The 65,663-nt window shown below is 44.9% G+C and overlaps 4 protein-coding genes across 4 annotated transcripts; 2 read left to right on the top strand and 2 right to left on the bottom strand.

The window, feature by feature from the left end:
* Positions 1-48,532: 48,532 nt before the first annotated feature.
* On the bottom strand, positions 48,533-51,776 carry rps24 (ribosomal protein S24). Its single transcript, XM_067236830.1, has 5 exons — positions 51,715-51,776; positions 50,809-50,874; positions 50,505-50,714; positions 50,094-50,207; positions 48,533-48,622 (listed from the first exon to the last, which is right to left on the bottom strand). The coding sequence occupies exons 1-5, from the start codon at positions 51,715-51,717 to the stop codon at positions 48,620-48,622; spliced, it is 396 nt and encodes a 131-aa protein (XP_067092931.1). The 5' UTR covers positions 51,718-51,776; the 3' UTR covers positions 48,533-48,619.
* Positions 51,777-52,831: 1,055 nt separating this feature from the next.
* eif4ebp2 (eukaryotic translation initiation factor 4E binding protein 2) lies at positions 52,832-56,820 on the bottom strand. Its single transcript, XM_067236722.1, has 3 exons — positions 56,526-56,820; positions 55,436-55,615; positions 52,832-55,263 (listed from the first exon to the last, which is right to left on the bottom strand). Exons 1-3 carry the CDS (start codon positions 56,656-56,658, stop codon positions 55,232-55,234), a joined length of 345 nt encoding a protein of 114 aa, XP_067092823.1. The 5' UTR covers positions 56,659-56,820; the 3' UTR covers positions 52,832-55,231.
* Positions 56,821-57,073: 253 nt separating this feature from the next.
* Positions 57,074-61,149, top strand: ppa1b (inorganic pyrophosphatase 1b). Its single transcript, XM_067236173.1, has 11 exons — positions 57,074-57,234; positions 57,835-57,899; positions 58,331-58,384; positions 58,613-58,732; positions 58,867-58,953; positions 59,273-59,399; positions 59,738-59,865; positions 60,144-60,229; positions 60,398-60,473; positions 60,577-60,616; positions 60,870-61,149. Exons 1-11 carry the CDS (start codon positions 57,174-57,176, stop codon positions 60,896-60,898), a joined length of 873 nt encoding a protein of 290 aa, XP_067092274.1. The 5' UTR covers positions 57,074-57,173; the 3' UTR covers positions 60,899-61,149.
* Positions 61,150-61,273: 124 nt separating this feature from the next.
* sar1ab (secretion associated, Ras related GTPase 1Ab) lies at positions 61,274-65,238 on the top strand. The gene is made up of 7 exons (XM_067236174.1): positions 61,274-61,650; positions 62,576-62,648; positions 62,832-62,951; positions 63,121-63,186; positions 63,330-63,433; positions 63,523-63,654; positions 63,740-65,238. The coding sequence occupies exons 2-7, from the start codon at positions 62,591-62,593 to the stop codon at positions 63,854-63,856; spliced, it is 597 nt and encodes a 198-aa protein (XP_067092275.1). The 5' UTR covers positions 61,274-61,650; positions 62,576-62,590; the 3' UTR covers positions 63,857-65,238.
* The last annotated feature ends 425 nt before the right edge of the window (positions 65,239-65,663 follow it).

Genomic DNA, 65,663 nt, shown 5'->3' with positions numbered 1-65,663 from the left:
GCCGTTTTGGCGCAAACAGGCACATTCTAAAAACAACCCGGCGATGAGTCATATCAATAACAAATGTCATCCGTGACGTCCGTCCTCCCCGACTGTGGCCAGCTCTTCATGACTCATCAAGACAACTCTCCAGTGGCTCACCAAGAAACAGACCCCAGTAGTTCAAATCACTCTGGCCTGACCAGTAGACACAAAAGCTTACAGCTGGGAGAGGAAGAAAACAAGCTAGCAGTTGAGATGGAGGGGTGGGAGACTACAGTAGAATACAATACGATTCTACAGCCAACTTGGACTTTTTCGAGACAAAATCCAGGAACGGATTCCTCTGATCAGGAGCCTCTTCCTGGGGGAACGTCCATGACATCATCGCCGTGAGTCCCCTCGTCTCCCGGAGACCGAGCTAGCCATCAGGATCGAGAACCGTCTGTCCAGCAAATACACCACGATGCCAAGCGGATACCCAGTCAACAGCCAGTCGTAAACAGACGATGTTCAACACACCACCCTGGAGCCAATAGATGATCATGAAGGAGGGGCTGGGGCGGGGGGGACAGGACACTGGGCCCCTCCTCTCTGCAACCCTCGGCGTCTCTGTATGGGCTTGAAAAATGAATGCAGCAAACGAGCACCAAAGCTTTAAGGCCACTCTCCTCTACCCTCACTCGACCACACGATCAATTACTGGGAGGGTGCGTGTGTGTGTCTGTGTGTGTGTGTGTGTGAGAGAGAGTGTGTGTGAGCATGCATTCATTCGTGTGTGTGTGTGATGAGCCCAGATGAGGAGGAGGTAATAGTCAGCTTGCCTCTGTCTAATGACGACAGTGGAGTGGATTACCTAGCCATCTAGCCCATCAATTCCGCTCCTCCCACTGACAGATTAGAAATAACCAGTTAGGGATTATTCATTCAATGCAGATACCGCACAGACAAAGAAAGGGGAGAGCGAAACGAAACCAACGTGTCCCAAGTGTGTGTGTGTGTTCGTGTCTGTTTGTGTAAGCCTGCATTCACTTCCTAATGTGTCCAAACCGAGTCTGCGTGGCTCAATCTGTGTGCAGGTTCAGATTTGGAAGCCAGCAATTTTCACAGCATCAGCCAAGTTATTCAAATGCCGAGCATCTGACAGGAAAGGATAACATAAGAAAGGCATCAGCGGAAATATACAGTGGCAGTAATCCTCCAGTCTGGACACCGATGTGCCATGCAGCAATTGTCAGTATGAACAGGCAGGCAGGCAAGCAGATAGGCAGGCAGGCAGGCAGGCAGAAGGCAAGCAGAGACGCAAACAAACAGGCAGGTAAATAAAGACAGGCACACCCACAAGCAAACAGGCAGGCAGAGACACAAACAAACAGGCAGATAGATCGACAGGCAGGTACACACACACACACACACAAGCAGGCATGCAGACAACCAGCAGACAGGCAGGCAGGCAGATCTTGTCAGTGTCAGCCCCAGCACAGCTTTAATAATGCTGATGGTAGCAAGGCAATGTGGGTAGAATCAGAAGGAAGGTTTCATGTCACCATTCTAAAAGAGATCCACACCGTGGAAATGTGTTTGTGTGTGCATGTGTGCGTCAGTGCAGAATGGGTGGTTATTGGTATCTGTCGTTTGTGTTTGTATAGAGAGGTTGCTATATACACGTGTGTATGTGTGTGTGTGTGTGTGTGTGTGTGTGTGTGTGTGTGTGTGTGTGTGTGTGTGTGTGTGTGTGGTAGACATTGAGGAATCAACAGGCACGGGCGAACAATGCAAAACATAGCGAAGCAACAACACCTTCCAGGCAACTTCCATCTAGAACTGAGATGGCGTTGACCTTTGACCTCCCCCCCCCCCCATGACAGCCTCATCTGGCAGAACATCCCTGGGACCCGCTCCTCGCTCCTTGGCAGGCGCGGCTGGTTCCGACTCCGGCGTCGTTATCGCCTTTACAAAGGTCAAGCACTCTGCCTCCCGCCCGCTCCTGTGCCGTCACCGCCGTTCACAATAATCTCCATCTGTAAATCTAATCACATGGCCGCCCCTTCCGCCCGCACTGCCTGCCTGCCTTCGTACGCCATAGAAGCGCGCGCGGGGGGGGGGCTTATGTAAATACGGCCTGTCGACACAAGACGGGCTGGCACATCCTGTTTCACCGTGACGACGGGCACACTCGATCGTCGAGCGGAGATTACCGATGAAATGTATGGCGCGGTTTTGCTTTGACTGTCGTGTCTTTAGTCGCCCTCTGCCTCAATGGATCGTTTTCTGGAATTCTGTAAATCGACGGGAGTCCGTACGGAATCGCCACTATTGACGCGGTTCAATCGGGGTGTCGCAATGTCGGCGTCCAAACGGTAGTGCGGATCTTACTCCGGCCCCTCTATTCATTTCAAAAGCAACCGTCTTCTAGAATGTTCTGCCGCCACACAGGATGTCAGGAGATGTCTTGGGAGTGTGTGCGTGTTTGCCTCTAGCCCTCAGCCGCCTCAGAGCACTTCAGAGGAATCAGGCACAGTGGTGTGTGTGCGTAGGAAAGGGGGGAGTTGGAGGGGCACACGCAGCCACTATGTCGGTGGAGAGAGCTTCCGCAGGTCCGCAGTGTGGAATTCTGAGAGAGTTCTCCCTCTCCACGGGGAGTGGTGCGGAACCGTGACACGGGGAACCCTGCGGGGCTGTCAGTGCCGCACGCAGAGGGCGACGATTTCGCTCGTGCCGCACAAGGATCCGCTTCGCTCCCCCTTCCCCACTGACACGCACACGAGTCCTGACATGAAGCGTCACCATCGCAGCGATGTTCTCCCAGTCACTCCCTCCCAGGCCGGGCCCAACAGGGGGGGGGGGGGGGGCGTTGCGCCGTGTGCGACGTGGACGGTTAGCACAGCCATGCTGCAGAACGGAAACGGGCGAGGGAGATGTTGAAGCATTCTCGTCGTCTCCTATATTGAATTAGTCATCCGTATCGGATGCTTGGAGGTTGATCATGCTGTACTGATGTGATACACAGAACGGAACGATCTCGACAGAGCAATACGCCATGCCAGCTCGTGTTTCCCGCGCCACATCAGGCTGCCTTTGAGCCTGATGTGAAGGAGGACACTGGCAGGACATGATGCCGTCCAGAAACGGTCGGCCAGGGTGGTGTCGAGCATTGTTACCCAGAGTCCTCAGCTCTGCATGTTTCTAGGAATCCAGAGCACTTTATTGAAGCCAAAATTCCAGTATTACAGACATATTACAGACATTCACATGGCACCAGCTGGTTTATCCTCAGTGCTTTGTCAACAAAATCTGAAAGACCGTCACTTGTGTTCATCTGTATTTTGTGTGTGAATTAGGGGTGGACGGTATACCGGTATTTTGCCTACAATACGGATTTTTACTATACCGTGCTCACCGCGGTAGAGCCTTCCAGAAATAAGTTGTCACATCCCCATTCGTTAACGCAAATATTGTATCTTCATAATCACTATTGCACAGATGGAATAGAGGATGGTTTTTGGACATTATCGTTTGGTTTTATATGACACAACTTCTGACGTTTACAGAGACTTAAACATCAAAAATGCAGCAAGGAAAAGTGCAGCCATGCAAGCAATGATGCCAGGTTGGGTAAAATTGTGAAATGTTTATTGTCGGCCAACAGAATCGAGTATTCAGCCATGTAATAATTTGTCATAGCTAGTTTACTACAAATGTGGAACTAAGTTTTCTTCGTTTTCTTGTGATCCCATAAACGTAGCCTACTTTTTGAAAGCTAGGCTACATATTAGCTCTTATTCCATGGAAAAGCACAGCAAAAGTTGAAACTCATGCGACACACCTGCCATACCCCATTTAAAAAAATTATGTTGAAGAAAATATATTTCTTAAAATATATTGTGATACCATTACCGTCTGTGCTTCAAAATTATACAGTGATATACATTTTAGTCCTTACCACCCAGCCCTAGTGTTACAGAATTTTTTTTTTAAGGACGTTTTCTTGTTTTCCCTACTAACACTTTTCTCTAATAATGACAGAAGATAGCAGAATCAAACATTTGCAAGACACTGGGAAAAAAAAATCACGACAAAGTTCTTGGCCATCCTTTGACAGATATTATCAACTTGAAATTTCAAAATGGTGACTGCTACATCGTGAGCCACCAAAACATAGAAAGAACTTTGAATTATTGATGTCCTTGGAGTAAGGAGATTTTAAGCCACTCTTCTCTTTTTATCAATCATTCATGGGGTTTCCGTCGAAAACACTTCAACCTCTCAAGTATCAAATGTCTCTTGAAGGTGGAGGACGCACACAAACACCGCCACTCGATGGAAGGCCTGGAGAAAAGGTCTCTCGGAAATTTAGATAATCACATCTAAATGATGGGAGGGATGAGCAGAAGCTTAAAGCCATTCATTAAAGATTGGGTCTTTGGAGGCAAGTAAATACCTACTTTTGGCCAGTGGTACGGTCTTTCTAATCAACATTTCAACATTTCTAATGAGGCTCTCTGCTCTCCAGAGTCTAAGCTATGCAGCGTGGCCCTGCTCTGTCAAAGTCACACAGGACAAGACACCAATCATCAACATTCACAAAGAGCCATAACACTGCTGACAACCTTTAAAACACCCACAAGGTTGCACACTACCCCACACACATACATGAGTCAGCTTGTTTCGAGTGGGCATCACTGGCAGCTATGGAACCACTTCCAAGGGATCAGCTGGGGGATCCATCCATCCCCAAATACACCCAGCTGGGGCCACAGCATGTGCTTATTTACAGTTACAGTGCCCCTCACCCCCCCCCCCCCCCCTTGCCAGCCTCTCCGGTCAAAGACATCGCTAGCAGGTCTGAACGGCGCCTGCTAAGTGATACGAGAAATGATGGAGTATTCCTAATTACCCATCAAGATGGTTTTGACAGCCTTCCTCGTGCCACTGATCTGTGTCTTGGCTCGGAGCCAGTAGCGACTCTGCTCTATTTGATTTCAGTCGCAGCCAAGTGGCGTGGACAGGGAAGAGAGCTGCAGTGGTCGAGAGAGAAAGAGAACAAAGTCCCTTCTCTCCCTCTCTCTGGTTTGTCTCTGTCTCCTGCAGTCTGTCCCGTTCCAACCACACGACCTTGCCTGTCAACTGTATAAAACATGTTTTCCAGGCTACTGGCTCGGTAGCACATGGGCACAGGAAGGGGTATTGAGAGGATTCTCTCAGGCTGATGGCTCTGAAAACTACAGGCTCCTTCTGGAAAGCCATGGGATTTTGAAGAGAGAGTACAAACAAACAAACGAAAATAAATAACTGTTATTTAAGTAAATGTCAAGCTTATAAAGACAAGTGTGTAAATATCGTTTTTGGACAAAAAGTGCGGTGAAAGTAATTTGAGGCGAAGACAATGGAAGTCGGACAGCCATTAGCCAACAAACGGTTCATGAAAATCATTTAGTGTAGCACAAAGTACACATTTGCACAAACAAAAAGCTGTGGAAATGACATAGCGAGCCGTCAGCTCGCTATGCCATGACGCTATGTCACGCTATGTCACATCTTCTAAAACTTTTGTTTTAGAAGACGTTATCTGATAAAACAAGGAACAGCTTGCGAGTCAAGTGTGTGACGATCATCTGAGGTGAGCTGCGCTAATCTGAAATCGACAATGCCCTGCATTCACATCATACCAGGGACTATTATAGGACTGAACCACATGAACAATTACTTACATTAACAAGAATTTTGGCCCCCGTTTTGGAACAAACATTCAATATTGATCTTCCTCTTGGTCTTACATTAAATGGCATCTGCCGTGGGACCACACAGACGTCACAGGTTTGGGCTCTTGCCCAATCATGTCACAGCTCTATTAGCTCCCACAGGATAACAAACAGACCACGCGGCAATACATCTAATCGGAGCATCATTTCCATGACGGTGAGTTACATTACCTAAACAAATATTAGGAAATTCATTCTGAGAGGGAACAGGTGGGTATACTGAGCAGATAGTGTATCTGCACTTTACATGCTCAATAACCTTTTGCAGTGCAACTGCATTCACTCATATCAGACTTGTTGAATCACTCCCTTCAGAAAGAAGAAGGGACTGTATCCAAATATCCCCAGTTCTGAATCTATGTTATCGTTATGAGGGCACACCTACTTTGTACACCTACTCACAAGACATGCATCGTTTATTACTCAGTTTGAAATGAATGAATTGCTAAATGTTTCCAGTTGTAATGTGTTGACTAAATAAACTGTTCCATAACTCATTAGTTTGAGTGGTAGCAGCCAATGAAATCGATTCAAGCAATTCAAGCTAGTTAGTTTGTATCACAATATTATTGCTATTAAACATGCTTCCTCTCTCACTCAAAATGTTTACACTTTGCATTTTGGCGGTTATTCAAGGACATTAGGCTTGCGGCAACATGAGAGGCCGTTGTTGTAACCAAGCTTTATTCTCTGTCCTAAATCAAATAAGGATTGTCACAGTTGGGTAACAGCCAAACCGCCATTTCGCTTAGCCCAACACACCTGTGGGTTTGACAGCATCCTCAGGAAGCAACTGTAGGAAACAGTGTTGACATGCCTCCGTGTGCCTTTACTTACCCTTAACAGGCACTTAGCTTCCAGAAAACACGGCTTAACTCACTGGTTTGTGCTCGGTAAGTGTTCATTTGTCTTGTGAATTCCAAAAGAGAGAGACCGAGAGAGGGACTGAGAAGGTTGTTGTTTTTGTTTTTTCCTATGCTGCTGCTGCTACTCTTCTTGACCCTGATGCTTCTAGCCACAGATCAGATTAGGGACACGGTGCGACAGATGTCTGCCCTCGCGCTCCGTTCCAGGCATGAACATGGTCGGCCCGGACTCCAGAGAGAGGAGGTGAGGGAGGGAGGGACAGGACAGGAGTCAGAGAGACGACTGAAACAAGAAAACAAACGAGCGAGGGATGAGAGAGGGGGGAGAGAGAGACAGAGAGAGAGGGAGAGGTTTGTCTGGGAGCACAGCAGGGGGGAATAGGCACTATGGTGATGTCGATCAAACCACGCAGCGAGGCGGGCGAGCGAGCGAGCTTCACCACGAGCAGGACGGGATGTGCTTGGCGTGTTCCAGCCAGAATAAAACCGGTTCGGCCAGAAACTGAGGAGACATTCCTTCGAGCTGTGGCTCTCACCCTGGATGACCGAGATGAGGACTTCACACCAACGCTCCCCACACGCGAGAGGCATTGTTACGCGCTGAACACCAACAGAAAGCAGCCTTAGTTCTGCGGTCGTACGCCTTCCTTCTGTCCCGAGTTAAAACAACTCAATTAAGCTTTGATCCATGGCGAGAGCAAAGAATCAAGACGCAAAGACATGAAACCTTGGAAGCCCACACACACACACACCGACCCACACTCACACACGCTGATCTCTCCCATTCGTGCTTCTCCTTTTAAAAACAACACAGAGACCCGAGACAAACAGTGGAGACGGGAGCTAATAATAACCTTCACAGCAGGACGGCCAGAAACAGACTTCATCATCACCACCACAGCACAAAGGCAACCGGCAGTCTCCATGTACCGGGCAATCCAATAGAAAGGCTTTTAGCCTTCATAATGATTTACAGAGTGACGAGTCAAACAGATTTGCTGTGACAGCCTGAAAGGAGCCCAACGCAAATACAATTACCACTCACGTGATCCTGACACCCTCCTCCCCCCCCCCCCCCTTCTTTACGAGTCTTCTTCCAACTCCTCTTTCCTCCTCCACCTCCTCTTTCCTTGTCCTGCTCCAGCCACTCTCCTGTCTGTTCCATGGCCCGGCGAGGAAGAATGGGACTGGTGAAATAGGGAGGCAGGCAACAAGCCTATTCAATGCCCCCTCCTCTCAACACTAGCCCCCTTCAAACGTGAGGGAAAAGCTCTCACCATTGTGGATGGTAGCTGCTTAAAGTGACAGCCTCCTGGTACAAAAAAAGTGCTCCGGGAAAAGTTAGTGGAGTATATAACCCAAAAAAGAGGGGATAATTGCGCGATTTGGTTTGAAGTTGCAACCATTACTATTATCTTTAATGAAAGTGGTTCAAAAGGAGAATTTGATAAAGATGAGATCTGTGGAATACGTTTGTTACTTTGAATTGACAAAGAAGAGTCCACACAATACTGTTTGAGAACACTAACTCAGATCATCATAGAACCATTTCTGAGGTATGACATAGTTTAACTTTGACCTAGGTGTCTGTTTCTTTAAACCCGCCGGCTGAACAGGACATTGTTGCTTGGCTCCACCCCTTCCTCTTTCACTGTAGTACCATCGACAATAGTGTGAAAAAATGTATTGTGTGAGAGAACACATTTGTACATGTGTTCTGTGCTACAATGTACATGTGTACGTGTAACATTTTCATTTTTCGTTTGTTAGGAGTTCAAAACTAAAATGAGTTACTAACTTAAAAAAAAAAAAAAAAAAGTGTTGGTAGACGCAAGATATAGGCTACGTGTGGAGAATTCTCAAGTAGGAAAGACCCTCAGGCAACACCGATTCAGTTTCTCTCATTCCAGGCTTCCAAAAACAAAGGAATTCCAGAGAAAACCAGGCCAGGAACTGGAGACCCCCTCCAACTCCACCCCCCTCTCTCTTTCACTCACTCACTCACTCACAAAAACACACAAACTCGCGCACACACACACGCCATCACCAAGGTGATTTCATGAGTCCTCATCTGAACATGGTTTCCTCTGATGTACAATACAATTATAATGATTAGACATCCAGGACGACATGGATGGCAAGGAGACCTGACAACCAGGGAAGGCTGGGATAGGGGATTGGAGATGGGGGTACAGTCCAGACAGTCTGGCCTTAATTCATATTTTAGAGCAGAGTCTGTCTACTGTTGACTGTCAAGACACAGAAAAGACACATTTCGCTACGAACAGAATTTAGAGTAAGCTTTGCCTACTGCAACCCCAACCACCCCTCACCTCCCCAAAATCCTAAACTGTGCGTAATATCATGTCCACACAGTAGTTTGCGCCAACTGCTTAAGTGGCTGCATAGACACACACACGTCAGTGTTTCCCCTACCATTATATTATTGCTCTTTTATTAAACAAACTAAATGGCCTTATGTTATTTATATTATTTACACGACGGCGTGTCATTTACATTTACATTTAGCATCTGCTAAATGTAAATGATCCAGAGCGACTTACAGTAGGTACAGGGACATTCCCCCCGAGGCAAGTAGGGTGAAGTGCCTTGCCCAAGGACGCAACGTCATTTCGCACAGCCGGGAATCGAACCGGCAACCTTCTGATTACTGGCCTGATTCCCTAACCATTCAGCCATCTGACCCCCGTTTTGATTGGAAACAATGTCCACACATTGAGGACTGAACAATAACGAAGATGGTTTATTTTCACAGGGGCCAAAAGATTTACTGTCTTGCGCAAAGATTCTCCCACGTTCATCCCACTTTATCTATTATGGCATTGCAGCATATTTTATGTCACGAGGCTACAGCGAAACCGCCGTTGTTTGTCAACAGATAATTAAAAAATGCTGGGAGACAAGGACAAATATTTTTGGGAGGTTGGTCCCTGGCAAGCTTCGCGCAGTGCATCATTGCCGTCTCCGGAATACCCGTGATAAGACTGCTCCTCTAATGATATGATAAACGATGGTTTGCAGCACAGGGGCTGTTGTCTGGGACTAGCCTGTAGGAACAGTAGATTGGACAACATCTAATCTGTGGAAATCAGGAAAGTTGTTGTATCTGGTGTGATTATAACATGCAGGGCTCAAATCACTGTCAACAATATGTACATTCATTGACTCCAGCACTGTGGAGATGGTGAGAGGAGTCCAACCGTTATCACAAACATCTGCAAAAGGAAGGCGTACAAATATGCCTCCCCCCACCCACCCCCCATCCTCTCCCCTATATTTCCCTCCCCTTCCAGACCCTGCTCTTCCCTCCTCTCTTTTTACAGTGTTTCCACACTGAGGCTTAAAATATGCCCCTTTATCTGAGCCGACCAGGCAGGGGAATGAAAGGACCGTCGGGCCTTAGAACCCTGGGAAACCGCCTGGCTGAACTGCCAGTGTCAGGACGAGGGGAGGGCATGGAGTAGTGGGCGAACACACACACACACGCGAGCACACACACACACTCCAAAAGGAGGCAGAGTGAGACTGAGCTGACACATTACAATATCTTGTGATCAACAATAAACTTAATTCATTTAACCTTTTGCTGTGCAGAAGTTGGTGACGTCTGAGGAATGCTTTGGCACTCTCCGTCTAACAACCACGTCGGGAGGAAAATAATAAATATGGAGCCCGTCGGTTAGTAAATCCTAGTTAATTTACCTTGTCAGAGAACAAGGAAGTATGTGTCCCTGGAGGCCATGTTGGATAGGAGTATACCGCCTTCACGGAATCTCTGCCATCAGTCTCCATCTCTCCCACAACACTGTCAGACCCACAGACTAGACTTAGAGACTCTCCACCTCAGAAGAAAAACAACATTTTGAAATAATGACTGTTGCAGAATTATTCATGGGTGTAAGTGTTTTTTTTGGGGGGGGGGGGCTATAATAACCTAAAATGTAAATCTGTGCTTCTCACTCGCCTTCGCACTGAATTAACCAATAATCAACAAACAAACTACCACAATGGGCGGCTAACTGATATCTGGCAGCAGCTCAAGCACGGGGGAGAGACCCACAGTCCGCACACAGGCCAGCAAACTGGCCACGTGCCCTGCTCCCGCTCCTGAGACGTCCAGGTACAGGCCTCTTGGCACCGGCCGGCACGTTTAAGGGAGGCCGAAGTCGGCAGGAGAGAGGCACCTGGAGCACACGTGGGGCAACAGGGCTGACACCATTAAGCCCACCGGCCAAGCGAGAGGAGAGAGAAGGGACTCATTAGTGACTGTACTTGAAGGGAAGGGGAGCGGAAAGAAACAACCATGTTGCAGGACGGACGACAACGAGTTTGTTTAGCTTAAACAGGATCCGCGAGCAAAAGCACAGACACACAGACGCAGGCACTCATCACCCAGACAAACACACACACACACACACTCATGCAGCCCCAGTGAGGATTTCATCAGCAGTAAAAATGTGAAGGTAATTGCTTGTGATGGTGAGAAAGCTTGAGTGCAGCAGCAGCGGTGGCAAGACGGACGGAAGGACGGAGGGAACATTTTGTTCTCCCTGTGCGGGCTCTGAACTCTCATATTGTTCCTGGTGAAGCTGGGTGTCATTTATGATTCAAGGGCCCTGCCTCTCCACGAGGGAACAGGACAGTGCCATCGTGACATCCTCTGCACTCGTTTCTCAAAGAACGTCAAATCAAACATGCATGAGCCAGTGACAGGCTTGGCAAGTCGGTTCCCCTCCTCTTGCTCTGCTCTGTTTTTCTCTGCACTCTCCTTCTAAAGCTCCTTCTCCCCCTCCTTTTCTTCCTGGTTGAAAAAGCACTTTTCGAACACTGAGGCTTCCAGATTCTTCACCAGTTTCTAAATGAGGACAATGCTCATACAAGTATCTAGTCTAGCCTATATCCCCCATCCCCTCCCCAAAGTACACCATAACAGGACACATTATCAAACCATACTGAGCATTACATTACACTTCCTCTAAAAGGCTGGAAGTGAACACTGGAACCCAGGGAACCTTCTTTGAGCAGGTGCACGTTCAGCTGCCAAATGACTGCTTAAAGAATGCAGTACTGCGTATAACAGTGAACAGCAGACACAAGTGTTTAAGAAACGACAATACTAGATATGCTGAACATGAGTGAGAAACACAGAAAGAGAAACAAAGGCTGTCTTAACAGTAGAACAGTAGTGGGTGGGTTCGCCCGACGGCGAGACAGCAGACTGCAAGAACCCACGCCGTGTGAACGGCTGCCAAGTGTTTCACAACACTTCACAATAGAACCCTAACAGTTACGGAAATGTCAAACTGTCAAAACATTGATTTGTGTTCAACAGGTTTTAAATGCTTTACATGCTGTGGCTACGGCAACAGGACATATGAACCGGGGGAGAAGAGGAGGGGAACTGTGAAAGTTTCAAGATGATGAGCAACAGGAGCATGTTCAAGCCTAATGTCTCTGTGTTCCTAGCTATACAAGACCTAACCTCTGGGCACCACTCCAGGGTAAATGTCTCTAACCAGGTGTGGGGGAAAAGTCATTATTCCTTTATACTCTTTCCACAACATGGTAATAAATTGTGTCTTAAATATTGTCATGCAGAGAACTAAAAAGACATTCATAACGGTGAAATGTACTAAATGAAGTGCATAATATGATCAGATATGATGCATGTAGCAATGTCCATTTTTGAAATGCTGTATTTTAGCTGTACTTCACGTCAGTCTGAAGACAGAGGGGCAGCACCATTAGCAGCCGGGTAGACTGTGTGTTGGCTGCTTGAAGGACCTAGGTATGTCTTTTATACACAGTAATACAAGTTACTACACACAAGTAGCAACCCGTTCTCACACAGATCAATTTCAGCTGCCAACAATCAGATTATCCACTTCTTCCCCTTATCTGACTTCAGTGCCAGGCCACAGTTTACAAATAACGAGCTGTAGCCTATTCTCACTCTTTTTCTCCAGTTGAGTTTTTCCGCTCTTAAGTAGCCTACCCTGCCTTTTCCACCGGACCGAGTCAAGAGAGAGAATTGCAGAACTATTAACCTACAACACTAGAACCCCTTCTACCCCGATTGGCCTCATACATACACAGGAATGCAACGGTAGTCCGCCACACCGGCAAAATGTAACGACATTTAATATCGGCTAAAGGGTTTGCGTTAAATGAGCTGCTCTGAGGCCAATAGCACCTATCAGTGGTTAGAACATCACAAACGCCGTTGGATAACATTTACAGCATGCGAGCGGGAGATACAACAGTTATTCAGGATGTAACAAAAACAACAATCGTGTGGCTTTGTAATTGCATTACAACAGGTAGGCTATTTTGGAAAACAGGTAACTCGGCTGTAAGTATGGCACGACTGTTAGCTAACTGACATATTCGCGGCTTACCATTTCTCTCTATTAGGGATCAACGATTAGAGGTAGGATAAAATCATGTACCACTCAATACCCGGGTAAATGCAGTTGTTCCAGGCTACAATAATAAACTCTACAATTTGAAGACTTTAGTGCACCTCTCTCCCGATTGTTTATTTGAGGTCGGGGGCATAGACTACAGCTCAAGCAATTTCTCAGTGTGGGCTAAGGACAACCCACATGCACGCATTTAGCCTACTACACGTAACCTACAAATCAAAACTGACTTCAAGGTTTAATCACAACTAACTACAAGCTGTAAGTCAAACATGTAAAATAGCGTTGGCTAATGGCATTACGTTCTGATTCGAGGTTCGGGGTTACCCCATTGTTAGCGGAGGGTAGCCCTATGTCCAGCAAGTGGCGAACACATCTATCTAAAGCCATTCGTACACAAAACCCACAGCAAGGCGTGATTAGACGGACACGTAACTTACTTTCAGGTACGACTTCAATAAGGAGATGATATCCTCTTTGTTTTTAAGCCTCTTGTTTCCAGCGTACCTTTTAAATATACGATTACAGGATCAAATGCCTGAGAATAGCGCCCTACGTTGGTGTGTGAGTGACTGAATCAACTACCGTGGAGCACCGCAAGTTGAAGTGTCAAATTACACTGGCTATTCAGTTACCAGAGAGCCATGCTTGGTGGTTGCTGACAAAATATGTCCCAGACTCCAGAGGGAGAGACGTTGGAATACCTCGGTTGGGTGTGAGTTTCTATAGCCTATGGTGTGTAGCGTGATTTTCTTACATTGATGTTTTTTTTATTAGCCTACTGTGTGAGTGTGTTTTCCATACCACTTCAAAATCTATTTATGATAGCCTGTGTGATGTTGGAAAATAGTGTATTTGTTACATCAAAAAGATAACGTTATTAACCTAATAACAATGGTCATTATAAACAATAATAATTAATAGGCTAATATACGCCATGTTGGCCAGCTAAGAATAAAAAATGTATACAATGTAGACCCTACAGGCCCGTTAAAATGCAAACATAATTATTTGTAATTATTTTGTATTAGGCTAACTATCATAATTTAGCATCAACACAAAAAAAAACTTTGATCGGCATCTGATTGTGATTGATCATTGATGTAGGCTAGAACCTTTATGTATTTTTATAATATGCATGTCATAATTGCTGTATTATCTGCTGTCCTTGTATTATGGCTAAGACGCTAGGCATGGGCTATCAGCTTCCGTATTTTGCAGATCACCGATCTCCGATGGAAGCCTCGGAATAACAAAGACATGTTTGAGAGCAGCGGCGGTGGCTACAGCGGCAGGCTGGGCTGAGCGGTGACGTCAAGGAACAATGTCTCTCCCGACTAACACGCACGCATGCAAGCACACAATCACACACACCAGGCTCTCCTCGACTAGTGAAGCGAGGCTGAACTGGCCAGAGGGAGGGCCAAGCAGTTCCTAAGCTCGAGCAGTCCATCAGATAGAATGTCGCTCCTCCTGCGGTACTTTTTTCTTCTTTCCCTCTACCTCATGTAAGTTCAGTCCGTGCAACCCTTAAAGTTGTATATTATTATTATTACGTTTCAAGACTGTTATTAGCCATGTAATTCGACCCTACAGTGTGCCAAGTGCCCTATCTTTGTATATGGTGGTGGATAGCTACACCAAGACTGAAATTTCAAACTTCAGTCCGTCCAAAAAACTTATAAGTCCCTTATCCACTACTTTCCCCGAGCCTGGAACAGCTCCTTAAAGGGGGGTAAAGCCCGTCCATGACCCCCAGTGCTAACTGCAATCTTCCCCTTTCCTTCCTCCGGGGCTTCTGACAGTAATGTGGTTGGGGGTGTGTGTGGAAGGGGTGGTGGCGGGCAGCCTGGCCGTTTCTGTCACAGAGCAGTGTCTCAAGGACGCCCTGGCCTCCTGGTGGGGACTGTTATCCTCCCTGACGGGGATAAATGTGGCCGGTGACATCACTAACTCCGGCAGTCAGTCATTTTTATTTCGGGGGGCCGTTTCTTAGAAGGAGATTGTGTTCGTTCAGAGGCACAGGGTGACTGAAGGGGGAGGGGGAGCAGACAGCGGTCAATGTCACTGTGGTCCGGCAGTGAACTTGCAGCTTGATTTGTTTCTGGCTCGTCTGAATGATGATTTCTATCTGTAACATTCATCTGCGTGAATGATCTTGATATCTCTCATCTTGTAGCCTCCTTTGTGTTGATCTCAGAGATCACAGCGTTGACAATATATGTCTATATTACATATAGTATGTAATCAATTGCCAGATTTTTTTTAACCTAATGTACCTAGTTACACCTGTTTTTTTAAGGAAAGGTCAGAATACTTTGTGTTAAGGAGTGTCTTACATGAATAGTGGCAGTGTTGTGGTGACCACCGCAACGAAGCATGTGCACACTTTTGTAGCTCACTGCCGTATACTTTTCACTGGGATCCGAATACTATGTGTTCTGGCTCATCCATCAATTTTTTTGTGATGTCATCTGAAGGGGACAGGGTTCACTAGTATCCAGGAGACCTGCAACCAGTCCTTCAGCTGCACTCTCTTCTTCAAAGCCAGCTTGTAGTCAGAGCTAACCCAAGCATTCATAGCAAGAAGCAAAGCTCAGGTTCTCCATAACAATATGGCCAGATGGCTGCCAGGAAGATGGATGGGTTGTAGGTGGGGTGACTTGGGCTTGACTTGGCTGTGTGTATAATGCCAAACACAGATTCAGAGCGGTCTGAGTGGGTGTATCAGTACAGAGAACAAAGAATCTGTTCAGAGTGAAGTGTGTTCCAACAAGGCAAAACACTATCAAAGTAGCCAATGAAAAGTATCCAACTAGCTGTGCTGACATTTGTTCTGATTGACAGATGTACAGTATTTCAATCACAAGATAATTAAACATTTCTTCTCCCTGCACTTCTCAGTCTGCGCTTTTTCATGAAGAGGACTGGCTCTCCTCTGAGTGTGAGTCTGTGTGTGTGTGTGTGTGTGTGTGTGTGTGTGTGTGTGTGTGTGTGTGTGTGTGTGTGTGTGTGTGTGTGTGTGTGTGACAGGAGTGATGGATGCTGCTGGGGCTTCATATAGCTACATGATGGAGGGAGACTTTCAGTTGTGCTGACATCAGCCTCTCCCATTCAAACAGAGGTTTGATGGCTGTTTATAACTGCTACCTGCTAACCTACCGCCAGGCTCTGCTCTACACACCACCGAGAAAATACTTCCTGGCACCTGTGTTCAAGTTGCAGGTGGGTAAAATGCTACGATGGTGTATTAATAAAACAGGAGACAGTGAGCGTGTTCGTGAGAAGATGTCTGCAGGGTTAAAGGAGACTGAATGGATCAGCTCCCACTGAGAAAGGCAGAGAAACACTATGTGAAAACAAGACGAGAGAAATCCGGTCGAGTACCCTATTGATTCTTCCCTGAGCTGAGAAAAGGAGAGGAAGAGGGGAAGAGGGACAGAAAACAGATGCGACCGACTGCCAGCTTTAGTGAGTTCGTACGGCCTTTTAGAAATGGACTGCGTCTCTCTCTCTCCCTCTTTTCCTGTCACTCCTACTCTCTATTTTTTCTCTCCCTTTCTTTCCTCACTGCCCTCTCTCTCTCTTTCTCTTGCCCTCCCTCTCTCCATCCATCCTCCCTCCCTCTCTCCTGCTCTGTGTGTAGACTGTGAGTGGTGACCGATAAAGCAGACAGCCCGGGCCCCATGCTGACCAGCTTGGCTGGCTGTGAGAAGCAGAGAGGCAATCAATGAGTGCTCACAATAGAGCGCCAGCATCCAGATAGCTAACAGCTCCCTCAGGCAACAAGAAGGAGGTGGGGATGAAAGAGTGGGAGATGGAGAAGGAAGGTGGAGAGGGGGGAGAGGAAGGGTTTGTAGCTTACAGGTTTAAAATGTTGACGGGTGGTAAAAAAAAACGTTTTTGCTGTGGCATGAGTGTAACCATGAGAAAACAAACACCACATCATGCTCCTTCCCTGATTCTCGTCTCGCATGACTTGAGCAGAAGCAGTCACTTTATATTGAGAGATATTTCTCCGATTATAATATTGGGGTTGAAAGGAATGGCGGTCGTTCAGCCAGTGCTTGGGGTGATGGTTGCAGTGATGATGCTATTTATAGGCTCCTTCCCCTCATGGTGGCTCTGTTGTATGTTCGGCCCATGTGTGCATGCATGCGTATGTGCAAGCCTTGTTCAGAGCCCTTTTCCCCCTTCCTTATGCAATGCGGTTTCTGACCTTGGAGGCAACACAAACCAGAGGGAGCGTGTGAGTTGAGTAAGTGTTCTCTTCAACCTTTTTGTCATCCTTGACTGCACCGTCGACCACCTTACTCCCAGAGCTCCCTTCTGGAAGACAGAGCTATAGGAAACCCTGGTCAGGTCTTGTTTGTTCATTGTTTCAGATGTAGCATTACCGTACAACCACCAATACAACCAAAAGGGAAAGGTAGGGATTACATGTGTTACTCTAGACAAGAATCAACCTCTGTACGATAAATGTTTTGATATTTAAGCGGAAGGAGGAACGATATTGCCATGAGGGGCCTGACCAAGAAAAGAAAGTAATTTTCTCAGAAGCTAACCCTTTCTGAAACAGGAGCTTAAGAGAGACACCTAGCAGACAAGCCACCCAGGGTAGAGCCAATTCCTCACGATGACATTCATATAATAGCTCTGGTGCACAAAACAACTTTGTATTGATCGGCATAACCTTTTAAGCCAGTCGATCGCTGCACTCCAACTCAGTAGGATGCCTCAGTGTTGGCATGTTTTGAAGCAGAGTTTAGTTGCAGAATTATGCATTAAAATAATGTTTGTGTGTGTGTGTGTTTTGCACTTCTTTCAGTGTACCACAGCTGCAGACAAGATAGATGTACAAGCAGTGTGTTTGCATGATTCCATCACGCTTAAAACCAACTAGCTGCTGTGACTCATGCTCAAAGCACATTTTTGAGACCATTACAGAAAGACTGTCTCTTCATCTTGAGTTGGAGCCTGAATTAGAGACAGCAACATGAGCCAAGTGTAGTTGGAACAAAAATCGTTGGGATGCAAACCAGGCAGCCTATGCTGTTTGAGAGCACTGGAGAGACTTGACAAAATAAGATGATGCCACTCAACAAACAAATCGCAATGAACAGACAACTAAATGCACCACTCAACCACCCCACTTACAAAAAAGGAAAGTATCACGCACTAAAAAGCCTTCTATCCGTGTCTCTCAGGGTTGAGTATGTTCTGTGTTTGAGTGCAGGATGTGTCTTGGAGCTTTGCAGTCACAGAGCAGCAGGAGCAGGTATTGAATCTCCTCCAGAGAAAATAAATAACGCCCTTGTCTGCGAGTGACCAGCGTTTTCTCCCAGACTTTCAAGGCAGATCGAGTTACTGAGGGCCTTGACAGGAGCAGACAGGTTGTGTCTGAAAGAAATACCTTCCCATGCATGACATCACTCTGCCTGTAGGAGAGCTCCAGGGGACAAACCAAGGCACGGTTCACTCCCAGAAGGCAATGCTCCGTCCAAGCTTCCTGTTATGACCTCTTCTCCTGACTATTCTCTAATATTGTTAAAACTTTGAGAACATTTAGTTCTTTTTCTCAAAATCTCACCCAGATCTAATTTTCTGATTGTATTGAGAGCTCCTATTCAAATCAAAACATGGAGGAAGTCCTTCAGAATGGGATAAGGAAAGGCAAGACTAGGACTGTAATGCACAAAAGCCAGAGTTCGCACATGCACACACACGCGCACACACACACACACAAACACACACACATGTAAACACACACAGAGACACACACAGTCACACATAAGAGGCCGCTTGGAGAGAAACTAGGGTGCAGTAGTATTACCTCAGAGTCGATTGCTGAAATTAACTCCCACTCTATTTCCAACGAGGGTGGTCTCCCTTGGGCACTCCGGGTGACATTAAAGGGATTTGCCCGTGAAGATCTGACTCTATTACAGGAGATAATTCTTCCCAGACAGCCCAGACAGGCAGAGTTCATGCCTGAGAAAAGCTGGTCGCTCACCAGTTGCTACAGGCAGCATCTCAATTATCTACGGAGGCTTTCTTCTCTCTGTCTCTCCTCCTTGATTTGGACAGTGATGTCAGAGAAGACATCTCTGAGACAAGTGTACAAGATGCCCACATAACCTGGGATCTTCCTGTTCCGTTTTTGTTTGACTTTTCACAACCTTAATGACTGACAGGTACTGGAGAGGAGAGGCTACTTGGAACTTAGCACCGACTAACGTTTCGTCCTAATGTATTAAAATTCCCTCTGAAACCACAGAGGACACTGCCACCTACTGTTCGGGTTGGGGAAGTGGTTTTGGGGGGGGGGGGGGGGGGTCAGATGCCACAGGGGTAGATGTACAGAGCGTTAAATAACACTTGGTTACTGAGGCCAGTTACATTCATAACACTGATATGTGACCTGTGGGATAGCATTAGCATCACACACAGTGAGAGCTCTTAACCTATGCTCTAAAATGGGCTTTTGCACAGTGAGTAAACTTGAACTTTGACTAGGGAGTACATTGTTTTCTGAGCATTAGCAATTAATTTCCTCGTCCATGTCTTCGTATCCCCGGGGCTGTGACTGTAAATTCCCGGCAGTAAAAGCAAGAGCAGAATAAACAAAGAGCTAAGAGTGGACTCTGAACTCTCCACCTTTTTCAGGGAACTGTAAACTTTCTTTGTAGCCCCCTCCCTACTGCCTATCTACTGTAAACAGTGAGTCATCTTTTGAGACGACAGTCCTCCTGAACCATGAAACGATCTTCCATGGGCCCTCAGCAACTCCTACCACCTCCCATGCGGGCGCTAGCAGGGACCAGAGCCTGGTACCATGTGACCAGTTCAACTCCCTGTAACCCAGTAGTGCTCCTCAGAAGCAGGCCCCTGTTTGGAACATGTTGCCTGGCAACGTTCTCTGTAAACGCTGCACCTGGCAACTCCTACAGGAAACAGTAATTCGTCTCTGGAGAAACAAGGGTGGAGGGTTGGTGGTGGTGATGGTGATGTATGTGTGTGTGTACTGGGGGTGGGTGATTGTGCTAACCTACACTTTCTGTCCATTTCCATTTTTGGAATCTTACGCAGTCCTGTCAACCCCCCACAAAGAGCAGTCTCAAACCAATCAACCGCCCCTCTGATATACAACAGAAGGGTGGGGAGGGGGGGGCAGTACATGCCATTACCGACCACCCCACACTGCCTCTCTGTCTCATCAATTTTCTGTTATTGTTGGCAGTTGAGCTGAAGCCCCAGTATTGATCCGTCACTCCGGGAGAAGATAAGGTGGGGAATCGAGATGGATTCCATATCTATTATCTAATGGAATTCCTCCTCCTGGAAAGGGCTATAGATTTTCTGCCATTGAACCTGTGAAACTCAGAGGGTGTGCAAGAGAGAGAGAGAAAGAGAGAGAGAGAGAGAGAGAGAAAGGAGGAGAGAGAGAAAGAGAGAGAAGGGGGGGTAGAGTCTGTGTATGTGTTGTGTGTTGGGGGAGACCTAAGTGACACTGTTGTTGGACAGATAACTGCAGCTGGCACAACACAGAGGAAAGTGTCAGAGAGACTTTGGCTTCATGCTATGGGTGTGAGCAGGGAAATACGCCCCACTCAGAATGGATATTTACCTGGAGCACTCACCATGACTCCTTCTATCTGAGGACGCACACCAGCTCTCTCGTTCACTACCTCTCTCGCGCGCACCAAAAGACACGCAGAGAAAGATAGAGGAACAGAGAAAGAGGGAGAAGAACAGGGGTAGTTCATCCAGCTGGCCAGAGGCTGGTCTGATCTGCCTGCCTGCCTGCCTCTGTACATCTGTCTGTCCAGCTACTGGAGCAGTCTGTCTGCTTTCACGTTGCTTTATCACGGCATCAAGGAAGCTGTTTAGATCCTCTTTTTTAAATCAAAAACAGATAAGCATTGGCTGACCTCATGCTCCTAAAAGCCTAGTATTTCATATTTAATGCCCAACAGACCGCCGTATTTCATCCTTAACTATAAACCCCTTCCAGAGTGTTGGAGGCGAATCACTGGCACCATCGTGTACTGGTGTCCTGTCGGGATCTAAGCGTTGTGTGTAATAGCAATAGAAGTCCCCCATGGGGATTCACAGAACCCCCAAGACGAAATGGAGTAAATTAAAAACATTGAATATAATCCAACCTAGTCCGAGAGCCCGTCGTCCCCCTCTTTCGGAAGTCGTAGTCGGAAGGAGCCGCTCCGCCTCAGAGTCGTTTTGACAGAAACGGCGTTCCCTGGAAATAAGAAATCAATTTGTTTTTCTTAGCTGAGGGGAAGAATTGTGCTCCGCTTGAGCTATCTGGGTTGATAAGGGCCAGTCTAATCTGGGCCTGGTGCAGATGCATACATTGTGTTCTGAGTGATTGCTGATAAGGAGGAGCAGGCTTGGCTACTGTCTAGGTCGTATCTTGCATCTGGCAGTATAGTGGGTGGGGACTGCACGACATGCTGTTTAATGGTGTATGGTTTGGTATATGCCCGTTATTTTGGTGAACGGGTGGGGATGCATACACACACACACACACATACCCACAAGCATGTGCAAACATACAAGCACACACAGATCCATGTACTTCGGTGCAGGCAGGCAGGCACACACACCCACACCCCCAGTTTGTACCTAGGCGATAGCGGAGGTACAAGTACAGAAACAGGGCCTTCTCTAATGATTGAGGTGACAACTTTAGTGGGTAAATGAATGTTAGCTGCAATTAGAGGCCTAAGTAGTAACGTCGAACAGAGAGCCCAGAGCCCAGACAGGTCAGGAGTTTACCATGTATCACCAGGATTACATTCTCACACCCGCACACACACACACACTCCGGCACGCAAGGACGTCTCGAGGGCAGGGAGGGACAGATGAGATACCGTCTCCACAGTCAGAATCCAAGATGAGAGGTCTCAAGAAAGGAACATCAGCAAGGAAAAACTGGTACACCACAGTGTACCGGCTAGCATGGCAGTGTTTGTTGAAAGACTGGTTAAGAGCCAGTATTCAAGACACAACAATGAAGTAGATATGGCACTTTCTTTTTCATCCAGTTGCAATGGAACACTCTTAAGAGACCCCTGCTGGTGTCGGACGCAGTGTAAACGCAACACAGGAACTGGATGGGACCGGAGAGTTCAACTGCAAACAGACAAACAGACCTGTGTTATCACGGCAGACTCTAGGGAGAAAACACACACATTCAGGCTGGATGTGTCTCTCTGCCATTGGCAAGTAGCTACCCTGAGCAGTATCAGTGGATACAGAAAAGGATTGTGAGCCCCTGTGTGTGGGTGTGTGTGTGTGTGTGTGTGTGTGTTTGTGTGTGTGTGTGTGTGTTTTAGTGTCCTGTGGCGTCCAAAATCAACTGCCTGTGAAAAATGAGGAGGAGGTAGAAGTGTGCAGGGAGGTAGAGAAGTAATGGAGAGGGAGGAAGGCAAAGAAAGGCAAGGAAACATAGAAAGAGAAGGAGGGAAGGGAAGTCTGTGTGTTTGCGTGTGTGAGTTGGGGGTCGGTCTCCGACAGGTATTGATTCAAGAGGTCTCCCATGGGGAATAGACACAGCTCTAATCCAACACTGACACACAATTCACTGAGAGTCCGAGAAAGCGCGAGAGAAAGAGTGATAGAAAGAAGGAAAACGAGAGAACGAGAGAGAAAGAGAGTGTGGAGAGGCTGACGAAAAGAGGAGGGAGAGGCGAGCGGAGCGATAGTGAGAGAGGAGGACTCAAGTGAGGGATGAAAGAGGGATGTAGACAGGGGTTGGAGAGGAGAGACGGATGGAGGGACGAGGGGAAAAGCAGAAGGTGGGGAGGGAGTGCGGGCCGTTGATTGAGTGGAGTGACAGAGAGGAGGTGGGGAAGAAAAAAGAAAAAGAAAAACAAGGGAGGATGGAAACGAAGGTGTGGAGGAGTTAGTGCCTCCTCACATTCTGTTCAGCCCTCTCAAGGCAAGACTCCAACAGGAAAATATTTACTTTTTAAATGATTTGTTCGAAACCAGTTCTTTAGATTATTTGTCTTCTCAGTGTCGTCTTTGTTTTGTATTAACGAGCTGAGGTTTGTGTGTGTCTGTCTGTGCTGGAGTGTGGAAGAGGCATTAGTTGAACGTGACAGTGAACTTAATTGGACATAATCAACCTTCTCCGTCTTGACCAACCACAAATCTGACCTGCATTCCCTCCATGTGAATCAGACAGCACCCTCTTTTGGCAGGGCAGCGCAACCACACGCGTGGGGGCCACTGTTTCTAGAAATTTTGTGCGCAAACTTTTTCGGACTAATGTGTCAACGTTTGGTATGCTGGAATATTCGGCGTCCTCCTATTATAAACTGGGGTTTCCATGGCAACCATAGGTCTTTTGGCATGAGAGTTTTGATCAAACCTCCTCCACACACACACACAAACACGCACACACACAGGAAAGAGCACAGCTTAGTTAACGGATCCCTCGACAATAGTGCACAGCTTGCACCGAGCGAATGAAACGAACACCAGAAACACCTTCCCCGAGCAAACTGTTACATCAGCCAGATCTGGCCGAGTCTCCACATCACATCTGCTTCTGTTATTAGACTTTGAGAGAGTCCTGCTGTTAGGGGGCTGAAAACCATCTCCGACCTCGCTTCTTATCTTCCCCTCCTCCATTACTCACTCTCCTTCCCTCTTTGTGCTCCAGCAGTCTCTCCTTCTCTCCCTCATTTCTCGGTCTTTTTCTATATCTTTCTCTCAAGCTCATCCAGAGGGATGATGATAGCTATGCTATACAAAACCGTACAATTGACCCACAGACATTTTGTGGCTTTAGAGCAACACAAACACTGATCAATTATTTTCTGATAGTACAAACAAACAAAAAAGTAAACTAATGAAATGTACCATCCCCATCAACGGAGAGTTCATGAGTGTGCATGAGCCATTGTGTATTGGTATGCGGATTGTATACTTTCTCACAACATTTGGCTATTGAAATTCTCCTTGAAGTTATTAGCCTTTACTTTAATTTACTTTTGTTCAACCTTTATCTGCAGCAATGACTACCTGTCAGTGTGTGGTACAGGGTCTTGCAGTGAGCAAGCAGCTGAGAAGATTGATACTGTCTTGGCTGACAGGGGTGAGAGTCTAATGGAATACAGAACATTATATTATAATGCCCCTCGTGTCTGTTTGCCAATACAACCTTGCTTGTCAAAAGCTCCTAAGTGGCATAATTACTTGTACAACCTTCTGGAGGTCATACCCGCTTGTCCACCATTAGAGTCAGTGGAAGCAGTTCTGAACGGCACATGTGTGGGAGGTCTGTCCCACTCTGTCTCTATCCCTCCCTCCATGTCTGGACTTTCTCCCTCCCTCTCTCTGCCTCTCCCTCTCTCTCCGCTTCTCTCTCTCTGCCTCTCTCATGAGAGCTGTCACACTCCCTTTGGTGTCCTGCTGTTGGTAAAGTATTTGCCAGCCTCTGCCTGAGGGCATATGATGTAAGAGCTTTCATTTTTTAACAATTATATCCCTAACACAAGCCAGACCAAAGAGGTTTCTTTTCTGCTGACTAGGACAATAGTCCAAGGCATGAAACGCAACAGCATTAGCTCCATATGGCGGAGATCCGATATTTGAAATAACACACAGGCCAGAATTCTTGTTGATGCCACAAACTGAAATGAGATTGGCAGTCTTGTCAAAAGCTGGCAATTTGTGTACCATTAAAGTTATAGTAATCATTAACATACTCAAAGTTTTATATAACTGGCAGAGCAGAAAAGAACATGTGTGAGTCATACCCGTGAATCAGTGACAGTTACAGTTAGGAGAGACGGCAAGCAGGCCAGACTGTTTGGACCATCAACACCATACACCACAGCGTTTTGCGTTGCCAAACACCAGTGTAGGGCCAACATAAACCGTGGTTGGCCGGACCAGTATCAAACTGGCTAGCTTCCAGGCTAACTAAGCATGCTAGCCTAGTGAGCTGTCCTTCTCAACAGCCCTCCATCTGTCATTGGGAAGCTGCAGTGTCCACCCCCACCCCCCAACCCTCCAGGTAGCGACTCTAGTGTCTGACCAGCCGGACAGCTAGGTCATTATTACAGGAAGAGAAGGGCCTCAGAGAGAGGCTGTGTGTGTGTGTGTGTGTGTGTGTGTGGGGGGGTCTCCTCTCTCCCTCTTTAGTCCCAGTTTGGCGCTAAACTCTGGCAGATAGCTAGCTTGCCGCTTGTCAGCCCTCGCAGAGACCTAATGCATTTCCGCTAATTAAACAGTACCCGAAGGGCAGGTTAAGATCCAGCACTGTTAAAAGCGGAGAGGCCTTGCTACATGTTTTGATGCAGAGCTGTGAAAGTATCTTATGGCTGCACAGAGAGAGAGGTGAGCAGGTGACAAGGAACAGCAGGATTTACTAAGTGAGGTAAGTCCAAATTCTCCTTGGAAAGGATTGCTTTTTCGGTAAAGATTGGAGCAGGACGTAGGGACAAAAAAAGAAGAAAGCAAATCCTTGTTACTGTATTCATCTGCAGTATGTTTACAGCATTTACAACAACTCATACTTGCCACTACAGTAATCTGTTAACTAAATGTCCATTAATACATTTTGTTCCTCATATTGTAAAGCCAATAATCTACAGGGTGTCACTGAATAATGTTCTGTTTCTACAACCGTCTTTGAGAACACTCCCCTGTATCCTGGCCATGGTCACGCCACATATCGCTGCTGACCCACAAGCCCCTTTTTGCCAATTTGCATAAATCACACTCTAAATCTGACAGTTACTAGGCAGCACGAGCGAGGACACGGCCAGCCCCCGTGCAGAAACCAGGCCACCAACCCAGAGAGCAGGGAGGCCTGTGCCTGCCTGCCACAGTGACAAATGTGTCCAGAGCTGACTCTAACCGCCTCCTCCTGTGTGTGTGTGTGTGTGTGTGTGTGTGTATGTGTGTCTGTCTGTTTGTGTATGTATTTATGTGTGTGTTTATGTCGTGTTTTCCTGTGTGACAAGACAAAAAAGGATAAGGTGCTTTGGGCTGAAAATAAAGCCTTGACATCGATCTACGCATGCCCCTGATTTAATGTGAACAACAGAATCCAGCACAACAGAACTCCAGAAAATTGTGGGATGTCTGTATGTGAAGAAGAGCAGGAGCAGTGATCGGTCACATCAAGGTGACTGGTGGCCGAGTCCAAGTGCTCCCCCTCATGCCTGGCCAGGGACAGGGGCAGTTGGAGATGTATTAGAGCATTGTAACAGGCTGTGAGCCTTGGCTGAGAGGTGCAGTGTGGGACATTAACAGCCTCACTCTGCCTCGCACAACCTCACAATACTTGCAACCATTTCACGCAGCCTCTAACAACCTCACAATGCCTCCAACAACCTCTCGTTGCCTCCAACTGCATCACTGCATCCACCTGCCTCCAACTGCATCACTCTGAATCCACCTGCCTCCAACAGCATCACTCTGCATCCACCTGCCTCCAACAGCATCACTCTGCATCCACCTGCCTCCAACAGCATCACTCTGCATCCACCTGCCTCCAACAGCATCACTCTGCATCCACCTGCCTCCAACAGCATCACTCTGCATCCACCTGCCTCCAACAGCATCGCACTGCCTTTCCACCAGCCAGGTTGAGGATGCAAAAGAGGAGTAGCCTCTTTGACTCACTAGTTTGAAGTTAGTTACCTTAAGTACAGTACTGAAATGTAAATACAAGCAACGGAAAAAGGACAGAAAGCATTCCAAAAATCATTATCCATCCAATTGCAAAGTAAAAGACACCATAGAGAATAAAAGCCCATGTGACTGAGAACATTTATCATCATAATGAGAATGATAAAACCACCACATCTAATTGCGTCATGTGCCTTTGAAAACGTTCATCTTAAAACTCGTCGAAGCGAGTCCTTCAACAAAGCCAAAGCACTCGATACTGAGGATGAGATGAGTTCCTGAGCACTTGGAGGAGTCCAATTTGGAAACTCCATTTGGCTCAAGAGTGTCTCCCCTTCCAATTAGACGAGAGCTGAGGCTTACTGTTGAGCGAGGCAAATCTGAAGTGACACTCTGAAAACAACATGGAGAGCATGGATGAGTCAAGCAGAGCGTGACAGCCCTGTCATTATCTTACAGTAGATGGACCACTTGGCCCCCCACTCCCCTAGGAGGAGACGCAGGAAATAAAACCCCTACATAGACTGTGGCAATGCCGACGATAGACATGAACGCTCGCCATTATTGGGTGTGCTCAAGCCTTCGGCGAGAGCACAACCTTTGTTCTCTCACATATATATTATTGGGTGTGCTCAAGCCTTCGGCGAGAGCACAACCTTTGTTCTCTCACATATATATTATTTTTTTTATTTCTTTTTGCCCCCCTAAAACTCAGTCAATATTTGGCCTACATAGACAACGTAGGTGTCAAAAGTTTCGTCTTGGTAGCGATTGAGTTGCTTCTATTGGAATTTACGTTCCGTTGCATGGTTTAAGCTTCAGTTAAGTTTTTGTGGCGAAAAGTGAAGCTAACGGTGGCTAATTTGCTAGCCACAGTCACTGACGTTACTAACGTCACGAAAACACGCGTGACTACCTTTGCCAGAACATTCGTTTAGCATCTGTTAACTTGGGGGATAGCTAGGCTAACTATAGCTTTACTGCAAGGCAGCTGCAGAAACGCCACAAGAAAAGAGGCCAGGGTGATAACTATTTACTCATTTTACTTTGTGATATGACACACAATTGTGATGTGTAATGTACAATATAAGCTGATATTATTAAGGAAGTACATCTACTTTCGGAAACAGTAGTCTACCATTTCACTGAAGTATTAGCATCATGACATTAGCCTGTGTTTCCCGGGCAACACATACTACAGTGGTCTATGATGTAGCGTTATCTGTTTTCAATCGTTTTTTCAATTCCTCACATATACATTTTCGTTGTAGGATTTATTCTGACATTAGAAAACGATTTGTTGGTGAAATTACCATTACCTGTGGTTTCAAACCAGTGTAGCTCACTGCAACGCTGTAGCTTACGCGAGACACACTACAAAAACATCTAGCTACAGTACACAGCTGTTTAGGAAGTCAAACGGCGACAGAACATGTTCGGCACTCCCCTTACTTAAATCAAAAGTCTATCTAACTACTAACCTGAACTTCATTGCCACAGCATAAACGTTGTCAATCTGTTCATGAAAATAATTAATTTCAGCCTAAACCGTACAACGGAACGTTAAATCGAATTCAACCAACGCAATCGCTACCAGGACGAACACAGCAGTAGTCTAGTACTGTACCGTAGTAGTACAATTTACCGGGGCAGCTTCTCCACACAGGGCTATATCGCATTTTGCGTTGTTACTGACAATGATCGCTACCAGTGAGCTTTTTATGAATGAGCAATTTTCCACTAAATAAATGTCAAGCTTATTTACGTTTTGGGGGGCATATTTTCAGTTAGCAGATGGTACCGTTTGAATCGCGATTCCATCTTCTACTGCCGGGGAACGTCGTAGAATAATCTTCAAAGGGGTTGTTTATTCATGAATGAATGCAATATGAGTAGGCTAAATGCCTGAAAATATCATGAGAAGGGAAAAACTTAAAATGACGTTTAAATCATAGAGATTAGGTCAATTTTTACACCGGTCTGCACTAATGTCACGAAAACACGCGTGACTACCTTTGGCAGAACATTCGTTTCGCATCTGTTAACTTGGGGGATAGCTAGGCTAACTAGAGCTTTACTGCAAGGCAGCTGCAGAAACGCCACAAGAAAAGAGGCCAGGGTGATAACTATTTACTCATTTTACTTTGTGATATGACATACAATTGTGATGTGTAATGTACAATATAAGCTGATATTATTAAGGAAGTACATCTACTTTCGGAAACAGTAGTCTACTATTTCACTGAAGTATTAGCATCATGACATTAGCCTGTGTTGCCCGGGCAACACATACTACAGTGGTCTATGATGTATCTGTTTTCAATCGTTAAAATAAACATTCCTCACATATACATTTTCGTTATATGATTTATTCTGACATTAGTAAACGATTTGTTGGTGAAATTACCATTACCTGTGGTTTCAAACCAGTGTAGCTCACTGCAACGCTGTAGCCTACCCGAGACACTAGTGTGAGTAGCTAACAAAAACTCCTCAGCTGTTCAAGTCAAACGGTGACAGAACATGTTCGGCACTCCCCTTACTCAAAAGTCTTTCAATAGTTGAAACAATCTGACTACTAACCTGAACTTCATTGCCACAGCCTAAACTTTGTCAATCTGTTCATGAAAATAATTAATTTCAGCCTAAACCGTACAACGGAACGTTAAATCGAATTCAACCAACGCAATCGCTACCAAGACGAACACAGCAGTAGTCTACTGTACTGTAGTAGTACAATATACCGGGGCAGCTTCTCCACACAGGGATAGCGCACTTTGCGTTGTTACTGTTGTTACTTAATGATCGCTACCAGTGAGCTTTTCATGAAAGCGATTTTCCACTAAATAAATGTCAAGCTTATTTACGTTTTTGGGGTCATATTTTCAGTTAGAAGATGGTACTGTTTGAATCGCGATTCAATCTTCTACTGCCGGTAACGCCGTAGAATAATCTTCAAAGGGGGTTCTTTATTCATGAATGAATGCAATGAGTAGGCTAAATGCATGAAAATATCACGAGAAGGGAAAAACTTAAAAGGACGTTTACGTCATAGAGATTAGGTCAATTTTTACACCGGTCTGCCAAATTTATTCGTTTTGATTCAACGATGAGGATGCCTTTTGCAGGGGAAATGAGAAGATCTATTTCATTCTACACTTCACTCGTATTTTCAGTTGTTTATGAGCAGCAAAAAAAAATGCTTTTAAATCTATGTAATTTTTATAAATAATAAGTATGCATGTTTATATAAAATATACAGAAATATCAGTTTTAAAAATGTCATTCAAAAACGGACCCCTGTGCAACCGACGCAAGCAAGCACACCCTACAATTTCCCCAGAAATTGTACCCTCTCTAGTTAATATTTATCTCTGTGTTTGACACCGCTGTTGAGCAGACTGAACCGCCAGATTGTCCTAATGGGGACACACACACACACACACACACACCTAGGTGACTGTCGGTGTGACTCAAATCCAAACAAACGATCATTTTGAATGTTGTCCGTTTTTGCACACACATCGCTGTGTCTAATTAAATAAAGTAGAGAGGAGTTCAAGGCCCGTGGGAGGAGAAGTGAGGAGTCCTTGGTTGTGGGTAGTGCGAGGATGATGTCACGGGGTCTGCCGCCCCTGGCGTTACGCCCTGTTCTGACACTGCAACTGTTTACACAGCCCTCTCCAGAGAGACACTCACATTGCAACACCCAGGCAGGACCCTGCACACTTATGTAACACCATCTGTGTGTGTGTGTGTGTGTGTGTGTGTGTGTGTGTGTGAGTGTATATGTGTGTATGTGTGATACATAGGGAGAGGGGAGAGGGAAGGAGATAAAGGGGGTGAGAGAGAGAATGAGAGTGACAATAGGAGTTAGAGATGAAAACCAGAGAAAGAATGAAAGATAGAAGGAGAGAGAGTGGGCGAGAGAGAGAGAGAGTGTACAGTACTTCAGCTGTGTTTCAGGTCTGTCTGTTAACTGAATGGTGATACAATAAGACATAACCTCTCCTTTGATGCTGTTATGGTGGCGGATTAACATTGCAGACATGAAATGCGCTTCTACAAACAAGTTTTCACAGCTGTTAGTCACAACAGCCAAAGCCTTAATGCTCTGCCCTTACTCCCTCGCAACACAACCCCGATCTTACATGGGAATTAAAACAACACTGAAGTGTCACTTTCCTATTTCAAATAGTGATTCATTTTTTAACCTTTCCTGATTCAGCTCCAAATATGAAGAACGAAGATGAAGAATAGTGATTGCGTCACTTCAACAAAAGAGGAGACTGGCTGGTTAACCCAATCAGGATTCAGGTGGAAACGTTTAGTTGTGCTCTGACAATCCCACGCTTCAAAAGCACTTTTGATGTTTCCCCTATGTTTTTCCAGGCCACTCACGCATCAGTGGTTAGGTGAAAAACATGGACTCTAAGACAATATTAGAAACGATGCCTGCAGGGGTTTCTTTGAAGCTGAACGCCAGCCACAGCCAGCCAGCCAATTGATAGCGTGCTACTCTCACCATTTACACTGACAATGCTGGCCTTCAGCTGGAAATACAAAACAACTTTTTCCCTCCAAACCCCTGTCAACTCTGGCTAATCAGAACGTGGGTGTCTGGATGATCCTGTGGGACTATTCACTTTCAGTTGGCACCTTTTTTCTTCATGTTTGGTTGTATTGGCCCCCTCCATTAAAGTGTATTCAATTCTAAAGTGAGTCTGGCCTTGTAGTTACGTTCTTTAAAATAATGTATGGCATCCAATGATTCTGAACACAGCCAAGTAAACATTCAGCTGGACAGATAGGCTAGAGGTTTCATGTCGACTCATCTCCACATGCATCCGCATCAGTATCTCATCCCTTCAACCAGGGTTGTAATGTAACGGGGGTGAAATAGACACATGGAATGTATCGGGACTGTGCTCGGGACGACCATGATTAACGAGGGGGGGAATTGTAACGGGGGCAAATGTCATAAAATGAACATGTGTTTGGGGGTGGGACAGCTTGTCTCTTTCTGTGGATTGTGTGTGTGCTCGTTAGACGTCCCTCTGCAGGTGTTCCCGATTGTGTTGACTGATTGGCAACCTACGGGATTGGTTGCGGCGGCACATAAAAACCGAGATCTCCATCCATCGTGACACGCTACGGACGATGAAGATTTACACACACTACGACAAGAGTCTGAACTAGCTACTCGCCGTTCGGAGCCCTGAGCGATCGGCCAAGACGACTACCCAGAGTTCTAGCAACGCACGCATCTTCCTCGGCCTAAGGAAAGTAATCACGGCAAAACGTGATCACGGAACAATTGGGCCGGGGGTCAGAATTGTTGTTTAGTGCTCATTATTGCTTCTTTGCCCCAGCCTGAACGGAGTGGCGAGAGCACGGGAGAACTACACCAGGGCCATATAGGCGTTGCCGGACGGAGCGCCTCGTTCAGCCAACCTCCTGCTGGACTCTTATAGGCTAGGCCGGGGGTTGGGTCGTGAGAACCCTGGACTGTGGTTGGCCTGTGAGCCGTCCCTCCTTTTGAGCCGTAGATAGTGTAGTAAGTTACGATTACACGTTCCACTGGCTGCCTGGCGCCGGCAGTGCCTTTATTTGTATGTTGCAAATCCCCGTTTCTAGAGCACTAGATGTCCACGTGGTAACATTATGTGGTGGTGTTTACCCGTTGTACGGTGTTCATTTTAGGACATCCTCAGATCTCAGACTCAAGTGTCAGACTCAAACGAAAAGGCGTCAAGTCTTGGACCAAAAGTCGTCAAACTCAGGCAAAACGGCTTCAGTCTCAGACAAAACGCTCTCAAACTAAACTTTGTCAGAATTTTTTGTCAAAGCTAGATAGATGAGGGAGCTGTTGACTAGCTTTCTGAATTAGCTTAAGTAGCAGCTTTTAAAGTGAATACCATGGTGTTGTTTCTGTTAACTGGTACAGCAAGAGAACTTACTTTTGATATAATACGAAATAGTTGTTTTCTGCAAGCTAGTTCACTCGTGTAAAGTAAACCCATAGTCCTCTGGTTGCCATGGATACTACAAACAAACTTGGCTAAAGAATCATAAACGTCATCAACACGCAGCGCTACGATCTGAACAACTGTTCCCATAGACATATATGTACAATCAATATCAATTAAACAGGCACTGGTATAAATTCTTTGATTGTACTGGCAAAGTTTGTTTGTAGTATCCATGGCAAACAGAGGACTGGTATATATCAAAAGAAACAAAACCATGGTATTCACTTTAAAAACTGCTACTTTAGCTAATTCAGAAAGATAGTCAACAGCTCCCTCATCTAGTGAACTTTAACAAAAAAAATCCTGACAAAGTTTAGTTTGAGGGCGTTTTGTCTGAGATTGAAGCCGTTTCGCCTGAGTCTCACGACTTTTGGTCTGAGACTTGACGCCTTTTCGTTTTGAGTCTGAGATCTGAGGATGTCCTAAAATGAACACCGTACCGTTGACTGAATTGATTGCACCGTTTGCACAGACGATTGTAGTGCCGAGTTTATCACACCTTTTTACACATACGATTGCAGTGTGACTTGCTAGTATTGGTTTTGCACACGTGACACTTACTACGGAGGTTGCACACGGTCATTTAGATTGCTCTAGCCACTTCTGCAGCTTTGACACATACTGTCCACTGCCGGCGCCCAGTCTAGCCGTCTTATCTATGAACTACTTCTTCTGCTGGTATTTTATAGTGCAATAGTTTTACTGTTTTAAATCTTGTCAGTAAAAATCGAACCTTTTTTTACGAATACGTTTCTGCATTGTTGTGTATCCGAGTGTCAAACATTTAGAACCTGCTACGGTTACAAATTTGGCGTAGTCGACAGGATCCTTGACGTACACAGCAATATGGATAATGGCGGGCAGCCAATAGCGGGGGCACAACCCCAAGTAGTAGCCGCAATGATGCCATGGTTCATGAGTGGGCCATGGGTGCCAAAATATAGTGGGGAAGGGGAACCATCCAGATTTCTAGATTGGCGAACCCAAACTGAGGCTTTTATTCGGGCCCAGGGGCTAAATGACAAACAGCGGGTAGACTTTTTGTTGAGCATATTGGAGGGGAAAGCAAAAAGAGAGGTGGTGCTGTTGGCTGAGGCTGATCGACATAAGGATGTAAAGATTCTAGACGCCCTGGCAAGGATGTATGGGGGCCGGCAACCAGTATCCCTGCTGCGAGTACAGTTCTTTAAATGTAAACAAGAACCTGGAGAGGATGTGGGCACGTTCACTTCGGCAGCGGGAGCTGCACCACAGGTGGAGAGCGAGAGCCCCAGGGCACGGGCTCGGAGGATGAACTGCTGCGCACCCAGTTCGCCATGGGCCTGAGGCACGGATTGGTCAAACAAGAACTGCAACAACAACTCAGAAGGATTACAACGCTTACGTTTGTCCAGGCCTGTGAAGAGGTGAAAGCATTAGAGCGTGAACTGGGCCACACAGAAGAAGCCCAAGTTTGCCCAACCGTTGCCACAACATTCAAGAGGGCCTCAACAGTTACCCCCGATTGGCAGCAAATGAAAGAAGCCCTTCGAGCCGAATTGCGTCAAAGAGTTGACAGAGCAGATGAGCCTCCTAAGTAAATCCATCGTCGAAAAGCTGCAAGGGCGCTTGAAAATACACACACACACACACACACACGCCAATCCAAAACACACACACAAATGCAAATGTAAAAAGGACCCTATCAATCAGTTTGAGGCAACCAATGTTCTAACATGTCATCAGCCGTCTCGGTTGTCCAATGGACCGGATCTCGGGGTAGCGTGCGGAAGAGGCATCTGTCGAGTCCAGTCAGGAACTGGTATCTCTATGAGATGGCCTGGTTCAGTATCTAAAGGCGAGATTGTTGCTCCTCACCCAATCTGCCTGAATAGTTTATGACGGTGACAAGGATCTCTGCGTGTGGGAACGTTTCGCGGCTAACCTTTAGCAGCTGAGCCAACTGAATACAGGTGGTAGTGGGTGCCTGTTTGAGAAGGCAGTTGTTGAGGCCTGCGGCCAGGATACGTTTTCCGACACCTGGATGAGGCTCCAATTTGGCCAGTACCCCTTTAAGATGGTAAAAGGTTGCCCCTGGAAAACTATCCACCTGAACATAGGCATCTCTGAACGGGGAAATGCGTGAAAGGTTGGAGTCTCCTTTAACAAGTATGGGTTTCAACACCTCCAAATCCCAGTCGTCCACCTTTCTCCTACTGTTTGGGTTTCTGAAAGGCTCCAAGCGCGTGGACAGGCCGGGCCCAGGCTGCAGGTAATCCCATCGCCACTTGCCGTTCACCCGAGCCAAGCACTGTCACTCTGAGCACTTGTTCCGCCACCGCCCTGGGCCCCTGCCGGATATAATCTGTACGGTAACTCCCTGTCAGACTCCCAAAGCCGTTCTGAATAGGAACAGACATGGTGGTGGTCAACTGGAACCGTCTCAAAGGTTGGTCAACTCCCTGTTCCAGCGGCAGTCAGGGTGTGGCAACTGATCCAGACAAGATGGCCATTGTCCGCGATTGGGTTGTGCCCACGACCGTCAAGCAAGTGAGGTCGTTTTTAGGCTTCGCTGGGTACTACAGGCAATTCATTCCTGCTTTCTCCAAAGTCGCCGCTCCACTTCACCAGCTCCTACAGGGCCAGGCTAACAAACCTTCCGCCCCAATCCAGTGGGCAGCCTTGAAACATGCTCTTCTTAGTGCCACCATACTAGCTTATGCGGACTTCCAATTGCCCTTCAAGCTGTACACAGACGCCAGCCTGGATGGTTTAGGAGCGGTCCTGGCCCAAGTTCAGGATGGAAAAGAGCGTGTCATAGCATACGCCAGCCGTAGCCTCTGTCCGACTGAGCGCAACAACAAAAATTACAGATCCTTCAAGTTGGGAGCTCTTGGCCCTGAAGTGGGCGATCACAGACAAATTCAAAAACTCTGTGGGGGGCCCAAGTTACGGTGTTCACGGACAACAACCCGCTTGTCCACCTGGAGACCGCACGAGTGGGGGCAACAGAACAACGATGGGTGGCCCAACTGGACAACTACTCGTACGAAATGCGCTACCGACCAGGGACGGCCAACCAACACGCAGATGTCCTGTCGCGACTTCCAGGGGAGGCCACCAGCACCACAACACAGGTCACGGCGTGCACGGCTACAGTAGAATCCGGCTCTGGCTCAAACCTATGGGTGACGCGGCCCAGAGCCCATACCTACAACTCCTCTAGCCCTGGAGGCAGAGCCGCCAGTCACCGGTAACCGTTCGGCCTTGTCCCCACAACTCCGTTGCCTGCTCCGAGAGTGGGACCATCTGGAGCTTCAAGATGGAGTGTTGGTGAGGCACGTCACTGAACCTGACACTGGGGCCCCAGTAAAACAACTTGTCATCCCAGAGGGCCAAGCCCGATCGATATGGGAGGAGTAACACAGAGCTGCAGGTCATGCTCACGGCGACAAGATGATGTCCTTGCTTAGGAGAAGGTTCTTTTGGGTAGGAATGAGCGCAAGTGCCTGGGCATGGACCACCGAATGTACCACATGTTTGGTAGGAAAGCTGGGGCAACAACCAAAAGCCCCTTTACGCCCCATTCCTTCCAGCTTTCCATTTGAAACTGTGGCCCTGGACTTTCTATCACTCGGTAGGCCTGCGGACCCCTATCAATACATTCTGGTCATCACAGATCTGTTCTCACGCTACGCACTGGCCGTGCCCACTAAGGATCAGACGGCCGCTACAACTGTGAAGGCACTGTGGACTGCTCTCATCCTCCCATTTGGCCGCCCAGAACGGATCCTCACTGACCGAGGGGGAGCATTCGAGTCGGCCCTAATGCAACAACTATGCGCCATGTATAGTTGCAGGAAGGTACATACTACCCCGTACTACCCACAGGGCAACGGGGCCTGCGAGAAGGTTTAACCGTACACTTCTGTCCCTGTTGAGCACGATCAAGGTTAAGCACCAGGCCCAGTGGCCAGCTCAGCTCCCTGCCATCCTGCAAGCATACAACAATTCCTCCCACGCTAGCACCGGGATGACGCCACACTACGTTGTGTTTGGCCGCCACGCCAGGCTTCCAGTGGACATGCTACATGAAGTTGCACCGCCTCAACAAAAAGCTGATCTGGACGGGTGGGTTCGAACACACTATCACTCACTTCTACAAGCTTATGACACAGTACGGGGGAATGCGGAGCGACGTGCAAACTGGAACCAAATACGGTATGAACGCAATGCCCGTACTTTGCCGTTGCTACCTGCGGAGAGGGTGCTAATTAAGAACTTTCGCCGTCGGGCTCAAGGTAAATTGGCTCCCATCACCTTTTGTAGTTGTCTCCCAGCCTTACCAGGACCAGCCAGTATTCACTGTACGGCCAGAGGGTAAAGATGGTCCTATTCGAACGATCCACCGTAACACATTTACATTTTTACATTTATTCATTTAGCAGACGCTTTTATCCAAAGCGACTTCCAAGAGAGAGCTTTACAAAGTGCATAGGTCACTGATCATAACAACAAGATAGCCACAAAACATTGCGAGTAGCCAAAACATGAAGCACACATTGTGACCAACCAAAATAAGTGCCAAAGGGAAGAACCATAAGAGCATGTAGTTAAACAAGTTACAATTAAACAACATGAACCGCTATAAGTGCAAGTGTACCTGTGAAAAAAATAAAATAAAAAATAAAACAAGCAACAATAATAAAAACAATATATCACAGCGAGTACAAACATTTTAAATCAGTTACCACTAACCACAAGAGCAACAAGTCTCTAAGCAAGAGTCATTGTGATTCTTGAGGAAACTAACATCGGGTCAAGCGAACCATTCCTAAGTACCGTTGTACTCCCGGAACAAGTGCGTCTTGAGCCTTTTCTTGAAGGTGGAGAGACAGTCAGTGTCTCTGATGGAGGTGGGGAGTTGATTCCACCACTGGGGGGCCAGACAGGAGAAGAGCTTGTGTTGGGACCGGGCGGTCTTGAGCGGTGGGACCACCAGGCGGTTGTCTGAAGAAGACCGTAGGTGACGGGTGGGGGTGTAAGGCTGCAGGAGAGACTTGATGTAGACGGGTGCAGTCCCGTTCACTGCTCGGAAGGTCAATACCAGGGTCTTGAATCTGATACGGGCCATGATAGGTAGCCAGTGGAGAGAGATGAGGAGCGGGGTAACATGGGAGCGTCTGGGTAGATTGTAGACCAGGCGGGCCGCCGCGTTCTGAATCCTCTGAAGAGGGCGGGTTGCACATGCTGGGAGACCAGCGAGCAGCGAGTTGCAATAGTCCAACTTGGAGAGGACGAGTGCTTGGACTAGCAGCTGGGTGGAGTGCTCAGACAGGTATCTCCTGATCTTCCGGATGTTGTAGAGGGTGAATCTACACGACCGGGAGACCGCAGCAATGTGGGCCGTGAGGGAGAGCTCGTCGTCCATGGTAACCCCAAGGTTCCTGGCAGAGGATGAAGGGGTCACCGTCGCAGATCCCAGGGTGATTGAGAGATCGTGGGAGATGGAGGGTTTAGCCGGGATGATGAGAAGTTCTGTTTTGGCGAGGTTCAGCTGGAGGTGGTGCTCGGTCATCCAGGCGGAGATGTCTGTGAGGCAGGCCTCAATCCTAGCTGAGATCCCCGGATCGGTCGGGGGGAACGACAGGTACAGCTGCGTGTCGTCAGCGTAGCAGTGGTAGGAGAAGCCATGGGAGGTGATGATTGGTCCAAGTGAGGTGGTGTACAGAGAGAAGAGGAGGGGTCCAAGGACGGAGCCCTGTGGGACACCAGTGGAGAGCTGGCGAGGTCCCGACAGTTTGCCTCCCCAGGAAACCTGGTAGGATCTTCCCGACAGGTAGGATGAGATCCACTGGAGTGCAGTGCCAGTGATGCCCATCTCAGAAAGTCTGGCAAGCAGGATCTGGTGGTTAACCGTATCAAACGCTGCAGAAAGGTCCAGCAGAATGATAACGGATGACCTGTAAGCCGCTCTGGCAGACTGGAGGGCAGTGGTGACTGAAAGGAGGGCAGTCTCTGTGGAGTGGCCAGTCTTGAAGCCCGATTGGTTGGGGTCAAGCAGGTTGTTCTGAGAGAGAAAGTTAGACAGTTGGTTAGATACAGCACGTTCAATTGTTTTTGAAAGGAAGGGTAACAGTGATACCGGTCTGTAGTTCTGGAGAACGGCAGGGTTAAGGGAGGGTTTTTTGAGTAGAGGGGTAACTCTAGCCTGTTTGAAGGCAGAGGGGAAGGTGCCAGAGGTGAGAGAGGAGTTTAGGACATGGAGAAGAAAAGTTATGATGGAGGGGGAGATGGTTTGAAAGAGAGGGGAGGGTATAGGACCAAGGGGACAGGAGGTGGGGCGATGAGAGAGAATGAGGTCAGAGATCTCTGCCTCAGACAGGGGAGAAAAAGAGTTTAGACATTTAGTTGGGTCAGTCATAACAACTTGAGACCATGTCCTGGTGATCCACCACCAACCAACCGCACCCTGGCAAACCCACATGGAAATGACACCTGGCAACCAGTACCGTTTGGCCTTGCATCCCACTCGCACGCCAAGAACTGATGCCACAACAGCAGCAGGAACCCACAGCCGCACTGTTGAGACTGGTCGCAGCACCAACAGCCCCCACAGCAACGCTACCCCCTGCCATTGCTCCAGTCGCCCCCGTCTTCCGAAGCCCCTGGCTCGACACAGCCTCCGGATAGGGACTGTGCACGATCTAGTAGCTCCTCTTAATCTACCTGTAGATCATGGCCCAACCCCAACACACCGTCAAGAGACTAACGGGTACCTCTCCAAGGTACCCAGCTCGCCACAATCAGGGCCAACCTCCAGAGCAGTACCACCCTGAACATTGAACCAGACAATAGTGCTCGGGACGACCACTGTAAACAGGGGGGGAATAATTGTAACGGGGGTGAATGGACACATGGAATGTATCAGGACTGTGCTCGGGACGACCACGATTAACGAGGGGGGGAATTGTAACTGCGGCAAATGTCATAAATGAACATGTGTTTGGGGGTGGGACAGCCTGTCTTTCTGTGGATTGTGTGTGTGCTTGTTAGACGTCCCTCTGCAGGTGTTCCCGATTGTGTTGACTGATTGGCAACCTACGGGATTGGTTGCAGCGGCACATAAAAACCGAGATCTCCTTTCAACGTGACACGCTACGGACGACGAAGATTTCAACACTACGACAAGTCGGAACCAGCTACTCGCTGTTCGGAGCCCTGAGCGATCGGCCAAGACGACTACCCAGAGTTCTATTAACGCACGCATCTTCCTCTGCCTAAGGAAAGTAATCACGCCAAAACGTGATCACGGAACAATTGGGCCGGGGTCAGAATTGTTGTTTGGTGCTCATTATTGCTTCCTTGCCCCAGCCTGAACGGAGTGGCGAGAGCACGGGAGAACTACACCAGGGCCATATAGGCGTTGCCTGACGGAGCGCCTCATTCAGCCAAACTCCTGCTGGACTCTTATTGGCTAGGCCGGGGGTTGGGTCGTGAGAACCCTGGACTGTGGTTGGCCTGTGAGCCGTCCCTCCTTTTGAGCCGTAGATAGTGTAGTAAGTTACAATTAGACGTTCCACTGGCTGCCCGCAGTGCCTTTATTTGTATGTTGTAAATCCCCGTGTCTAGAGCACTAGATGTCCGCGACTGAATTGTTTGCACATGCAGTGTGACTTGCTAGTATTGGTTTTGCACTTGACGCTTACTACGGAGGTTGCACACGGTCATTTAGATTGCTCTAGCCCCTTCTGCAGCTTTGACACATACTATCCACCGCCGGCGCCCAGTCTAGCCGTCTTATCTATGAACTACTTCGTCTGCTGGTATTTTATAGTGCAATAGTTTTACTGTTTTAAATCTTGTCAATAAAAATCAAACCTTTCTTTACGACTACGTTTCTGCATTGTTGTGTATCCGAGGGTCAAACATTTAGAACCTGCTACGGTTACAGTAACTGTCACATATATCTTAGATTTGAATCTGGCTGGCCAATAAACACCAGTCCTGGACTCGAATCACAGCTGGACATCGGAATAATATCCTGGGTGTGTCATTGGGTATTCAAAAGCTTTTATGCCACCACTCAAAACTCATGGGAGGTGTTTCTCTTATTATAATGCTACTCAATCTTGACAAGCAAGTCACTAGCCATAATAACTGCTTTTACATCCAGAAGCGTTGTGACATTTCTCAATGTCAAATTTGGGGGGCTTCTTCATCGGCATTTCCCAATCAAACATGGTTCATGTTTGATTGAATGCCAATAAAATCAAAGATATTATTGGCAGACTTCAAGCTAATTTGAAGGTTCACTGCCGATGGATGGGTAAAACACTTGCTCAGACCTCTTTCTGGTGTTCCTGGATATACATTTGTTTTTATAGCATCTCGTTTCGTTCCTGCTTCTCTATTCCAACTCAGTTTGGGTTTTTCCTGTGGAGATGTCTGAGTGCATCTTAATACCACGTAATCCATTTGGCAATGTATGTGCCCTTCCACACATTGAAATATAGGTTTGAAGTAACATTTCTTTAGGCCTACCAGGTTGAAGATACAGGTCCATCCACACATACTCCTAAGTGCGAAATATTTCATATTGTGGTTTCTTTATTGAGGCTTCATGAAACATGCAGTAGGCCTATAGGTTCAACTTCAGTCACCTAATGCGTGGCTAATGCGTAGCTATTGAATAAGGTCGTCACTCTGTCTGGACTCAGGTTGTTCCTATCGAGTGTTGGGCCAGTCAGGGATCACGCTGTGTATCCTGATGTGGCCGGCGACAAAAGCTCTGACAAGCGTGAGGTCAAAGCATATTGATTTCCAGCCCCACAGACTCAAGTGAATGCAGAGCTTTGCACTCAAAGCCTTTCTGTGTGTGTGCGCGTGGTGGAGGTGGTGGCTGAGGCGGACGGAGAAAGGTGAGAAACGACGGTTGGATTATCCCTATCATGTGCTGCTGGCTCGCTGGGACTGAGCGGTATATTTGCCCTCCAGTGTGATGGGGGTTCCGCCTGGATGCCTACATATATTACCCTGTGCCAGATCAGTAATCAAAGGAGTAAGGATAAAAGGGAAAATTGAAAAACGCATGTATCCTACTTTAGGTAACCTAGGTCGAAGGGACTGTTGGACAAGGTAGTTGTCATGTGTATGAGGTGGGTTTGTGTGTCGGCGAAAGGGTTGAGGTAGGCTGTTTTTCGAATCCGTTGTTCAGTCATCTTTTGCAATTTTGCTACTATAGTGCAAACATAGCCCCCTCTGGGCTAACCAATTACCTTGCTCTTACCTGCTGGTTGCCTTTTCTGATGGGTGTCAAAAATTGTTGGGACAGCGGCCTTGTCTTTCTTTCTCTCTCTTTCTCTTAATCGTACAAGCAAGGGAGTGACTGAGAGCCGGCACAAAAGCTAATTCCGCCGCTGTCACATCCGATCGTCAGTTACCCCGCAAATGAGCTGCGGTAATGACACTCGCCTGATGGCTCGCGTTCAGACACATTTGCGGAGGGTAATGTCTGATAGAAATCAATCCGCAGTAATATGCAGGAGAGCAACGGCAAGGTAATTTTCAAGGGGGTGGCTTTCATCCATTGTCCCTGGCTTTATGCTACGACTGTCAAAATGTCAAACTCAAACTGCACAAACCTTTTAATGATGTGTGCAAATAAATGCAAATGTTTTACAGTAACATGCTTGCGGTATCCATTGCTATAGGCCCAACTGTCCAACTGAAATCTTATTCTAAGAGGTCAGAACGTAGGGAATCTGGACGGTGGAATTGGACCCAGACAGAATAGTTCCTTGAAGATTTTTTAAGAACATGGGTTATGAGCCTACAGTGGATGCAGTGTGAATACAAAGGTGATGTAGCGGAGCCATGTCTGAACCTGGAGCTGCACGTGACATGACATCCCCCACCGGCTCATAACACATGAGATTAATCATTTAGACACCTACAGCAATAATAACGCCCATTATCGTTTAATTACGTGCAGTAGGCCTAATATAAAAAAGTATTGGCAAAACAGCATTAACACGAGTACACGGACAACCATGTCCATTATTGCTCTCATAACCTAATAAAATGATGTAGGCCTAGGCTATGATTATAGTTCTCCCTTTGAAGGCGGCCATTCGGCATGGCGCTTGTGTGGACATGACCGCTGCCACGACAACATTATGAATTATACATTTCTCCCGAGACAGAACACATTATGGGATGTAAGAGGCAATATAAGCGAATCTCCCTTTTTATTCATGCCAGTCCTGGTTTAATGAATCACTATGAGATTGCTTTCACTGTTGCCATTAATCAGAGCTTTTCTGCTGGTGATTGAAGAGGGTAATATGAACAGGAATACCAATGAGACGAGAGAGATGTGCAAAAACCGAGAGATGGAAAAAAAACAAAAAAAACAATGACGCCTGCCGATATCGACACCACATATCTACTAAACCTGTGATGTACAATGTTGAATGTCATTTGTTTATTTGCAGACCAAGAGGTTCTGGTAATATTTAGATTTTGGTCATTGTGTCATGAATGTGTGTGTGGTGGTGTGTGTGTGTGTGTTTAGGGGGAGGGGGTCATTCAAACAGCCACTGTTGCTATAATAATTGCTCGTCAGAAACAGTTGAGCACATTTACATTTAGTACATAATTAATGCCCTGCTAAGCCCTAAACACAATGCGGTTTCCCTTAATTACACTGGAATCTAAATAGCATTAGGCTATTCCTGTGCTTCGTGGAGGGTTTGTCCACAGAACCAGTGTGGAGTTTATCATACTGGACTAAGGCTGGGGGGGTTTATATTTCAATGTCTCTACCCTCTGGGTGGGTCATATGCTCAGCCTGGATCCCACACAGGTGACTGGAATAACAGGAACCTGCAACACAGGAACAGGATGTAGAGGTCCCAACAGTACCTATAGGAATGGGTGGGGGATGGGGGGTTACCAGGGGTCCAACTAGAGACTACAACAGAGTAGTGGACAGGTTTAAAATACATTAAGTGAGGAACATACTTTATGTTGATAGCAGAGTACATCTGCACAGTGTGGCGTCTGCTAACTGTCCGAGGCCGTATGGTAAAGAATGTTACCTGTTGTGCGAACTCTGTGAGTGTAGCATACTGTAGTCCACTTCATGCCCAACATTTGACATGATGCAAACTAAAAGACTCTCCTGTGAGTGTATTTGATCTAATTATCCCTTTGAGTCACTGTTAGGCAATCTTCTGACTGATTCTGGTATTGATAGTGGAAAGGGAAAGGTGTGGTCTGCAATCATACAGTATGCTGCTCAGATACGAGTACAATTACATCCAGGGGTAGCTAAAAGAAAGTGCTATCACACACACATAATTCCCCAGTCACTGTCCACACACACCACCCAGTCTGGAGTGTACAGCATGGCCATCACATAGGGCACTCCATCATACTGTCACTCACATCTGCTGGCCTCTCTCATTACCGTTCCATCCCAAACGCTCTCTCTTTCTCCCTCCACCTCCCTCCCTCCCTTCAACCGAGCAAACACTTTATCTGCCTCCTCTACAGAACGTCCCTTTCCCCTCCACTTCTCCCACTACATCCTACTACAACTTACAAATGATCTCCGGCCCGTGGTGGGGTTGTCGGGGGTTGCGGACGATGCCATGTCCTGACTCCCCATCTGCTGAAGCTATCGACCCCGACTCCTCGTTCTTCTGACTGAAAGCAAATGATGTCATACAGTTAGTGTCTGTCATTTTATGTTGGTTACACAAAGAGAAAATGGAAAAGCATAGATAGAGAGCCTGCATCAGAAGTCAACTGCTGGCAGAGGGAGTTCAGCTTTGTCTCCGCAGGGTGTCCTCTCTGTTTTCAGTGTGTGTGGATGGGGCTGTAAACTATTCCAGGCTGGCAAGTGCTGTGAGGATTAGGAATAACAAAATTTAGATTTTCTTCAAAAGCACAATTCACTTCCCTGGTGCTCCAGTGCAACGGAGGGACAGACCACTTTACATATCAGCACCTAGCAACCGGCAGATGTACAAAGCTCACCGCTGGCCAAACTGTTCTTCTGAAAGACAGGATGAGCTAGGGTGAATTATTCTAATGCTTAAGAGAACAAGGAATGGATGCATAGCATTCTGAAATATTGGGTTTGTTACCAAATAATCTACTGGGAACAGGAAGAAGAAAATTACTAGAAGACAGCTGCCAATTTTGCTCGTGTACAGCCATGTCTGAGTGAATATAGACATAATGACACTGATAAATGCCTGTTTTGTCGTCTCAGTTTTGTCTGTTCCCACTGTTGTTTCCTGTCGCATGCTGTTAGAAAGGAAAATAGAGGTAAACCCTCCACCACTTCGTCTCTCCTTTCATTCCGCATGTGTGAGGCCCCTGGAGGCCCCAGGCTCGGCCCCACCATCTGGTGCTGGAGGCCCAGAGCTGAGGCTGTCAGTACCCAGGTGACAGACACCGTCCTCCAGCCCAGCTTTCCTGGCCAAACCCCTTTTTCTCCCTCTCTAGTGCTGCATATTAAACATCCTTCTGTCTCTTGCTCGCCCCCCTTCTCTGTACCTGATCTCTCCACTCATCTGTTTTTCTACCACAATGTCCTCCTGTATCTGATTAGTGCCCCGGTTAAGTATCATTCAGTGTTACTCAACCAGTCGGCTCACTGAAGTTGAGGGAGCCAAAGGAGGGAGGGAGGAGAGATACCAACAGCTTGTGCCCTGTGAGTTATGTGGCAAAGGAAGAAGGGGTAGGAGATGGGCAAGGAAAGAGAGACACACAAGGAGAGCGAGGGATCCAATGAGAAAGGAAGGGGAGGGCCATGGAGAGAGAGAGAGAGATCAAAAAAGAGGAGAGGAGGGGGGACTCCTGGGACAGAGCGACAGGGCCGCATCGGAGGAGCCTCATTTTCCAACGCCATCTGTTACCAGTCCCCGAGTTGAAAGCTCCACTTATGTCAAACCTCCCACCGCCACACACACACAGAGGTGCGAGAGACCCCGGTATACCTAATGAGTCTGGCTCTCCCCACTGTCATCTTCCCTCCCAGCAAAAGCAGCACAGTCTCTACCCACCCACTCTGTGTCATCCTGTGCAGTGATTCGAACGGTGGGCATCACCCACACGTTAACAGTACAAGCTGAGATAAATGAGGCCGCCTGCCTGTTTGTAGGTCATTGTGGACTACAGTCTCTGTTGTACTGGTGTAGAAATGTATGCAGAAAGGTTTCCGAGTGTTTGGTTTAGCTGTACATCTGCTCTCTTTGTTCTGAGTAATTCATGTGCATCTTCAAGTTGTCGGTTCTACAAATAGCTTGCCTGTGCTCTTTTGAACAATATCAGCCATTGGGTGTTTTTAATTACTTATGTTTCTGGATGGAGTTTGTGCAGTAGTCCAGTAATTGCTGAAGAGAAGACAATCAAGGAGAACCATCATTATGTTCCTAAGGCAATGGTTTAGCCTGTCAAAAAATTATACATATAGATCTGAAAATGTGCCAGTGAATTTCCTTTTGCTCTATGGGCAAACTATAGGCCCACAGAGTGGTCTGCCCTACATTTTAGAGTGTTAAAGTGTGTCACATCCCTGGGTTCAAGCACAAAAATACAACCTTGTGTTTGAGTGCAGTCTCAAAGATGTTCGACTTGTAGAGCCGCCTAGACTCCAGGCACAGAATGGTGTGACAATGCTCTTTGGGGATGCTACCTACATGAAAAATGAAATACAGGGTTGCAGTCACGTCCAATAGACAAAAGTTTTGCATTTTATCAAAGAGGTGAAATCTAATCCAAGATGAACGACTGCTGCCAAATAAGGTGAGTAAGTCTTATCCTTGTGAGTCGAAGATACAGGATATTTATATGCAAATAATCTGAAAAGGTCACAACTCGTTTCAATACTACTAGACAAAGAAAACAAAGGTCTGGATGCAGGTAGACCTATAAATGCTTTTTTCTTTTTACTAGATAGGTGTGTTCTGTCTCAAACTACTAGCTACTCATGCATGCCTTCCACAAATCAGGTAGAAACATGTTCTAAATGAGATGCACAGATGTTAGCCATGAACAGAGCATTGTTGTTCATCTAAAAGGTAAGAGCCCCCACTGGTGGTGAATTGTTATAACAACCTTTGTAGACCCATTGACAAAATATTTAAGACCCAAGATATTCAACGAAGTCTATGACATGTGGCATGTGCTTATTTATGCACCTTTTCAGGTTTATGAACACACTGTGTTAAATGAGAATAGTCGTGTAACTTAACAGGAAAGGTCTTCAGCAACTATAAATCCGTCCGTCATCTGCCGCTTGTCCGGGGGTCGGGTCGCGGGGGCAGCAACCTATGCAGGGAGGCCCAGACTTCCCTCTCCCCGGCCACTTCCACCAGCTCTTCCTGGGGGACCCCGAGGCATTCCCAGGCCAGCTGAGAGACATAGTCCCTCCAGCGTGTCCTGGGTCTTCCCCGGGGCCTCTTCCCGGTGGGACGTGCCCAGAACACCTCACCAGGGAGGCGTCCAGGAGGCATCCTTATCAGATGCCCGAGCCACCTCAACTGGCTCCTATCGACGCGGAGGAGCAGCGGTTCTACTCTGAGCCCCTCCCGGATTACCGAGATTCTCACCCTATCTCTACGGGAGAGCCCGGACACCCTGCAGAGAAAACTCATTTCGTCCGCTTGTATTCGCAAAATCTCCTCCCCGACACGGAGATTGCACTCCACCCTTTTCGGGTCTATAACCATGGCCTCAGATTTGGAGGTGCTGATTCACATCCCAGCCGCTTCGCATTCGGTTGTGAACCGCTCCAGTGAGAGCTGAAGGTCACGGCCCGATGAAGCCAACAGGACCACATCATCTGCAAAAAGCAGCGACCTGATCCTGAGGTCACCAAACCAGACTCCCTAAACGCCCTGGCTGCGACTAGAAATTCTGTCCATATAAGTTATGAACAGAATCGGTGACAAAGGGCAGCCCTGGCGGAGTCCAACCCTCACCGGGAACAAGTTCGACTTACTGCCGGCAATGCAGAGCAAACTCTAGCACTGGTTGCAACTGTACATGTACAGGGACCGAACAGTCCCGATCAGGGAATCCGGTACCCCGTACTCCCGGAGCACCCCCCAAATGAGCCCCCGAGGGACACTGTTGAACGCCTTTTCCAAATCCACAAAACATGTGTAGACTGGTTGGGCGAACTCCCATGCACCCTCCAGGACCCTGCCGAGGGTATAGAGCTGGTCCAGTTCCACGGCCAGGACGAAAACCACATTGCTCCTCCTGAATCCAAGGTCCCCTTTTTTAAAGAGGGGAACCACTACCCCAGTCTGCCAGTCCCCGATGTCCACGCGATGAGTCGTGTCTACCAAGACAGCCCTACAACATCCAGAGCCTTAAGGAACTCCGGGCGGACCTCATAAATTACTTGTTTAAAGATCCCATGACATGCTGTTTTTGGATTATTGTGACGTCACTGAGGGATTTTCAAAACCGAGCGTTTGAGCTCATTTTCTCAAAGGCGGAGAAGAATACACAGGGCTTGGTTTACACCTATTGAAATTTCTAGCTACTGGGGGACCAAAGGCAGGCTAGGGGAACTCATTAATGTTAAATAACCTCCTAAACTGAAGTTTTAATGCTATGGGACCTTTAATTACATACAAGCATCAATATTAAGATTTAGAAAATGTGACAACCAATGACACATTAGAACTGCATAAGAGATGTGATGCCCTAAAAAGCACTGAATTCAACTTCACTGAAATGGTCAAGTTGAAACAAAGAATACACAACAAGAATTTTCAATTTTTTTCCAAACTTTTTTTTATTTGATGACAATATACAAGAACATCTTGAGCACGAAGATCTTTCCTGGTTCACCCGTCTCACTGTTGGGACACAGGAAAACAAAAGTCAAGGAACATCAAGGAAGCGTCTACAATCTACTGACATTACTCAGGGACAAAATTACATCTGGGAGCTAAAGGTATTACTATAGGAAGAAGTTGACTAGGGCATCTAGAAAAAGGTAATGATATACAGAGCTATGTCATGTATCGTTACAAAATAGCTTTACATGGCTAGATATAGTTACATTGCAGAATTTAACTCAGGGCAATGTAGTCTGGGAAAGATAAATCTGACAGATCATGTTTTGTACACATTTGCGAAATGGTCTGACAAATGCCAGGCTAAGGACTATATGCCCAAACGTGTCATTCACTGGTGTTAACATGAACGATTTTAGTCTCATTCACCAGTTTAAACATTTTGAAAGTCAACCGTTTTGACAATCTTTCTTAAATGTTTGCTTCGTTTAGCATTTGTGAATGTTAGCATACAATCTTTAAAGATGTTAGCTAACCAATAGTCAGACTCCAAAAGAAGTGATGCCAGTGGTATATACTTCAATTTATAAGTGGGTAAATACACAATTACATATTAGCACAAGCCAGCTGTATTTAAGGGGAAGAAAGGCTTTGTCTAGGGAGGGTAAAATGAGGATTTTAAAAGTGAAGAGAAGGGTAATTTGAATGTTTGGAGAGGTAAAGGGTAAGGCTGTGGGAGACTAGGGTGAAACATGCAGATACACAGGTCTATTAGGACATGGGATGTCATGTCGAACACAATAGAACACCATGCCTATTCTGCTTGTATACCTGAGTGACACCTTATTTCTGCAAAAGAAATCCATGGAAGGCCAAATAAAAGGCAAAAATTAAGAAGGTAACATTAGACTATTGAGCTACTAAGAAAACTGGGATCATGTGGTTGTTCCTATGCCATCACAGCCTATTGTGTCAAGTCTATCAAAGATTAAATCGTCAATTTGAGTTAATTTTAAGGATCTATAACCCCATTAGTGCCCAGTTTCAACACAAAATTAGTGCAATAAAATACTTTATTTTTTAGGAAGTAACTATTTTAAACTACTGGAAGGCACAACTATATTTAGAAAATAGAGTAAAAAGATGGTAGTGTGTAAATGGGAGGATATGGGGATGTCTTAGTTAGCTAGGACCACCACTCATAGGGTACTTATGCACACTGCAGTTAGTCTATTTCATAAACAACTTTACCTTCTACAGTCCCGTAGAACAATAAGAAAGAATGGAGGGAAATAAACAGAAAATGGTAAGAAATGCTAAACTGACAAATGGAGGAAAGAACAAAGTGAATTCCATGTCTGTCCTGGGCTTACTGTCTGATCTCCTTTAAGATGCACTAAAAAACATTTTATAGGTGAAAATGACAGCATGCGAGCCCCACCCCTTACATGTGATCTAGTGCATAAAGGAGACCAGGTCTAATGGCCAGTGGTTAAACTGATGGATGTGCCCCGGTAAGGGAGTGCATTACCTTCTTGCCAGCGGCGCCAACACTGGCTTTCTTGGTGCCTCGTACTTTCTTCATTCTGTTCTTGCGTTCCTTGCGCTGTTTCCTGGAGGACTTCTTTTTCTCATAGAGGCCGTGCTGTTGGAACAGGAGCGTTACTACTTCTGCAAGCTTCGCCACAACCATAGAGAAAAACTTGGGTGTGTAACATATGCATGTTTGTGTCTGGGAATAACTTAGTTGCATGATCAAATTAGCTTCCTAGGTGAGTTCTGCTCAGAAAGCTATATTGCACCATAAAAGACAGGTATTGCTCAGGGACCAAGCATTTCAATGCAGATCTTGAACTCCCAGTTTCAACTTCACAGGATAAGATATTGGTGACACTTTAGTGGAGTGATGAGATGCACATCAATCAACACCGCGGTTCCTCACCCTGGCCAGTCTGTGCTTGGGCTCGTTCTTCTTGGCGTAGTCTAGAGAGTCGTAGACCATGGCAAAGCCTGTCGTTTTCCCACCACCAAATTGGGTCCTGAAGCCAAATACAAACACCACATCGGGAGTGGTCTTGTACATTTTGGCGAGCTTCTCCCTGATCTCAGTCTTGGGGACTGTAGCCTTGCCTGGATGCAAGACATCAACAACCTGACAGAAGACAGGAAGTATGGTCACAATCTTGCTAAACACAGGCACAACACCGCTCTGATGACTTATGAGCAAGTTAAGCGCATAGGCTTACCATCTGCTTCCTCTGAAGCAGCCGGTTTGTCATAAACTTCCGGGTCCTGACCGTTACGGTGTCGTTCTGCAACAACAGAACCATTTTCAAACAAAGTCCTATTTAGCATCAGTACATCAACACATTCCATATCTGGTCAGGAATAAGACCACAAATCTTGTCTTGTGAATAAATTGCTATTCATTTTAAGATGGCTGGCTCTGTAAGAATAATTGATTCAGTTCAATTTCTAACTACTCAAAACAAGAACAGTCAGAACAGACATCGTTATAGAACAAGGCAATTTATCAAGCTTAACATGGTAGAAGCATCGTTTGTGACATTTCTTTGGATGCTAGGCTAGCTCTACTAAGGTAGCATACTCTGATAATCTTCCTACGATGCAATGCACAATACATAGACAACAAATATAACATGTTGCTCAACACTAGCTACGTAAATAGCTACCAAAATAGCCATCTATTCAGCAGTTTCACACTAGGGAAGGTTGGCTAGCCAACTAGGTACTACCAACTGATGCCAATGTTGCTATCGTTAACAGATATTGTGTGTGCAATGGCAGTACTTCTGGCCGTTAAGTTATTCGATTGGCCATTGTACACGTTTAGACGTATAAACTAACATTAATATTACAATTCGGAAGAATCTCGCAGGACTATAAAAACATGCCATAGCTCATTAACAAACTAGCTGGACAGTGTGTGCCCCAATACCGAAAGGAGACTGCTAGGCCACAGGTTTCATCCAGTTTGATAAACCGCTAACAAGCAAGCTCATCGTCTTAATAATTAAGTACTTTTGCAAAGGACATCTTCAACTAACATTAGCGACTTGTAAATACATTATGTGGTCAGCGATGGCGAAGATAAAAAGGGATTTATTCACAAATTTTGCCACAACACTCACCATCTTGGCGTTAGCCTCTCTCAGGGACGTAGAAAAGAAAGAAGGACCCGCCGGAAGCCAATAAAATGCCTGAAATTTAGAACGTGCCGCTTTAGTTTGCCTGATGAAAAATATATTAAATGGCGCTAAAGCTATTGTATTTCGTAGCCTAATTTTGTACAAATATTCATATGTATTTTATTCAACAATGAACGACTATTCTGTGGCCAAGAATAATTCATAGAACAGAAATTGAATTTTTAAGTCAAATTAATAGCCTGAACGAGTAGCTAGCCTATAAGTTGTGTTTCTACCTAAATGCTATGAGGAACCTATACACCTGGCTGCGACACCCTGTGAACACCTTGAAAAATAATTCTTCAAGAACTCAACGACAGATACAGTTATGCTCTGTCGAGACAACTATCATCTCAGTATGCCTGCGCCTCGTCCATTAATTGTATGTAGCGGGACAAGTTATCCCTTATTTCTCAGGGTGAGAAATGGTTGAAATGCGTGAGAAATACAAGGTGTTGCGTGAAAGCGTGAGAAATGGCTGAAATGCGGTGGGTAGGCCTGTCTTTGGATTTAAATGAATCCAGTAGAAATCCGGTAAATTTATAGAAATTATTGATTATGCCGCCACAGAGTTCAGATTAGATAGTCAAAGTAAAATAGATATATATATTATTTTATCCCAGGAACATTTATTTTATCTCTTGTAACATGGAACCTATACTTTGCATGTTTACATGCCTGTTTTTGTGGTTATGTGTCTTAAACTTTTATCAGTTCAATCAAATTCAATGTTTACTGTAGCCTACAACCAGCCCATAACAACAATCGAGTAGGGCTGTTAGAACGAATAAGCAAACACAATAAATAGCCCACTGGAGCAATTTGTTAATTTACTTGCAGGAATCAGTATGTTTGTCTGTCTGTGTGTGTCGGTGTCTGTGTGTGAGAGTGTTTGTTGAATTTTTTCCATTATTGCTTTATATAGGGCACTCATTCTGCAATGTCCAATTGAATGCCAAGGTTTCTAGTGATTTCAGCTTTGCATCTGTCCTACATTGCACCATGAAATAATCTCTTTAAAGGCCCAGACAGTGAGAACAATGACAAAAACAAGCCATAATGAAGTCCTCCACATTAAGGAACTTTATTTATCTGTAACAGTGTCCTCTGGCATTGACGTTTCTCTGAACATTAATGCATTAATTTGATTCAGAACTGAAGTCAAGTTTGTTTCATATCTTATTGTGCAACAAATGTTAGCCCTCTATGCAAACCGCTGGCCTAAAGTGGGTTTCCAATTCAAACTTGGATGCCTTCAGAACAAAACAATCAAACGTATAAAAGTGCAATGCTAAGTATTTACAAATGCTTAGCATGACATTGTCCATTCCAATTGTAAGTCATGAGGCTTTGACACACAATGTTTCACTTCAAACAATCTGAATACAATGTATCAGTAACTCATAAAACAAATCTATGAAATGTATGTTGCATCCATGGATTGCTTGTTGACAATTTAGCTGTTATAATGACAAAATACAATCAGCAGAGAACTATGATTATGGTTAGGAAATATGTCTTCATAATAAGTTTGAGCACTTGATGGACACTTGAACAGTAAGCTCTCATGTTTCACCCAATTTGAAACCGGTTGTAAAATAATAACATTAAACCCTTGCATGGTGGAAAGTGGAAATCTTCCAGCTGCTAAAAGAGAAAAATCTAAAACAATACAGTGTTTTCAAAAAATAAATCTTCTCAAATTCATAATATAGTATTGACTTAGTCATTTAAAAATAAATATTTATGTTGAAGAGATTTGACAAAAAAGAAAATAAATGTCCACTCCAACTTTCTGTTTACTGTATGTAAGGCATGGGTAGAGAGACTTGACACTAATGATTTAGTAAGGTAATAAAGAGAATAGTTATAGCACAGTGGGGATATATGTGTAGTTGTCCAGTATCACATTTCTGATAGATTGAATTGGCTATGCCTATAGGATGTAAATTACAGCAGATTATTTGATCTTTTAGAGGAAACGTGAGCAGGGACTAGAGGTAAATCCAGACGGGATAGAAATTCCCTCATACAGACTTATTCTTGTCTACACATGCACTTCTGCACTTCTTCATCTGTAATGCACTAGGAGGCAGTCTCACAGGTTGTGGGGAACAAACAGTCCTTAATATATCCTGATTCAGCTTTTGTTATTTTGAGAAACTGTTCTGCAAAATTATGTTATTGAAAAATAAAATGCATAGAAAATCCTTTCAACTTTTCAAAACATCTCATGGAATCTCATTCAAAAAATATTGTTAGGATCTACACCATTTCTGTAGTCATTTGTGGTCTCCTCTCCATGGTTTTCTCAGATGTAAATGGAACTCAAATATTCCAATCAATTACACAAAAGTATTCCAAAACACCTGACTTTTGTAAAATGATATCTTTTATCTGTAACATAGGTGCAAAATGGATCATCAAATGAAATCGCAGTCTTTAAATGAAAATGTAAAGGATATCAGCAGGTCCAAAACATTACTATTGAATTTCCTTCTGTAAAGTCAATGTTAGCATCCTTTTTTAATCATATGCTACTGGAGAGGTACTGGAGATAAGTTCCTGATCAAACATAACTTTCACGATAACTAATAATTAACATAAGAAAATCTAAATGGAAGGCCATTTGCAGATTATGGTGAAATGCCTGCAGTCCCAAAATATTTAATCACCATCAACTAAATTAAAAGGTTATTGATTAAAGATTATTTTACAAAAGAAAATGTACAAAAAAATAAAATAAAATACTGTTTTACATATACTGTGTTATCAACTATTGAAGGTTTGGAATGACTATAGAATTTTCATCTTATTTGAAAAAAATTAAATTTCAATCACAGCATCCCTTTTTATTTTGTAAGCTTCACTGGTAACTTATCAGACTGAATAACTTGAAGTAACTAAGTTATCTTGGAGCAATTCAAGTATTTCTATAGCAAAAGATTACACCCAAACAATATTTGTTAAAGAAGATCATCAGTGAATGATAAAAATTGCAGTACACACTAATCCTGATTCTAAGGCCAGTACTTTGTTATCCAAAGTATAGTTTTGTATGGGTCTGGAGGGCTATTCCATATCTTAAGTGGTCAGTTTTACAGTGTGCTCTGGTAAAGATTCTGAGTGACAGAATGGTTATGACAATAAGTTTAGACTTGGGAAAAACAATTGTTAATTTGGACAGTAGGCAGGTACTTTAAATTCAGACCCTTATAGTTGGGTTGATAAATACAACTTCTTGAAACCCAGAAACCTAACCTTTAACTGTTTCCAGAGTTGGCCCTAATGTACAGCACACTGTACTATATTCTTATTGTTTACACGTATCACAACCAGCAGCAAGACAGAGAGCTAAAGATGAAGGCTGCTGTGAGGGGCTCACAACATGTGTTTTTAAAAGCCAAGCCACTAGCACAAGTGCCAGGTCATTTTCTTGTTCTGGTCTGGTTCCTCAGCTTCAGATGTCCATCTCGAACTGAGAGTCTTCACCTTAAAGAAAACAAATAAATATCAGGGAAATAATGACCTTTTATACCACATATCATTAAAACATAAGAACACAAAGCGATGTATTATGTGTCTGACAATATACATAGCAGTTCTGTGAAGATGAACTGTCTGGTAACCCTTTTAGCCCAACAAGAAAAATTAGTGGGTTCACCATTGGCTGGCTTGCCATCATGGTTCTTGATATGGTTATTTGCTTCATTCTTTCTGTTCTCACTCAGGACATTTTGGCTGGTCACCCCCGGGATAACAGGCAGATGGGCCGGGGGAGTTTGGGCAATGGGGGAATTACGACGGTCCAGTAGGAATTTACGGTCGTAGATTATTCGAGTGCCTGTGAAACACAAAGTAACATGACATGTATGAATTGTCTAACACTATTGTTATGAAAAAAATATGTATTTATTCCTGTGACTCAACAAATCGGATCTCTAATGTCAGGTGGAGTCAGGTGGCTGAGCGGTTAGGGAAGCGGGCTAGTAATCCGAAGGTTGCCAGTTCGATTCCCGGTCATGCCAACTGACGTTGTGTCCTTGGGCAAGGCACTTCACCCTACTTGCCTCGGGGGAATGTCCCTGTACTTACTGTAAGTCGCTCTGGATAAGAGCGTCTGCTAAATGACTAAAATGTAAAAAAAAATGTAATGTCAGGACAGGTTCCTCGGGCTTGGATAACAATCAACCGAGGGAGTCAGGTGGCTGAGCGGTGAGGGAATCGGGCTAGTAATCCGAAGGTTGCCAGTTCGACTCCCGGTCATGCCAACTGATGTTGTGTCCTTGGGCAAGGCACTTCACCCTACTTGCCTCGGGGGAATGTCCCTGTACTTACTGTAAGTCTCTCTGGATAAGAGTGTCTGCTAAATGACTAAATGTAAATGTAACCGAAATAAAACAAGAAAGCGAGAACGTCAAGACCACATGCAACCACGTTCATGTAGCGTTATTGACAGTGAAAGAAGATCGGGATGCAACAGATAATAAACACAAAAACGTAATCGTAAAATATATTATTATGATGTTTAAACGTAAGGAAGAAAGATTATTGCGTTAAAGACACACCATTCATTTAACCGCATGAGACAACGGGGGCGGGGCAAAGCATTGTTTTTGTTTTGGTGCTTTGACAGCAGAGTAGGCCACGTTTGGAAACCCATAGCATTGGTTACTGCAATTCTGTGCAAACTAGAGTGAAACCAAAATTGTCATTCCATTAATACATATAATATACAATAGTGTCCCCATTACCTCCCGGAGTGGTTGAAAATAAAGTGCCTCCAGGAGTGGTGCAATAGTCATGAGGTAGCTGCGTTGTATCGTTAATCAACACCGTCCTAGTAGGAATGGCCCTGCTCTCGCTAAGCTGACGACTGGTCGACATTTTAACCGAATTTGATTACAAATTAAACAATTGCAAACTATGGGTGGCTTTTCCCTATGGACGGTGGAACCCTCGGTCTTTCCCTCTCTTTTTTCTCTTCCTTATGCTTTCTTGTCGATCCGCTCGTCCTCCCAGCCGTCAAGCTCAGCACCGTCCGTTCCCTCCGCCAGGCAGGAAGAACAACAATCACCGGGCGGATATGAGGCAAGGGAAGTCAGCAAATTACGCAAACGCACGTGTATGAAGCTTTGGAAACGGAAATATGTATGTCGATATAGTACATTCAAGATAATAATAGACAACTAACAGAATGGTCTTAAGAAATCCGTTTATAATTTTTTTATATAGAAAAATGCATACAAATATCTTTCTTTCGTTCTTTCTTTAAGCGCATGCGCCTCTGATTCCCTGATTCTTCTAATGGACCTGCCAGAGCGCCACCTAGTAGTAGTACGTGTGTAACCACACTAGCCCATCTCTGCAATACAGCAAGTCAAAATCAACCCGGCTGAAACATGAGCTTCACTGTCGAAGAGAGAGGAAACCCAAACACATTAAGCTATCGTTTGTTTTTCAGTAAGTGTACTTCACTTTTTGGCAAGTTGAAAGTGAAATTTAGAAGGCACAATGAATAGACGTGTCATAATCTAGCACTAGCTAGGTTGGGCAGCTCCAAATGGCTAATCTAAGCCAGCTAGCATCCCACGTGTCACTTGTATTGTGATATTCTGGTCTAACCAAAGTAACCACACTTAAAATGGTTGTGTTTCTGGATGTAGCGTGAGGTAAATGAAATGGCAATTGATCGCGAGATGTGCTAGTGCCTAGAAACGATACTATTGAAGTGACACCAACTGGGTTTGCCGGTATCTAAAATCCGAAAAACTGGAATGAAAGAATTTAGTTAAACTACTGTCAGATTCTCGCTACTTTATTTGTTCTGTTGAAGATTATCCGTAGGGAGATTGTATGTATATAGAACTATGTACGTAACGATATGGAAAAGGCTAGGCCTGCATTTCAGTTTTATTTCCTTTTGAAATTCTTGATGTTCTTACGCCCATCTGTCACCAGGTAGTGACAGCCAAGGGAGGGTGCCACCGTGGCGTCCTAGGTGTGGGGGGTGTAGTAACGTCACCAATGTTTTCTTATTCTCATGACATTGTATCCTCTCAGAAAATGCTGAAGGAAAGTACATCTCCCCATTCCATGATATATCAATGTATGCTGACGAGAGCCAGGTAAAGCATGCCACCATTATACATTTAATCAAGTTATATAATTGATTCCCATTGGAATTGTGAATGTTATAAGTAGATGCAGGCAATAGGCTCAACCTTTGAATCAATGGTTAGAAAATGGGATTGGGAAGTATTTTGTTGCTGGGTTTCATAGTCTATTTGTCAAGCCAACAGATCTTTAGTCCTTAAGCATTGGGTTAACGTTTAATCATCGATACCTGTTATCTTATCTCTTAGGAATAACGTAGGTTATGTAATTTTGATGGCACTTTATATCTTCAACTACTCTTCCATCATAATCATGTAGCCATAAAGGAACTGTACTATTGGTTTTCATTTATGTGACTGTAACTTTGTGAGGCACATGTATCAATTAGAATATTGTGGAATACATCTTTTTGCAATATGACAAACTGCTCTGTTTGCTGCAGCATATCTTCCACGTGGTTGTTGAAGTACCAAGATGGACAAATGCAAAGATGGAGGTATTGTGAATTTTTTTTTTGAATATTTTAATGGCATTTTACTATTGGCTGCTCGGATTTTTAAATGAGTTAAAAATTAAGCTAACATGTACTTGTTGCTATTCAAAACCTGTGCCGCTGAGGTGGGGTTCCTGTTTCTAAATAAGAATTAAAATAACAATGAAAACATGTTCTTGATTACATTATTTGAAGCTTCGAAGTACATGTTTTTCCCTTTTCTTTTTTTAGATAGCAACAAAAGACCCTCTTAATCCCATCAAGCAGGACGTAAAGAAGGGTAACTTGCGATATGTTGCCAATGTCTTTCCACACAAAGGTTACATCTGGAACTATGGAGCAATACCCCAAGTAATTCTTTCGTACTCGGTAGAAAATGTGTATTGCATTTATAATAGGCCTGAACTGTTATTACATTTAATACAAATCACAAGAAATACCTAATTGGTGTCACTGTATTGAGCTGACACACTGTTTGTTGGTAGACCTGGGAAGACCCTGGACACAAAGACGGGGACACTGGATGCTGTGGTGACAATGATCCTATTGATGTTTGTGAAATTGGTACCAAGGTAAATCATACAAAATCAACAAACATGTTTAGGCTGCACAATACAGCGCTGATGCATTGCAGAGAGTGATTATGCACTGTTTCATTCAGTACATGCTGTCATCATCCAGTTAACATACTCCAAAGTGATAACTTCAGCTACTTAAGCATATATTTTTTTTTAATCTTAAGTGTATACATGCATATTTATCTTTCTATACAAATGGACAGACAAACAATATAACAAAATGTGTTTACTACAAAAAGCATATTGTTTTGCAATAGTATGATAATGTCATGCAGACGATAAGCTGAGGTAGTGTGTGACATCTTCCGTTTAGGTATGCTCGCGTGGGGAGGTTATCAAAGTAAAGGTACTCGGTATTTTGGCGATGATTGATGAAGGGGAGACTGATTGGAAAGTCATTGCAATTAATGTGGAGGATCCTGAAGCCAAGGACATGAACAGTGAGTTTGAGTTTCTAAAACTCTTAAAGGCACCGAAAGCAGCACTTAGCAGTACATTACGTCTCTAATGCCTGCAAATGTGTCTTTTCTCTGGATTTTGTATTTGAGGTGACTGTCAAGAAACAACAACCCATGAAATGTTTGATACTTCTCTTTACAGATGGCGTTTTAGCTGCATTGTACTGTTTAATACTGTGGTTGAGACATTACTCTTGCACAATGCCTGGTCGCTGAGATACAACATCTCAGGGCTTAGTTTCAAAGGACCAATAGTGTATGTGTTTCTACTGTATTTATCCATTGTTTCCAAGCTCAACAAACTTTCTTGTGTGTTTTAGATATTAGTGATGTGCAGCGACTGAAGCCAGGCTACCTGGATGCCACTGTTGACTGGTTCAGGAGGTACAAAGTCCCAGATGGGAAACCAGAAAACAAATTTGCCTTCAATGGCGAGTTCAAAGACAAGGTGTGTACTGTAGCCTGAACTTTTCCAGCCTGGTGTGGGGGGTTTGCTTGAGCTTTAGCTGCTTTCTGCAATATAATTTCGCTCACCAGGCCACAATGTAAAATCCTGAGTTTCTGGTCGACTAATCATCTGGGAATGATTTCCTAATAAATGTAAAAGTGTCTCTCTTGTGGCCATTTTTCAAGTTGTAAAATTATGTGGCAACAGTTTGAGGCATATTCCAGTGGCTAGCTTGTATTAGGAAATCTCAGATGACTTGTGTGTATTTCTTCTCTCAGGATTTTGCTATTGAAACAATCAAGAGCACCAATGGATTTTGGAAGGCCCTCATCTCCCAACAAACCAAGGCTGGGGAACTGAACTGGTGAGAAGGAAGTTGAATATAGGACTTGATATTGAGTGTGCTAGATTGACTGCACCAAGTTTGTGTCCCAGAAGAGAGGGACAATGGTTAGAACAAAGGTTCGTTGTCAATTAATTTCTCATCCATGGAATTAGACTAAACCGTTTTGATTGCTCTCCCTTTCTGCAGTAAAAACACATGCGTGTCGACCAGCGACAGTCCGTTCTGCTGCTCAGGGGACGAGGCAAAGGCTGTTGTTGATGGGGTGGGTATCATCTGTGTCTCTACTGCTGTCATGTCTGCATGGTCTGCTCCAAAGAAATCAGCCGCTTTTATAACATGGTCCTTTTTTTGGTGTCTGCTTTTAGACATGCCCTTGTGGAACAAAAGATCCTATGCCTTCTTCAGGTAAGTTGAGCTAAGAGCGTCTGCTAAATGACTAAATGTAATGTAAATGTAAGCTGTTTGGTTTTGGTTTGATTCCAGCCAACCAGGGGGGGGGGGTTGTCCCACTATATACATAAATTATCCCTTCTGAAATGGTTGAAATGCGTGAGAAATACAAGGTGTTGCGTGAGAAATGGCTGAAATGCGTGAGTCTCACGGTGAATGCGTGAGACTTGAGAGCCCTGCATCTAATCATTGTTTTTCTGTTCCCCAGTTGATAAATGGTTCTACTATGAGAAGTGACATCTTCACAAGATGAACCAAAGAAAGCATACTTGAAGAGACATGCACTTGAAGCGACCACAGACTAGAGATTCTGAGTAGGTTCTGTAGAAAGAAAAGCAAAACTACTAAATCATGTCAAATTTGTTTTTCACTGTTATTTAACATGGATCTTTAAAACAAGTAGATTTCAGGCATTGGCCTGCCTAGCTACTTCTGTACTGTATAGGGTAATCTAAATTGCTTTAATAAAGCCTCCGTTTAAGTAGTCATTGAGGACTATTGATTTTTTATTCATGTGAACATTGTTTTATTTTCTGCAGACTGTATCATTGATGGTTTACATTTTCTTGAAAGCAATCTCAAACCAAATGTGTCAAATGTAATGGTTTCGGATGAATAGGGCTACAAAGATACGTGTTGTACTGCCCTCTACTGGACTGCTTACCCACATTGTTGCCTCATTCGTTCATTAGATAAACATCTATATTTGGCAGTGCACATTGTTATTCCCTCGATATTAAGGATATAATGGTTAATTTAAATTTATTTAAATTTAAACTGTGTCCAAGGATGAATCCCTGATCAACGATCGTTTTTTCTTCATGTACAAAAAAAATGTCAGCTGGACGGATCATATTTTCCCACGTGACCCACCTCGCCAAAAACAGTTGTTACGCAGTTCCGGTGAACTGTCAAATTTGGACCCGTCATTGACTGGTATCTAGGACTTAAAAGTAACGTTCGAGGAGTGGATTAACCGGCAAATAAAGGTAAAAGAATACAGTACATCTCTTGCTTCCATATCCGTCTAATGCGGTCAGTACAGTTTAACGTTCAAGAGGTGACACCCATTCATTTCTGCATGGTTGAGCTATATTAATGGTGTTTTTAACTTTATTTTTTTTTGTGCCTACTCAGCGTGTTTACAATGTTGTTTACTCTTGATCGAGTCTAGCCTACTCTTAACTAAGGGCATTGTCAGGGATCGATTTTACGTATGTTGATTGGCAGCCACCTAACTGGCTCCTGGCAAAGCTGTGCTATTTACGAGTCTGTGTTACATTTTCAATGTAACTTGTTAACGTACATTTGAGTAAAAACGTGTTTTCTTTTTAGTTCGCCATACTCCATATACAAATCTATTAAAGTATTTTTTGCATTCCTACGAGGTCACTGTCAAGATATTCACAGCAAGCACTGAGAGTAACAGCTGTTTGTGTGCGTGTGTTTGTGCGCGCATGTGTGTTTCAAGTACCTGGTATCAAGTGTCATCTGCTCACACAACTTGTCCGTGAAAATAGTTTGAGGCGCTGTTAGTCTAGCATCATCAGCCGGAATACTTAACGTATGTAATAAAGCTTGCTTGTAGATATTTGTATTTTCGTGAATGGCTTGATAGTAGCCCATTACTGTAGCCTACTTCAAGCTTACACATACCAACTAGGTAATCCCAAGTCATGAAATAAATTTGAACAATGAGCTTTCAGTACGAGGTTCCGTACTGTGATATTTGCTTAGCACTTCTTTTGCTAAGAAAAATTCTTGTTAAATATCTAACCAATCTTGTTTAATCACTGCAAAAAAAAACTTGCCTCAGAATTGTTGCTACATCTGGCCCTCCATTTTAAAGCAATAATTAAGTTGAGTTGACGAAAGCATTGTGTGTGCATGAATGTGATGTTTTCTTTTTTTCAGGTAAAGGAAACAGACATGTCTTTTATATTTGATTGGATCTACAGGGGCTTCAGTGGTGTTCTACAATTATTAGGTTCGAGTTGTTTCACCTATTACATTATTGTTGATCAGTGTATTAAGTGTGCATTTCCCCCTAAACACATTCTACTATTCTATTTATGTTTAAATGAAGTCATACATGATTAAATTGTATTTATTAAGTAACCTTTTAATTGTTGCCCAACAATCTGAAGTATCATATTATGTTTACCTCTAGGTTTATACAAGAAGACTGGAAAGTTAGTGTTCCTTGGATTAGATAATGCTGGGAAAACAACACTATTACATATGCTCAGAGATGACAGACTGGGACAACATGTGCCAACACTACATCCGAGTAAGATTATGGCAAATGTGCCATAATGTCTTGTGTGTCTACATCCTTAATGTCATTGCAATCTCCATGCCCTTGTTTTGAAGCTGTGTATTTAGGTAGTGGGACTCTGCTTGGCTCGAGTTTTCCTGTACCCTATTGTAACTCATGGTCCTGTTCTTTTTTACCTCAGCATCTGAGGAGTTGACTATTGCAGGAATGACCTTTACAACATTTGATCTTGGTGGGCACACTCAAGGTGGGATATTATTGTATTAAATCATGTGAGAAGGTTCTGTTACAAAAGTGATCACATTGTGTTTTATGTGATTATCTTAGAAAGAGAGACAGTACGCCTAAAGTAGGTCGTTTACTTTAAAGACATTGGTTTGATTTTCCCAGCAAGGAGAATTTGGAAGAACTATCTCCCAGCAATAAATGGCATTGTTTACATGGTGGATTGTGCTGATCATGAACGACTAGGAGAGGCGAAAGTTGAACTCGATGTAAGTCTCTCCCTCTAGGACTCGAACAAATATTTATTTCAGATTGGGAACAACAAAAGACTCGCTGTATTTTTATTTGACCTTTCCAGGCACTGTTAACAGATGAGACCATCTCCAATGTGCCGGTCCTCATTCTGGGTAACAAGATCGACCGGCCAGAAGCCGTCAGTGAGGAGGCACTCGTAGGAATGTTTGGTCTTTATGGTCACACAACCGGAAAGGTAAGGATGTCTGGTTGATCTTACTCTCTGTGGGTGGTTTCCTGAATTCAAATTAAGCCCAGTTATGTCTGTGCTTTCCCGACAGGGCAAAGTGTCTCTGAAGGAGTTGAATTTGAGGCCAATGGAGGTTTACATGTGCAGTGTCCTGAAGAGACAGGGCTATGGGGATGGTTTCCGCTGGCTCTCGCAGTACATTGACTGACCTTTTTTAATTTATCTTGTTTATCAAGGATTTTGTATATACACAAGACGACAAGTTGCACAAATCTACCTGCTGGATGTCTGTTATTGTAGCTACCAGCGTGCTATATTTATTTTGAGTTGGAGTGCCCCAAAATAATTTGTCTTGAGATTCTTTATACTCATTTGCTTGAATATCATAGGTCGCTAAAAGTGAATTCCATTGATAACTGAACAACTGTTACAAACCATTATTGTGTGAAGTGAAATTCTAGAAGCGGTGTGTGATAATGTTCCATGCCAAAGCCAGGTAGAGTTCACCTGTGATTTCTTTGATTTTAAACTCAGTGCACCTTCATAACCTGGTAACACAGTGTGTTACCAGGTTGTGCACCAGGTTGTGTACCTTGTTGCACCAACTGCAATCACATAAATGTTCCAAACTTGGGGAATCCCCCCCCATTTCAACTGAGCAGTAAGTAACCCCCTTCACGCTCACAGATTAGAACATGTCATCCTTCTCAACTGGTTTCTAACCATGGTGTATTTTTAGTCTGCGGTATTGAATTACAGAGAAGGGGATTAGTTTAAGAGTTTCAGGTTTGTTTCTTTTTAGCAGCGCACATCTTCAGCTCATGAAAATCTAAACAGACATTTAGACATTCTCCTATCTAAAAATGTGTCATCACATGATCATACAGAAAACGGGTGGGGAATGGTCTGATCACAGCTGTACTTTGGCATATTGACTATGAAGTTGAATAGCTGGATTACATTTTCAGAATCCTGCTTTATTTGATACTTTGTAAGTGTGCCATATGAGGATTACAGACCACAGAAGTATTATTAAACAGTGAACACTAAACAAGTTTTCTCCATATCAGTATTAATATTTTGATTGTTACGTGTTTTGCTTAATCCCTATTTAAATACCACCAGCCAAATTAATGAATGTGACCACAAGTGCATTATTTCTCCTATTTTGAAGTGAACTCGTTTTATTTATTTGTTTGTCTACTAAAATAACTTTTGTACAGTATCAGGATTTCATAACAGTGGCAGAAGTCATGACAAGCCATGTAAGTGATTCCATATTATCTACAATGCTCAACCTACCTACGTATTTTTTATGGTTAATTGACTGTTAACATTTGAACTTGGTGACTATCTACTGTTCACACAATGCAGATATGATAGGAGAGTACTTATGTTTTACTGAGAAGTGAGGTACGTGACGCTACCTGGGGGTGCAATAATACATTTTGTAAATAATCACTTAGCATGCCTTTCAGTTTATCTGAAATGATGTCACTGCCAGCACAAAAGGGGCAGCAAAATGGGTTATTAATGTATTATAGTATTAGGTTTGGATCGAAATCTGAATAAATATGTTGGTCAATTGTCTGAGTCGTTTGTCCCTTTACAGCCTATCCCTGCTTACAATTCATTCATAAATTATGTTACATGATTCTGATAAGCACTTGTCTAAAGATCACTACGCTCTTTCATGTTTCAAAGCAGTCAAATGGCCAACGTAGGCATAAAGAGTAGACGCCGCATCGACCACTACTGCCTACTGGCGAGTTTTAAGTTCGCCACACCACAGAATAACGTGTTATTAACTACCCATCCAAATTCGAATGAAAAAGTAACACCGACAAGTATGTTAAATTAAGCTTTGAAATCGTGAAAAAATCAGACTGAGTGGGCGTGTCGCCTGAGGGAGCTGAAGCTCCGCCCCTCGCTGCCTAGTGCCTACCTTCGACCCAGATAATGGACGCTATGTCAAGCCGAACAAAACCGTATAGAATTAGAATTTATTGTTCAAT

Source organism: Osmerus mordax, chromosome 5 (assembly GCF_038355195.1).
Source record: "Osmerus mordax isolate fOsmMor3 chromosome 5, fOsmMor3.pri, whole genome shotgun sequence".
Lineage (NCBI taxonomy): Eukaryota > Metazoa > Chordata > Actinopteri > Osmeriformes > Osmeridae > Osmerus > Osmerus mordax.
Note: the sequence above shows the minus strand (reverse complement) of the source record. Positions and strands in the feature narration are given on the sequence as shown.

What these genes read in the sequence shown, in the direction of transcription:
- ppa1b (XM_067236173.1), top strand. Translation starts at nt 57,174, where the DNA reads ATGAGCTTCACTGTCGAAGAGAGAGGAAACCCAAACACATTAAGCTAT. An exon ending in GGACAAATGCAAAGATGGAG is followed by an intron (nt 58,385 to 58,612) that starts GTATTGTGAATT and finishes TTCTTTTTTTAG; the next exon opens with ATAGCAACAAAAGACCCTCT. An exon ending in TTTGTGAAATTGGTACCAAG is followed by an intron (nt 58,954 to 59,272) that starts GTAAATCATACA and finishes TCTTCCGTTTAG; the next exon opens with GTATGCTCGCGTGGGGAGGT.
- eif4ebp2 (XM_067236722.1), bottom strand. Translation starts at nt 56,658, where the DNA reads ATGTCGACCAGTCGTCAGCTTAGCGAGAGCAGGGCCATTCCTACTAGG. An exon ending in ATTTTCAACCACTCCGGGAG is followed by an intron (nt 55,616 to 56,525) that starts GTAATGGGGACA and finishes TGTGTTTCACAG; the next exon opens with GCACTCGAATAATCTACGAC. An exon ending in TGATGGCAAGCCAGCCAATG is followed by an intron (nt 55,264 to 55,435) that starts GTGAACCCACTA and finishes GTTTTCTTTAAG; the next exon opens with GTGAAGACTCTCAGTTCGAG.
- sar1ab (XM_067236174.1), top strand. Translation starts at nt 62,591, where the DNA reads ATGTCTTTTATATTTGATTGGATCTACAGGGGCTTCAGTGGTGTTCTA. An exon ending in TGTGCCAACACTACATCCGA is followed by an intron (nt 62,952 to 63,120) that starts GTAAGATTATGG and finishes TTTTTACCTCAG; the next exon opens with CATCTGAGGAGTTGACTATT. An exon ending in ATGGTCACACAACCGGAAAG is followed by an intron (nt 63,655 to 63,739) that starts GTAAGGATGTCT and finishes CTTTCCCGACAG; the next exon opens with GGCAAAGTGTCTCTGAAGGA.
- rps24 (XM_067236830.1), bottom strand. An exon ending in TGCTTCAGAGGAAGCAGATG is followed by an intron (nt 50,715 to 50,808) that starts GTAAGCCTATGC and finishes GTCTTCTGTCAG; the next exon opens with GTTGTTGATGTCTTGCATCC. An exon ending in CCAAGCACAGACTGGCCAGG is followed by an intron (nt 50,208 to 50,504) that starts GTGAGGAACCGC and finishes CTGTTCCAACAG; the next exon opens with CACGGCCTCTATGAGAAAAA.